Source organism: Silene latifolia, chromosome 9 (assembly GCF_048544455.1).
Source record: "Silene latifolia isolate original U9 population chromosome 9, ASM4854445v1, whole genome shotgun sequence".
Classification (NCBI taxonomy): domain Eukaryota; kingdom Viridiplantae; phylum Streptophyta; class Magnoliopsida; order Caryophyllales; family Caryophyllaceae; genus Silene; species Silene latifolia.
Genome location: NC_133534.1, coordinates 177,474,982 through 177,547,070, shown reverse-complemented (window position 1 = coordinate 177,547,070; position 72,089 = coordinate 177,474,982). Strand labels below are relative to the sequence as shown.

Genomic DNA, 72,089 nt, shown 5'->3' with positions numbered 1-72,089 from the left:
TTGACAAATTTCTTTACTAGATTGAAAGATTGGTAATTTGAATTATCGTTAGATTTGGAATTTCTCTTGAGCGAAAGCGTTGATAAATTCTAGGGAATTAATAGACCGTGAGGTTATTTGAGCTTTGATCGAAAGGCTAGCTTATTTTCCCTGAGACCGTAATATAAGACGCTACCATCGACTGATATTTGCCATGGTGAATCGAAGTTCCCGATCCCCTTTTTATCTTGTTGAGAATATTAATTTTAGCAATTAGCCAGTTAATCAACCAAATTCAAAACCCCCCCAATTAATTGTTACTTTTATAGACTGAAAAATAGCAAACAAAATCAACCTTGTCTCTCTGTGGTTCGACCCTTACTATCACTAGCTATAGTTTTAGTTTGGAATTATAATATTAATTTTGGTACTAAACGACGGTATCAAATTTTGGCGCCGTTGCCGGGGAGACGGTGTAATTTTGTTTGCCTTATTTTAGTTTATTTTTCTTGTCTCAAGGAACTTTGGTTCCTTGAGGCCGTTGCTTACCTTTGCTTCTAGTTTTGCTTTTGCACAGTTAGAAGACAGGTTTTTGAGAGGAAGACTTGAGTACTCTCACTTTGGAAATTATGGCTATAATATATGATAATTTTCAGCCAAAGGAGCACCACCTTCCAAAGGGGCGCCAGTTACCTACCCCTACTACCGGTAATTTCGAGTTTCGTTCCTCTTATATTGATTTAGTGGAGCGAAATCAGTTCGCGGGTCTGCCAGATGAAGACCCCTTGAAGCATATGGAAACTTTCACAGACTATTGTTGTTCCATACCTATACCGGCTGGGGTAACTCAAGATGAAGTAAAGGGGTTTATGTTCTTGTACTCCTTGAAGGATTCGGCGCGAGATTGGTACCGCTACCTCGATAGGGTAGCAGCTGGAGTCACGGATTGGACATCTTTAGCATTAGCCTTCTACAAGAAGTACTTCCCACTTTCAAAGACTGATGCCTTGAAGGGTAAAATCACGAGTTTTCAGCAAGGAGCCGACGAAGATTTTTGTGAAGCATGGGGACGTTTCAAAAGTTTGGTCTGAGCTGTCCCTCATCATGGTTTCCAGCAATGGTATCTTTGTAACCTATTTTACAATGCTTTATATGATGATTACAAGGTCATCCTGGATGCAGCTGCTAATGGTAGGTTCCAAAATAATACCGGTCAAAGTAAAGGTTGGAACACTATTGCGGAGATGGCAGTCCATAGAGCTGAGTTTGGAAGTTCGCGTGGGAAGTCACGAAAGCAAAGTGATGAAATGAGTGCCGTTGTGACACTTATTACTTCCATTTCTACCCGTCTCGAGAAGCTCGAGATTTCTGAAGCTTCCAAGGAGAAAGTCGAAATTCCTGTTCAAAACTCAGATGAGATCGAGAAGTTGAGAGAGATGGTCCAACTCCTTTTGGTTCAAGTGGCGAATATGGAAGCAGCCGGGATTGAGTCCTCAAGGAATTTTGTGAAACAATTGGAGAATATGGAGGCTAAGCAAGCTGCTAATTCTTCAAGCAAATGTGAAGGGCCGGTTGAGATGATCAATGCCATCAATCTCAGAAGTGGCCTTTTATATGAAAGTCCCGACAAGCCAAAGGAAGACTCGGGAAATGATGAAGAAACTCGTTTAAATTCTGCTGCAAAAACGAGCTTGAATGCCAGTACTTCTGGTCGATCGACCACCATTCTCAGTCGATCGACTGAAGCGTCAGATAAAATAGTTCCTGGTCAGAAACTATTCACACCCAGCACATCCAGTCGATCGACCAACATTCTCAGTCGATCGACTGAGACACCTGACGAAGTCAATTCTGGACAGGAACTGTTCACGCCCAGCTTACTTAGTCGATCGACCACTCATACCAGTCGATCGACTGGAACTCCAGAGCAGGATGCAAATCCGTCAACTAGTCCGCATGATTCTTCACTCATTGATGATTTGACGGGGGTTTTAAACCTACGGAAGCCAAAGGTTACTGATCCTACGGCCAGTGTTGCAGTCCCGTATCCGGAGCGTTTGAAGGCTACTAAGCTAGAGCGTAAGTTTGGTAAGTTTCTGGAGATGGTCCAGAATCTCGAGGTAACGGTTCCCTTCACTGATTTAATTACCCAGGTACCCTCTTACGCTAAATTTATGAAAGATATTTTGAATCGTAAGAGAAATTTTCGTGATGATGGTAATGTTGCTTTTGTGGAGGTATGTAATGCTCTTTCACAAGTTAATATGCCACCTAAATTAAAGGACCCGGGTAGTTTTTCAATTCCTTGCACTATAGGTAACCACGTAATTGGAAAGGCCCTTTGTGACTTAGGGGCCAGTGTTAGTGTCATGCCGTATTCTGTTTTCGAAAGGTTAAACATTGGTAGACTTAAGGTGACTGATATTACCGTTCAAATGGCAAATAGATCGACTCAGAGACCTATAGGAGTTCTAGAGGATGTACCCGTTCGAGTGGGTAAGTTTTTTATTCCTGTCGATTTCGTTGTTTTGGACATTGTAGAGGACAGTCAGATACCTATTATTTTAGGCAGACCGTTTTTACATACAGTGGGTGTAATAGATGTCAAACGCGGAACCATCACCTTAGAGGTAGGGGATGACACCATTGAGTTTGATCTTGCTCACAAGGCGATTGCGACGATGATACGTGTTATTCCATTGATATTGTTGACAGGGTTGTTACTTGTAATTGGAGGGAATCCTTAGCCAAGGATCCCTTAGCTGATCTAACCCGTTTAGATGAGTATGCAGGTAATACAATGGAGAATGCTGAGGAGCCAAATGCTTTGGTAGCCTCAATGGAGAGCTACGAGCTCAATGAGGAAGAAGATGAGAAGCTTTTAAGCCTGGCCAACGATAACTTGGTCAACACTTGTTACACCATTGAAGCTGATTCTGTCTATGCTGTAGAGGTAAAGGTACCGGAGCGTAAGCCACTTCCTCCTAATCTTAAGTATGTTTTTCTAGATGATACGGAGCATGCCGGCTATTGTTAGCTCTAACCTTAATGATGACCGGTATGTCTGCTTTGATGTGTGTGCTTAAGAAAAACAGGAAGGCTTTGGGTTACTCTTTGGATGACATTAAGGGCATCGGCCCGATGTTTGTATGCACAGGATAGAGTGGAAGAAGGCCACAAGCCTTACGAGACGTGGTCAACGCAAGTTGAACCCGAAGATGCGAAAGTTGTTATGGGTGAGGTGATGAAACTACTCGATGCAAGTATTATTTATACGATTGGCAACTCCAAGTGGGTTAGTTTGATTCAGGTAGTCCCGAAGAAATGAGGGACTACCGTGGTTAAAAATGATAAAAATGAATTAATACCAACTCGAGTAGTGACGGGGTGGCGGATGTGCATTGATTATAGACAGTTGAATGCCGCCACCAAGAAAGACCATTTCCCCCTCCCTTTTGTTGACCAAATGACTGAAATACTTGCTTCTAACAAATTTTTCTGTTTTCTAGACGGGTATTCAGGGTTCTTTCAGATCCCTATTCATCCCGGACGATCGAGTAAGACTACTTTTACTGTCCACAGGGTGTTTTTGCATATCGTAGAATGCCTTTCGGATTGTGTAACGCCCCCGCTACCTTTCAGAGGTGCATGATGGGGATTTTTCGATTATATAGAAAATATTATGGAAGTATTCATGGATGATTTCTCGGTTTATGGTAGTGACTTTGATCGTTGTTTAGCTAACCTTGATAAAGTCATGCAGCGTTGTATAGATGTTAATCTTGTTTTAAATGGGAAAAGTGTCGGTTTATGGTCAATGAGGGAGTTGTGTTAGGGCATCGATTTCGATAAAGGTATACATGTTGATAAGGCAAAGGTGCGGGTGATTGAGCAATTACCTCCTCCCGTGAATGTTAAAGGAGTGAGGAGTTTCCTTGGTCACGCTGGTTTCTATCGGCGTTTCATTAAGGATTTTTCAAAAATTGCTAAACCACTTACACAATTGCATTTTAAGGATCTTTGTCTTTGAATTTTTGATGAGTGCCATGTCGCTTTTAACGAGGTTAAAGGAGGCCCTAGTTTTGCGCCAATCATTCATTACCGATTGGGACCTCCCATTTGAGATCATGTGTGATGCCGGCGATTATGCGATCGGTGCGGTTCTAGGACAGCGAAAGAATAAAGCTTTGAATGCCATATACTATGCGAGCCGAACTCTGGATGAGGCTCAAGTCAATTATTTTACCACTGAGAAAGAGTTTCTAGCTGTTGTTTTTGCCTTAGACAAATTTCGGTCTTATTTGTTAGGTTCTAAGGTTATTGTTTACACTGACCATGCAGCGTTGAAGACTCTCTTTATTAAGAAAGATGCGGCCGAGCTTTTGAGGTGGATACTCCTTTTGCAGGAGTTTGATTTGGAGATCAAAGATAAGAAAGGAGCGGAGAATGTGGTAGCTGACCACTTATCTCGTCTACGGTGACGAGAAAGGGAGGATTCGTTGCCTATTAATGATTCTTTCCCCGATGAGAGTCGTTAGCTATTACTACTTCAGGGGTCTTATCCACCTCCGTGGTTTTGCGATTTTGCTAACTTTTCTTTGTGTGGGTAGGATACCACCCGAGCTTTCATGGCGCAGAAGAAGCGGTTTGCCTATAATGCTAGACAATATTTTGGGATGATCCTTATGTTTTCAAGGAATGCGCAGACGGTCTCATCCGGAGATGCGTACCTCAGTGGGAGGTGAAGGATATCCTAGAGGCTTGCCACTCTTCTGCTTATGGTGGTCATCACGGTCCGTCCAGACCGTAGCTAAGGTACTCAATCTGGTTTCTATTGGCCAACTTTGCATGCAGATTATCGCAATTTTGTTCTTTGAGTGCGATGCTTGTCAAAGATCGGGAATATTTCAAGAGACATGAGATGCCACGGGTAGGCATTCTTGAGGTTGAGATTTTCGATGTCTGGGGCATTGATTATCAAGGACCTTTTCCGAGCAATCAAGGTAATAAATATATCCTCGTAGTCAGTAGATTATGCATCCAAATGGGTGGAAGCTATTGCTACTCCCCATTGCGATGCAAAGGCCGTGATTAAACTGTTTAAAAAGATCATTTTCCCTCGTTTTGGTGTCCCTCGGGTTGTCATTAGCGATGGGGGAATGCATTTTAAAGAGAAACAACTTAGTGCTTTATTGACTAAATACGGTGTCCAACATCGTAGAGGTTTGAGGTATCATCCCCAAACTAGTGGTCAGGTTGAGGTTTCTAACAGAGAATTGAAAGAAGTCTTAGCTAAAGTTGTTTCTAAATCACGGAAAGATTGGAGTCTTAAGTTGGATGATGTCTTATGGGCTTATAGAACTGCGTTTAAAACGCCAATCGGGATGTCTCCATACCGATTGATTTATGGTAAGACGTGTCATTTACCTGTTGAGTTAGAGCATAAGTCTTGGTGGGATATTTGTGATTTGAATTTGGATCCTAACCTCTCTCGTGAGAAACGCATGACACAGCTGAATGAGCTAGAGGAATTTAGGCTGCTGGCCTATGACAATGCAAGGATCTACAAGGAGAAAGCAAAGCGCTGGCACGACAAGAGAATCATCAAGCGCGAATTCCATATTGGCGATAAGGTACTTCTTTTTAATGCTCGTATCCATCTATTTCCTGGTAAGCTGAAATCCAGGTGGACCGGCCCCTATACGGTCACAGCTGTCACAAAGTTCGGATCAGTTGAATTGGAGACCTCTGCTGGAGAAAGGTTCAAGGTTAATGGCCAATATGTGAAGCACTATCATGGATCAGATGCATATGTTGGGAAAGTCGAGGTTTTGTACTTCGACCCGCTATCAGATGATGAAAAGTGAGGTAAAAAGGTCGTGCGGGACCTCTTAAACCAGCGCTAACTGGGAGGCAACCCAGGATGTAATTTTTTGTAATTTAGGAATTCTTTTTTGTTATTTCATTCAACTTGCATTTTTGAGTTTTCTTTATGGTTTTATTTAATTTCTTTAAATTCGCAATTTCTTGGTTTGGAAAATTTTACGCCTTTGATAATTTTTGCAGTAATTTATTTTATGCAAAGTGCGTAAGTGGTTTACTGGATGTTGTGTGAGAAAGACAGGAAATTAAGTTGGCAAATGAATTTTTTGACGAATTAAAGTCTAAATGCCAGCGTTTGCAGTCGATCGACCAGGCCATTCAGTCGATCGACTGATGAGGAGAGTCCAGAAGCTACTGTGCAGGGATTTTTGGTCGTGCTGAGTTCACGTATTACGTTTTGACCCTTGAATTCTTTTTGTCTTTTGCTTTCGACTCGAAAGCTTTCGTGGCTGACAAGACCAAACCTTGCATTTCCTTTCGACTTTTTAATGTCAATTACGCTCTGACACTTGCTGATTTTGCGGGTTTTCTGGGTCTTTATTTCGAGGGCAGAACCTCAGACACCTCTGATACTCATCGGGTCATGTGGTCTTGTATCAGTGATTTTTACGGGTAAAAAAGGACCGGCACTTCCGTCCACTTGCCCCCTCTTCGTTATTTTCTACGGCTAATGGGTAATACCATTTTTGGCCGTAAAGAGTCGAACAATGTGAATAATATTGAGTTGTCAATCTTAGCGGGCTATCTGAACATTGACAGTCGGGTAGCCCGTATTAATAACTTCTCTTACTTGACTGCCGCTCACTTTCAGACTGTAAGTGAGTATACCTTGACCCCCATTGCCTGTGGCGGATTGGTGACACGTATCGCCAACCGCCTTGTTTTACTTTTCCCTCGACAGGAGGACCCCATCGACCCTGACCTGCGTTTCATGGACCTCCCTTACGCGAGGGGTGTCTATTGGGTCGATAGACAGATGCGGTGGAAGATTGATTCTTTCATCTGTGACCGCATCACTGTCACTGGCTACCCTCCTATCCTGCCCCTTACCACTGTTGAGGGGGCAGCTCGGCCGCCCTTGCCTAGTTACAGGCTTCCTCTGGTGGCGGCCACTCCTACTGCTAGCACTTCGAGGAGAGCTCGTGCCTCCTCTTCACAGGCACCCGCTACCTCCACTACCACCCCTACTGCTGGTACATCCACTTTTCGACCACCTACTCCTTTGGTTGTCCCTCCGGTCATGGACCAGAGGGCAATGTCACGTGTTTTGGGTGATTTGTGCAGGAGCTTCAACCAGCACAGGTTGGACACGGCCATAGCCCTGTACCCGGTCTACGAGGAGCTAGCTCGGGGGGGGGGGATGCTTCCACAGGGTGACTGGACTCACCCTTCTTACTTTGTTCCCCCTGCGGGCGGCTACCCTCAGCCTGCCAGAAGACCCCCTCCCACTACTACTGCTGGTGCTTCCACTTCCAGGTGCGCCACTGTCGCTGCTGTTGAGGCGGACGAGGGAAGCGACTCGGGGTCCGGAGAGGACAGCGACTCCGACTACGATGGTGGAGACTAGATGCTTGTGACCTCCCCGTTTTTGGCTGGTTTGGGGAGGTCGTATTTTGTGAGTTATTTTCCTTTCTCTTTTAGCTTCCTTTTATTTTATCATGCTTTTATTCTCCCATTTTTCTGCGGGTGATTTGCTGCTGAGCACAATGAGGGCATTGTGCGTTTTGGTTTGGCGAGGGTATTTGCATATGCCTTTTGTTTTGCATCTGCATTTGTTTCCTTTTATTGCATTTCAGTCACATGTTTAGTGCATTTCTGTTTGCATTTGTGTTTTTGTTTTCATTCATTCATTCAAAAAAAAAAAAATCAAAAACATCACGTTTACTTTTGCATATAGTTGAGTCGGATTGGAGTTATTAATGATGATTTTGCACTATTAGTCAAATATGCCATTCCTTGCCTTTTCACAACTGTTTAGCGAGAATTATAAGTGACTTCTCAAATTTTGTTATGGAATTATTTTCGGGTAATTAGACTTGACTCATCACTTTTGGCAAACTACTTACACTTTCTGAGATATAGAGCCTATAACTGGTGACATTTATGACCGGTTAATTTAGGATTGAGAGTAGTTACTCCCTTCATTTCATGTTTTGCACGTGTATGAGTTTTGATTGCTTATTGCCTATATGCATTGGTTTTTGGTCGGTATTGCATGTTTTGAGAACTATTGCATCCTCCCCCTTTCTCGTTTTACCCCATTAACTCCACTATAAGCCACAACTGCCAGTTGCCCTCAACTACATCCCATCTTAGCCTACCATTGTGCCAAGCTAGGAAGTAGTAGAGGAATTTGTCGATTTAAGTTGTTTTGGTTCGCTCTTGTAATGTTGGAGCGGGTATTTTTGGGAAGTGAAGGAATTATTTCAGCCTGAAAACAGGAAGAAAGAAAAATTCAGAAAATGAAAAAAAAGAGAGTTGATTTACCTGGGCAGAGTGCTCTGGTCGTAGCAGGGTGGTCGATCGACCACCAGTTCAGAAGTTGAAAAAAAAAAATTTGAAAATGAAAGAAAAGAAAAGGAAACAGAAAGAGGAAAAAGAAAAAAAAAAGAGTCTTGAAAATAATAAGGTCTTGGTTGAAATAAGAACACGCCTCGTGTGCTTACCTCATGAATTGGAGGCGTTCGTTTGGGTTTTTGTGTTGCCTAGTCACTAAAGGCATGGTTTATATTTTGAGTTGAAGGAACGGGATACGGTTTCTAATGGTTCGTTAGGTACTAGCTTGGCTCTTACCTTCACTTTTCCATACTTGTTTTGCCCCTTCTTTCCCGCTTAGCCTCACATATCCAAATCTTGCAATAGTTCGGCATGTGATAGTCCTTGACGGTGGTTGTGCGTATGAACGGTAGCTAGAATCATTATTCATGCTAGACAAGCATACATGTTTTGTTGGTCATGATCTAGGTGAGAGACTCGTACTTTTCTTCCTCTCTTTTACATATAATCTTACCATTTGCTTTCTTTGAGAGAAGAGTGATCGGGAGAGTCCGATTGTATGAGTCTTGCAAGGTCGAACGCCCGACTTAATTCTATGATATGCATAAATTTGTTCACTTGATTTAAGCTTTGCAGTAGTTGACTTTGTGCATTAAACGGTTTGGCATTTGCTTGTAGTTAGCTCTGAGATATACTCCTTTCCATTTAGTTTTTATACGGGTCATAGTGCTTGCTTGGGGACAAGCAAGGTTTGGTTTGGGGAGATTTGATACGTGCATATTCTATACACTTTATGTGCAGTTTTGGCACGTATTTCCATGCATAATTGTTAGCTTAAGGCTACTATTTCTCCCGAAACGGTTTACTTTGCATTTTCTATGATTTATTGTAGGAACGAGTGGAAGTAAGCTAAATCAAGCCTAAATCTTCCTCCGGAGGTAGTTTCGAGGAAGCTTGGAAGAAGGAGGTTCGTACTCACTCACCTCGGGATGCGTGCATTGGAGTGAGGAGCTGTTTTTTGAAGAAAAGAAGTGTTTCTGAACAGTACTACCAGTCGATCGACTATGCTGTTCAGTCGATCGACCACTGAAGCTCATCAGACGCTACTGTTCTGCATTTTCCAGTCGATCGACCACTCTGGCCGGTCGATCGACCAGTTTTCGAGCTGATACGTTTTTCTTCGTGTTAGACTTTTAAAAAGCCCAACTTGTAATTTATTTTGAGTAGCTTTTTATCAGGAGAACGCAGCAACTTTTAGGTTATGCTTTCATTATTGGAAAAACTCAGTTTTTTTTAGATCTAGCTTGGAGACGGAAACCTTCGATATCAATACTTTGTTCTTGAATTCAATTAGTAAGCTTTCTTATGCAATTCTTTCTCTCCTTAATTCCTTGTTATTTCGATTTTTGTTTTCTTCAATTTAATTTCAGCAATTGAGTCCTTCTCTTTTGTTTTAGTTCGATTCCATTATGTCAAATTTGTTCTTTATTATTAATTTCGAAGTTAGAATAGTTATAATTATGCGTAGGTAATTTCCTTGATTGGGAACGAGGTGAACCATGGTATTAGATTAGGATTGTTGTGTAGTATGAGTTCTTCCGTATTGGTCTTTCTATCTTTTGACAAATTTCTTTACTAGATTGAAAGATTGGTAATTTGAATTATCGTTAGATTTGGAATTTCTCTTGAGCGAAAGCGTTGATTAATTCTAGGGAATTAATAGAGCGTGAGGTTATTTGAGCTTTGATCGAAAGGCTAGCTTATTTTCCCTGAGACCGTATTATAAGACTTCTGCTACGTTACTGACCTGATATTTGCCATGGTGAACCGAAATTCCCGATCCCCTTTTTATCTTGTTGAGAATATTCATTTTAGCAATTAGCCAGTTAATCAACCAAATTCAAAACCCCCCCAATTAATTGTTACTTTTATAGACTGAAAAATAGCAAACAAAATCAACCTTGTCTCTCTGTGGTTCGACCCTTACTATCACTAGCTATAGTTTTAGTTTGGAATTATAAATTTAATTTTGGTACTAAACGACGGTATCAATAATCCTGCCAATTCCTACCTTTCATATACATATGATCCACCCACTTGATCCATAAATGATCACTTTTACAAGCTAGCCACCAGGTATATTTACCAATTAAAGCTTGATTCCATAATCTGCAATTCACTATACCAAGACCTCCAAATTTTTTCTCAGTACAAAGTGCATCCCATGCCACTAAAGGAGCTTTCCCATACTGATCACTACTACTCCATAGGTAATTCCTACAGATAGCAGTGACCCTGTCAAGAACTGTAACAGGGATCACAAAAATTCGAGCCCAATATACATGAAGTTGGGATAAAACAGCCTGAATCAGCACCAGTCTCCCAGAATAGCTGAGCTTCTTTGCCCCCCAGCCCCTGAGTTTACTAACCACTTTCTCAACAAGTCTAGTATAATCATCAATTGCCATACGTTTATAAGAAATAGGGATCCCTAGGTACCTAAAAGGGAAGCTCCCCTCCTTGAACCCAGAGATACTAAGTATATAATCAATCTCTCCTTGATGAATGCCATTGAAGTAAATTTCAGATTTGTCACAATTCATTTCAAGCCCAGAAACAGAGGAGAAGGTTACAAAGGCTCTCAATAACACTTTAATAGAGACCCTGTCTCCCCTACAGAATATAAGGAGGTCATCTGCAAAGCACAAATGACTAAGCTTCAAGGTTCTGCAGAGGGAATGATAATTGAATTCCAATTGCTCAGTAACCACCCTGAGGACCCTACTCAGATACTCCATACAAATGGTAAAACTCAAGGGTGACATTGGATCACCCTGTCTAATCCCACGTTTCCCTTGAAAATACCCAAAGGTAGACCCATTTAGTGAGAGAGTAAACCATGGGGAGGACACACACTTCATAATCCACTGTACCATCTTAGCAGGAAACTTTAGGGCCAAAAGCATCTGCTCAATGAACTGCCATTCTATGGAATCATACGCTTTTTTGAGGTCTATCTTCATAATACACCTAGGAGAGCAAGACTTCCTATTGTATAGCCGCACTAGATCTTGACAAATTAAGATATTATCAACTATCTCTCTACCTTTGATAAAAGCACTCTGATTGGCACTAATGATCTCAGGAAGGACATTAGCCATTCTATTACAAATAACTTTGGAAATGATCTTGTAGAGGACGTTACAACAGGCAATAGGCCTGAAGTCAGCCACACTCGGAGGTCTATCTTTTTTTGGGATCAAAGTCAAAGTGGTAGAATTCACTTGTTTCAGAAGCTCACCAATAATAAAGAACTCCTTGACAGCCTGAATGACATCTTTACCAACAATTGAATATGCATCTTTGTAAAACTTGGAAGTATATCCATCAGGGCCTGGGGATTTGTTGGGAGGGATTGAACGCAATGCTTCATAAATTTCAGCATCAGTCACATCCCTGATTAACTCAGCAGCCTGTGTATCATAAACAGTCACCCCATGTCTCACAGTTGGAACATGAACATTACCAACCCACTTACTGGTCCCTAAGAGGTTCTTGTAATAATCCTGAAAAGCTGCCTCAATACCAGCATTAGTATTTTGCAGCACACCATGTCTATCCAGAATACAGAAGACTCTATTCTGCAACCGCCTAGCTTTCAGAGTACTATGAAAATAGCTAGTATTCTCATCCCCCTCACTACACCATTGGGTCTTAGCTTTTTGGCTAAGGAAACTCACCCTAGCCTTGTCCAACTCTCGATAGGCTTCTGCAGCCACCTTCTCATTTTGTTGTTGTAAGACATCGGACGGATCCAATGAATCGAGACTCGAACATCATGTAGGTGGATCAGGGCCACATTGGCAGCAGTCTCAATATTTGCATAACTGGCAGTATTCAGAGCCTTGAGAGGCTGCTTTAACAACTTCATTTTTTTAACAACTTGAAACATAGTATGGCCTTCAATCTGATAATCCCATACCTGTTTAACCACATCTCCAAAAGTAGGCTCACTCCCCCACATATTGAAGTACTTAAAACTCCCTTTCTTCCTTATAACTTCAGGCCAAAGAGTGATAGTGCATGGGCAGTGGTCAAATAAGCCCTCAGGATGGAACATAGTATGAGTCTCTGGGAAATGACTGAGCCATTCATCATTAACCAGAACTCTGTCAATTCTGCTGTAGACCTTATCCCCAACCTCATGCTTATTATTCCAGGTGAAAAAAGCCCCATGGGCAGGAATATCCATCAAGCCACAGGCAGCAATACAATTCTGAAACCCCCTCAACTCAGCATTAGTGACCTCAGACCCAATTCTCTTATTCATAGCAAGAACATTGTTAAAATCCCCCATGACCACCCAGGGACCATCAACAATGCCAAGCATATTAGACAGAGACTCCCAAAGGGGAATCCTCTCAGCAATTCTGTTAAACCCATAGACCATTGAGAGCCACCAGTGCACCCCAGTAGGAAGGAAAGTCACTTTAGTATGAATAACTTGAGCTTCATTACTAATAACCTCAACCTTATAGTTCATAGCATCCCAAACAATCCAAATCCTACCACCTTCATGACTGCTAATATTAGTTACTAGAGACCAATTAGCACCCAGTCCATTATAGACCTTATTTATGGAGTTTATTCTTACCCTAGTTTCTAAGATACCAATTACGCCTACATTTTTTAGATGCAGAAACCTTCTAACATCAGTCTGCTTATTACTACTATTAAACCCTCTAACATTCCAAAACCCAATGCTACCCATTCTCTAACAAAGGTAAACCATCAACCACTTCACTTTCACATACCTCTCTAACATGAATAGAACGTTCTAAAACTTCCAGGAAAGTCCTCCTACCACTTTTCACACTTATCCCACCCTGCCGAGTCAATTGAGTAATGATTCTTGAAGGAGAGAAGGAGTGATGAAAGGAGAAAGGCATTGGAGTAACAAAGGCACCAACCCCTTCAGCAGAACCCTCCCTACTCCTAGTCATCTTCACTCTAGACTGTTCAGAAATAGCACCAGACCCTGCAGCAGCTGGCACTATTGTTTGCACAGCAGCAACTGGTTGTGGAATGGGAACAACAGTCTTCTTTGGTACCCAGGTCTTCCTACCACGCACAGGCCCCTTAGGCTGTTTGTCCTTTCTTCTACAATCACGAGAGAAATGACCCAAAGCTTTACACTCAGTGCAGATGGTAGGTTTCCATTCATAGTGGACAATCTGCCTATGCTTAACATCCAATTCATCCATAAATTCAATAACATCAGGCAAATCATCCCCCACTTTAACCTCAACCATGATACGAGCATAGCCAAGGAACGTCTTCAGCTGTGTGTTACTATCACACCTGATAGGGTTCCCAACCAGACTAGCAATTTTCTTAAGAGCATTTCCCCAGAATTTCAGAGGGAGCCCATAAAATCTAATCCAAAGTGGAACCATATCAACAGCCTCTCTTATAAATTTTGACTCCGACATCCATTCCTTGACAACAACAAGCTTATTATCAAAGAAAACCGGTCCAGCTTGCAATACTCTCAGTTTCATGGCTTCAGTTTTAAACCGCACCAGAAAGATACTATTAAAATGAAAAGCAATCTTCTCTATTTCAGTGTATCCCGAGATACGTTTAACAAAACCATCTAAGACCTTAAAAGGAGGATTCGCTCCAAGGACATAACAATATACAGCCGTTGACCAATAATCTAATTCATCTTTAACATCAGAGTCTGTTAGCTGAAGCCCACTTACCCTAGATGATGAAGGCGACTCCGAGATTTGCCCACTATTGCGTCCAGGAACCTCCACCCAATCCTCATCAGATTCTTCTTCTAGTATTGATTCCATCACCTCACTCAGATTGTAAGGATGAAGAACTGATACTGGCTCCTCAGTACCTGCATCCGAAACCCCCAAATCAGGAGGATTCAAAGGCAAAACACGAAATCGGGATCCAGAATTATGATTGTGATTACTATTCGATGAATTATTATTATTATTAAGTGAATTTTTTGTGTTTTTTGTATTATTTGATGTTATTATCCTATCTAATCTACTAGATTTACGGTAATTTTTCTTTTGTTTAGCCATTGCTAATCTCAGAAACTAACCTAAATCGCCTCTCTCTCTAGTCATTCTCTCTCTCTCACCAATTGGGTAAAGTTGGTTGCTTGGATATGTAAACTATTGATTTCCGTCTCAAGTATACATATGAATTTCCTTGTTAATTACATGTTCTTATTTAAATGCGATTTTAATGATAAGATAAGATTGATTTGGGGATAAAGATGTAGTTTGTATGTGTCGTGGGAAGCAGCCTATTACCGCAGGCTTCGGCCACTACCGCAGGCTACAGTTTCAGCCTGGCCAGTTTTCGTAAAATGGACATAACCCCTTCGTTACTTGTTTGTTTTTGGTCTTATTACCGACCGTTAGAACCGTTAGAGGATAATCTATCATCAACAATTGGTTTCACATTACTTTCATCTCTAGAACTTGAGTTATGATCGTTTGAAGTTGACCCTTGTTGTAATCGAGTTCTAAACTTGCTGTTTTGAATTGGGGTTTTGGGTTTTTGTTGGTTACACTTATTAGCCTTGGTTCTAATGGTTCTGTATGGTGTGTTGGCACTTGTTTATCATTGGATCACCTTGCCTATGTCTCATTCACATGTTAAATGTTGGTCTGGGTTTGTTTACGTTTTGCCTCATATTTCACATTACTTAACTCATTTGCTATCGTTTGTTTATACTATGCTTAAGTAAAATGTATATATGAAACATAATGTTTATTCATGCTATAAGAGAATTAAATGGTATTGTATACTTCACATTTGAGTTCTTACTTGTTCATTGTCTATTCTTTACCAAGTTAAAGTATGAAATGCTTATTTTACGCATTTGATTGTGTTGAGTCGTATTCCGGTGGACTTTGTGCATAGCATTTCACTACACTCCTCATTACCTTCTTAGAAACTTTAGTTACGGTATGTGTGCCATGTTTCCGATTTGGGAACCTTTCATGGACCTTTGGTTACGGTATGTTATGGACATGGGCCACGGGGGCGCTTGGGAACAAGCGTTTGCATTTGTGGAGTCGCCACCAATTTTATGGGAAATTGGAACCGTTCGAATACCCTGTGTCATATCAAGACACAAAGTAGTGACATGAACACTAAGAACTCGTTACCCTTAGCATTCTATGTCTAGAATGACTCTCGTGGATGCCAATGAACACGGATGTTCATAGAGATCTGGAGTAAGGGGTGATGGTACGTATTAGGAAGTCCTTTTACTGAACACCTAATCCCGCCCGCCTCGATAGTGGCCTCTACTAATGATTAGGGAAATCGTTCATAGTTGATATGTCGTCGATTATATGCATGCAATGCAACAAACAATAGATTAATCCTAGCATATGAGATTAACTATGTCGGTGAACATGTAATTTAGCACTCATTAATGTCGAATTAGGGTTTAGAATTAATTACATGTGAAAACAAGTAAATAAACATCCATAATAAATACATAAATAAATAAATAAATAAATAAATTGAGATAATTAAAATTACAATAAATTACAACGATTTAATGATTTACGTCAAAAATATACTTAAGACGGACAATTTGAGAAAATGAAAGGAAAATAAATAAAGGTTAGAAAATATGGACAGATTAGAGGTGATATTACAGCTAATGGTCGATTAATTACGTAATTAAGGGATTAGGTCAAAGCAATAGCGGAAGTTGAGGGACAGAAAACACCCAGGAATAGGCGCAGCATTGCTGCGTCCCTTGGAAGAGGCGCAGTGGTCACTGCGTCTGTTCCTGAGGTGAGTTCTGGCTGTGAAGTCAGAACCGCGGTTTGTTAATGTTCGTTGGCAATTTTAATGATTGATTATTGATATTTGACTCGCATGAAAGTGATTTAGCATATTATTAATATGTGAAACCGTCATAAAAGCGATCAAACGAATTTAAACGGGTTAAAACGAATTAAAAACGAATTAAAACGAATTACATCAAACTAGGTTAACTTTATGAAGATGGAAACGGGTTGAAAGGCGTGACATACTGGAAATAAACGGTAAAAATATGTACAAAGGCGAACCTCAGAAACTTGATATGAACGAATCGAGTCTCTAAAAAATCCGAATTTGATTTGATGGCAAAAACCTGCAAATCCGGGCACGCAAATTAAGGGGAGGATTATTTTATTGTAAAGTATTGTGTTGGTGTAAGTAATTGGAGAGAGGGAAAGTATTATTGTGGGGTAGATGATTAAAATAAGTATTGTTGTGGGGTAAGGTGATTAAAATAAGATAAAGTATGAGTATTGTGGGGTATTGTTGTGTGGTAAGGTGATTAAAATAAATATAAAACTTTTCTAAATAAGGAAAGGGGAGAGTTATATGAATAGATGAAAAAGGAAAGGAGGAGAGTTAAAATGAATAGGAGAGTGTATAAAGGATTTAAACCGTAAATAAAACGCAATAATTATTAAGCATGTGTACTAAAAGATTATTATGCATGAAGAAAAGAAAGAAAATAAGAAATAAGAACAAAAGGAACGAAATCATCAGAGAACCGAGGAAGAAGAAGAAAGGCAGGAACTGCGGCAGCCTCTGGAAGAGGCGCAGCAGTTGCTGCATTTCTTCCCAACGTCTGGTTACTGCTGATCCGTAAAAGCAGTTTGATAATAAGGTTTTATAAGTCGATTTTAAACATACTTTTGACGTAAATTTTACATTACTTGATACAATAATAAATAAAATACAATAATAAAGATGGGATTTACACCCTCAGACTTACATGTTGGACGAAACGAGATTAACTAAGTTAACGTTTTAGTGATTGCTCGACTCGAATGTATGTAGAAAGTGCCCTTGTAAGAGGATTTAGATTAAGTTGATTGATGTGTAGTGGTCAAATTGGTCGGTCATGCAACGTGATTGGTACTCAGAAAGATCTGAGCTTACGTGGTCGATTGATCAAGCACGTAGACATCAAAAGCTTAGAGCACGGTCTTAGAATGCAAAGGGAGAAGAGAAGGGCGGACACTCGCGTGAAAAATATGTGGAACAAAGGTCCCTATTTATACTAAAAAATATGGAGAGTTATGGAATGACCCTTACTTTGAAAACAAATCACGGAAAAATCTGAAAACACACGAAAAAGAGCTGGGGAAGAGGCGCAGAAGGTGCTGCGTCCTTTCCCCAGATGTTTCCTCCTGCAGAAGAAAGAATTCCGCGTTTCTTTTATTTAATTGCGGTGGATCTCTACTTCCTTATTCTTTAAAATAAGATTTTCGGGATATATTTTGCCAAAAGATATAAAATTAATTTATGGAATAAAAATATCCGGAATATTCTAGGACATTCCGACTCGGCATTTTAAACGGTTTATTAGAAAATGAAGCGGTTTTTGATCCGGACTCCAAATGAACTCTAATTACTGTTAAAACGACCGTATCGGCGCGTAAATGATAACGAAGGGGTAGACACAAGTATTTGAGCAATCACTTGACGATAAACTTACGAACTGTCATAAATCGTTCTGTATACCAAACATGCGGCCCAATTATCACCGGGTGGTTGGTGAAGAAATGAGGTATCTACAGAGCCCCCACTCTGACTGAGGCTTGGACAAGGCGAAAGTCAAAGTATAGCCATCAGGTCAATCAAGATTACAACCTGAGGACTATGGTGAGGCGAGGCGGATCAAGGGGTCTGAGCCAAGGACCTGTCGTCGGGAACATTTTAGAGTCTGTCGACTTCCGGGGACGGTCGTTTAAAGTCCATTAGACTACGTAAGGAGGCTCGCCAGCCATAAGAAGAAATCATACCTGAGACTTCTTTCTCGAAACGAATAATATTGAGGACAGCAGCGCGTCGGTCGGAACTGCTGGGGGGAATCTGCTTGCGTCGGTCTCAAGCGAACTCTCGTCGGGGAATATGTTGATGATTCCGTCTGGATTGAATCATTTCCGGGAATCTGCTTCCCAACAAACTCCATCTCTCGAGAAGTGCAATCGGTTGTCGTGAACTCTCGATGGATAAAAGGTATAGATAAAGGCGAAATCCGCTCGTTGCTGCAAGCGAAGTCCTTGCTGCAAGCGAAGTCCTTGATGGGAGATAAATTAAAATACTGCGACGGTTCGCAGTCTTCTTGAAGATAAAATACTACGACGGTTCGCAGTCTGCTTGACAAAATACGGGTCCGGACAAAAATAAGTGTCCAATAGACCGAATATATGATATAAGGTGTTGGAGAAGAGGCGCATAAAAATGGGCCTTGTCAATAGTATCCTCTTGATTATTTTTGATCAATAGACAATTGCAAAATTTGATACCGTCGTAAAGTATCAAGATTTAAATTTATAAATTCGAAACTACTACTGTAGACAGCGGTAGCACGAGTCGAACCACAGGGAGGAAGGGAATTTCAGTTGTTCTAGATTTCAGTCTAAAAGTAACAAATAAGGGGTGTGTTTTGGGTTTATCTAGAGCTAATATGCAATATAATTAAACTAAAGCAAATAAATAAGCAATTAAAGAAAATGGATAAAATCAAATATTAAAAGGGATGCTAAGATGGTCGGTTCACTATAGCTATGACGGCGCATGTTTTGGGTGAGTCTGAAATAAAGTCGTGTAGATGGGTAAATAACAAGTCCTCTCGGTCCAAGTTAACCAGTAGCTCCTTTCGGCCTATGCTACTAGCCCCTAAGTCTCACTAATGCTAGCTCTCGCCCTGAAAAGTGATTCTTAAAGCCTAAATTATCTATCTTTCGATCTTAGCAATTTAGTCGTTCTAATTCATTAATTATTTCCCTCCCCTATCTCTCGATCTTAATGGGTTGGTCAATACTAAGCATCTAACAAGTCTCCTCTCGGTCTTGTTGTCAAATATTGCAATTAATAAATTAAAAACGGTGCTAATCATACACGCGTCAGTCGATCGACCACTATAGGCAGTCGGTCGACCAACTGGCACAGTCGATCGACCAGAGAAGCCAGTCGATCGACCAATGCCCTAATTCAGGTCGCCTAATTCTACGCCATCTACGCCATAGATCCCCTACATCTTAGCAAAGGGTACTTAGCTACTCATACTGAAATTAATAACGAAAATATAATTTTAGTTGCGAATAACATAATTCATAATTAAATTAAATAGACAGTAAAATCGCGTAAAGAGAAATTAGGGCTTCGGGATTCTAACTAGCAATTCTAACTACGGAAAAATAAAAGCAATGAACTTGAACAAAGAAACAGAAGGCTATCGTAGAGAGGAATTGCAGAGAAAGGATCAAACCCTAATGCAAAAGTAAATTCTTATTGACGAAAATTAAATTAAACTAATGAATACTCGATTGTATAATAGGAACTGAATTAAACTAAGCTAATGAATGCCTCCTAATGAATAGGAAGAGGTTATGTTATATAGGAATGTCACGTAAATCCCTTATTCCTAAACCTAATTACAATGGGCTTCCTCGTCTTTTAATTTGTGCATCAGCTCATGGGATGGTCGATCGACCACTGAGGCCAGTCGATCGACTGACTCTCGCTGAACAGTAGCTTCTGTTAGTCGTGCTCTGTTCGATCGACCATGTAGGTCAGTCGATCGACCAAGGGTGCTGTACAGTAATGCATTCTGACGAATTCTGCAGCGCGCAACGAACTTAAAAGAGCTGCTATTTCTTCGTTACTTGGTCAAATCAGGCGTTCTACGCGGTGTTGGAAAGCTAAGAGGATAAGCTTTCATATTCAATTGGAGTCACTCGATTATCGGATCTAGAACTCGAGATATAGCCATCTGAATAAGGCTGCAATGTCGAGAAGCATTCTGACAGTCTATAGACCATGTAGGTCAGTCTATAGACTACTGTAGCTGGAAATCCACTTTTAAAACTCTCGTAAATACATCTTTCAGGCCTTGAAATGCGCACCAAGCTCACTTCCCGAGTCTTTAATCCATGTCAAATGCAATGCTAAGTACTTAGGGATGGATTCGGCTCGATTTCCGCTGGATTCTTCACATTTCTGCAATATTATACAAAAACACGAAAGTAGACGGAAATAGGGAAAATAGTTGCATAAACTACATAATTGAGCTCTGAAATGCGTGTGAAATAGGGTGTAAAACATTATATTTAGGACACACATCAAAATTGCCCAAACCAAACCCTTGCTTGTCCCCAAGCAAGAACTAGACTCGATCTTAAAACCTAATTGGAACGATTTCATCCTCAGAGCGAAATGCAAACTGTAAAGCTTAAACCAGTTTAATGCAACAACTAACAATCAATTAGCAATATGAATCATGCAAACGAGTTATGTAGTCGTTAAAAATTGCTGAACCGTCGACCTTGCAAGACCTTCAAAATTGGACTCTCACGGGTCGCTCATATCACTCAATGAATACGGGTGAGCATATATATGTAAGAGAGGACGAGAAATAGCCGCTCACCTAGACTACGACCCACATAATCATGCATGCAACTAATATGATAGACAATTCTACTACCGTACATACATTCCAACCGAACAAGGTCCTGTCACAGCCGAGGGCTTACAAAAATATGGTAAAGTGAGGCAATGGGTAAGAAAAGGCAAAACATTTATGGGAATGTGGAGGTATAGGTGATCAAGCTAGTACCTAAACAAAACCGTATGACAGCATCCATTTCCAACTCAACCATAGAATTAAGCACAATGCCCTTCATTTGGCACAAAACTCACCAAACCGGACCGAAAATACTCCTCAATAAATGTAAATAAAGCATAGGAGCGAAATCGTCTCAAACATTTTTCCATTTTTTCTTTCTTTCTTTTCTTTCTTTTTTCGGTTTCTTTTTTTCTTTTCATTCACGTTTTTTTTCTTTTTTTTTTCTTTTTCATTTTTCAATTCTTTTCTCATCCTCCTTTTCTTCATTAAATACCAACTCCAAATCACTGGATACAAGCCAAACTTGGCACAATAAATTATATACCACAAAACAATCTACACTAGCTTGACAAGGCAGGCTAAATTTGGATGTAGCTAAGGGTCAACAGGCAAATTTGGCTAATGTGGAGTTCAATGGGTAAAATGAAATAAAGGGGAAATTGTAAGCACCTCCCTGCATGTGACACCAACCACTAACCCGAATGTATGTAGGCAAAAGCAATTGAATTTCATAAATGTGCAAATTAATATTACATGATATGCAAAGAGTAACTACTCACAATCCTATATGAAACCGGTCACAAATGACACCAGTTATATGAGCTCTAATCCTTAGAAATTATAAGTAGGTTGCCAAAATTCAGGTCAAGTCTATAATCCAGCAAATATTTTAACAAAAACTCGTAGGTATGCATATGTGATTCTACTAATAACATGTCAATTAAGCAAGGCTTAAGCGTAAACAGCTGAAAATGCAATGTCATCATTGAAATATATACTACCATTCCGACTGAACCTATATACTAAAATAAACGTGATATTTTTTGAATTTTTTTGAAATTTTTGAATTTTTTTTTTTTTTAGAATTTTTCTTAGGAAATGAAATAAACAATGCAAACTGAAATGCAATAAACGTGAAACGAAAATGCAATAAAACATGTGAATGCAATGCAAAACCCTTCCCCAAACCAAATCACACAATGTCCCCATTGTGCAAAATCATGCAATGAAAATAGCAAAGGGAATGGGATTTTGCGAGAAAATTAACTAAATAAGACATGAAAAGGACTCGGAAACTCACAAGACTTTAAGCGCAGCAAAAAGGAAACCTCCCCAAAGCAGCGTGAGCTAGGAGGTTTCAGTAGCCAGCAGTGCTACCATAAGGTACCTGAAAAGACAAACAATACCGTGCGTAAAACGAGAAAACAAAATTTGAGCGGAATTTACGTGCAAAAGAATTAAAATTGAAAATAGAAGAAAGAAGAAAGCAGCGGGACCGGGTCGATCGACCACTCCCACCAGTCGATCGACCAGGCTAATTGAAACAGTAGCCTCATAGCTGCGTGGGACGGTCGATCGACCACTATGGCCAGTCGATCGACTGCCCACCTGACGTGAACAGTTCCTGATCTTCTAATTAACTCAATAAATTGAGTTAACTTGGTCTTCTTACCTACAATTCACATAAATATGCGCCCGAAAATTGCGCAAACCTAAAAACACAGTCTATAGTCTATAAAAAGCCTAAGCAAATGAGTATAAATCGCAAAGTCTCGCGCAAACCAAAAACAGTAAATAGTCTAAAACAGAAATAAAATGGTCCAAAAGTTCAATAACTATCAAATCCGTCAATCCGTGCCGCCATATAGCCCAGAGCACGGCTTTTGGCTATAAGAAACTCCTTCAGCAATACTAATCTCGGTAGCTGGACTCCACCCATCTCCATCATCTAGGCAACTCAATGGATCATCAGCAGCTCTTGCCTCCCATGCTCTAGTATCGTCCGGCTCATCGAACTCCAGATCATACTCCATGCCTCGCTCTGACTTCTTCAAAGCTGGAAAATCAGGTGGCTCTTTCTCCGGCTCCTCATCTGGCTCCTCGTCAGTGCCATTGCTAAGACATCCTAGACCGCCTCTCTGAACAATTGGTTCCTTCACAGCTGGAGCAATATGCGGTAGTTCCTTCCCCAAACCAGACCCTACAACAAGTAAAACACGAGATTTTTCCTCCAATTCGCTCCCAATCTGGGGCGGAGGTGTTAAACCAGGAATAGGGGTAGGAATAAAAGGCGAGACATCATCAATAATCATATAAGTATTAGCTGTTTTAGCATTGCACTGAACCATAGGATCCCTACGAATGGGAGACTGAGCAAATGAAATTCTTTCCTTCCCCACCTTAAAAGTCAATGTCCTAAGGCCAACATCAATCACTGCACCAGCAGTGTGCAGAAATGGTCTACCCAAAATAATCGGGGTGTGACGATCCTCGGGTATATCTAGGACAACAAAATCTAAAGGAAAGAAGAATTTCTCGATTTCTACAGGAATATCCTCTAACACTCCTATGGCCTGGACCGCAGAACGGTCGGCCATCTGAACTGTCATACTCATGCAAGCAAACTCAGTTAAACCAAGTCGTTTAGCTAGACTTAATGGAATAACACTCACGATAGCGCCTAAATCACATAAAGCTTTATCGAGACTAAAGGTGCCTATTTGACAAGGGATAGAAAAACTACCCGGGTCAGCTAATTTCTGTGGAGCAGTATGAATTAAGTAAGAACTAGACTCAGCAATTAATGCAACAGACTCGACTCTATCAAGTTTGCGCTTTTTAGTCAAAATTTGCTTCATAAATTTCATATAAGCAGGAACTTGATTTACCAACTCAAGAAAAGGTATTTGAACATTTAAACTATGAATAACAGATTTAAATTTTTCGAAACATACCTCATCCTTCTTCGGCACCAGTCTTTTTGGATAAGGGGTAGTGAGAAGTAATTTAGTACGCTCCTGTAAATCCCTCATACCAGCATCTGAAAACTTGGGCTGAAAATCGACCATCTTCTCTTTGTTGTAGCTAGAACCCTCTTCAGTCCGTCGAAGGAACGACCCATTGACAGTAGTGGGGTCATAATTGGGCACTGGAATTGACCCATCAGCATTCGGGTCTTGCCTCAATATTTTTGGAGTTGTCGAACCCCGAAACAAATGGTCTCTCAAGTCATCAGGCATTGGAGGACGGAACTGTGCACTTTCAGCAGCTTCCTCGGTCGATCGACTAGGTTGATCAGTCGATCGACTGAGGTCTTCAGGTACAGTAGCACTGGAAGGTCGGGGACTGGTCGATCGACCATGATGGACAGTCGATCGACTGGTCCTGCTACTGTTTACAGACACCCTTTCTTTCTTCTTTTCAGACCCATCTTTCGCCATAGTGGGCCCAGCAATAGTATACCCGCTCCTCAATGTTATGGCGTTCAAAGTCGCTTTTCGCTCAGTCTCGTCTTTCGATTTCTGGAGCCGCTCAGGAAATGAAAGCTTTATCGACAACTTGGCTTGCTCTTCTACTTCCTTCTTTGAAACATCCTTTGAAGTAAGGTCCTTGTCCTTATCAACACCTCGAAATAACTTCATGGCTCTTGAAATGAACAACCCGTCAAGAATTCGGGTCGAATTATCAACAATATCAGCAGTAGGCGAGGTCGATCGACCAGAGTGGTTGGTCGATCGACTTTCAAATGCTGCAATTCTACTCCTAACGCTATTCTTCTGTTCTGACAGTTCAGCCTCTTCTCTTCCCGATTCATCTTTATTAATTTCCGGGCTTACCCTTTTCATAGCAGGCCCTTCAGGGGTTGATCCACTACGTACGCGCATAGCATGCACGGTCTCCACGTGTTGAGGAGGAGTAAGGTCGGCCATTCGGGATTGAAAAGATTTAAACCATGCTGCATGTTTTTCACGATGTTTGGCAGTTTTGGTCGCAAGCTCTTGTATCATAGCTTTGAGATCCACCATCTCGTTAGAGGGAAGAGGGATTTGCGGAGGTGGTGCAAAAGAATATGAAGACTCTTGGAAGCCTTGTTGATAGTACGGATGTGGCGGCGTATAATGACCTTGTTTATATTGCCAGTAAGCATAGACTTGGTCCATATCTGCTCGGCAAATAGCAGAATCATGCCCCTCAGAACCACATCTTCCACAGAATTCCACCTGCTGCTCCCAAGAACGGAACATGGTGAATCCTCCAAAAGTACTGCTAATAGGACCTATAGGACCTATCGAAACAACACTAAAGAAGAAGATAAGAACTGCCTCAAGGTACTCAGTCTTCCCTTGAGGCTAAAGACAGACCAAAATTAAAACAACTAAAACTAGCTCTACCTCCCCGGCAACGGCGCCAAAATTTGATACCGTCGTTTAGTATCAAAGTTAAATTTATAAATTCGAAACTACTACGGTTGACAGCGGTAGCACGAGTCGAACCACAGGGAGGAAGGGAATTTGAGTTGTTCTAGATTTCAGTCTAAAAGTAACAAATAAGGGGGGTGTTTTGGGTTTATCTACAATAGTATCTATAAATAACGAATAAGTGTCCAATAGACGAATAAGGTGTAAACCAAATAAGAGTCTATTGATCCAAAATACTCAAGAGGGGGGGGGGGTGAATTGAGGATTTAAAACTTTTTAAAGCTTTTTCGATTATGTGTATGTAATTGATTATTTAAAGTTTATTGATTAAACTTCAACTAATCAACTAATGAAAGTAAACGAAGCAAGCGAAAGAACGATGACACACACGGTTTTTGAAGTGGTTCAGTTTTACAAGTCGAAACGTACGTCCACTATTCTCGATTAATAAATTTAGTACCTTTCTACGGATTACAAATTTACTAGCCCAACTCGTACAACTAACTCTAGCTGTAACTCAATGAGTATCGTTAAATACTCGAGTGACTAACTTACGCTAATAAGAAAGCACTAATGATTCTAACAAAGATTCACGTTAATGAACAAGTTAAGAAATCAACTAAGCACTATTATCTTATAACGATAAATAAAGAACAAGTATGCGAGTTTTGAAACACACGACCTTTCAAAATAACAAAACGGTTTTTCTTTGAAAACACACGGTTTGTTTTGTAAAGTTTAAATCGATTTTTTATGCTTAAGGTCTCTGTTTTAGATGTCGTAAATAACAAAGTATTTATAGGGAAGGAAAGAGTAGGCTACACGGTTTTACACAAACCCTAATAGCCGAAATAATAAGATATAGAAACAAATCATATCTTCTTATTATCTCTTTCCTAAAAGCCTTAAAAGATAATAAAGAATATTCCAAAAGATAGAATATAATCTATTCAAATATTATCTTTACTATAAATTCTAAGATTATGATAAGATTTCCTAAAACAAGAATATCTTTTATCATAAACAAATATATTAAGTAAGATATATAAGATATGTAAGGATATTATTATAGAATAAAATCTTTACCTAATATACCCTAGGTAACACGAGATGTCACGGCTCATATGCCACGTGACTCGTGCAAACCCTAGCCTTAACATATGATTTAGAATTTAGGTTTTAAGAGAGGCTATATTGAAACCCTAATTAGTAGCAAAGTCCAACTCATAAGTTGATCCATCATGAGTACTAATCAACGTCCAATACAAAGCCGGACTCCTCACTAAACCGGGCTTTATTATATAAATACTTTCACTAAAACAATTAAAATAAACTTTAAACAATTATAAAACAATTTTCGAAACAATTATAAGTTGTGTATAAAAACTCAGCATCTCAATGTTATAGTAGGAGAGTTATAACATTGAGCTCTTTTACTAGTAATGTTATAGCTGCAAAGCTATAACTTTACTAATTCAAGAAACTCATTCTTGATTACCATTACGAGATAATCACCTATACTATTCTAATCTTCAAGGAGATCTTCGAGTATAGTCTACGTCATCATCCAAGCTTGATTAATCTTTAGACGAACTCCATCTTCACATACTTCTTGAATGAATCTTGAACCGTTTGATCTTTGAATGAAGGCTTGAACTTTACATGCAATCGTCAACTCTTCTTTGTTGCTCATAATAGGTTACTTCTAAAACACTTGACAAACGATTACACGCAACAAGTATATAAAATGTAAAACACCTTGACATCATCAAAACATAAACATATAAGCTATATGATCCAACAAATTCCCCCTTTTTGATGATGGCAAGTCTCCTAAAATAGTGACTAAGTATGTAGTAGTTCCCCCTCAATATAATACCGTCATCTTAATAATAAAGAGCAACGCAAGATCAAAATGATTTATCAAAAACCGAAACTTTAAGGACTTTAAGAGACAATTGGTCTTGACAAGGAGCAAGCTTAGGTAGATGCTTACTATAGACGTTCTTTCCCCCTCTTGACATCATCGAAAAGCTAAGAACAAATAAAAAATGACTAGAATAATATAAGACGAGACAAGAGATAAAACGTCAAAAGAAATAAAAATAACACGCAAAACGATAAGCATCCAAAAGATAAGTACCATAAAAACTTAGGAATTAAACATGTTTAAGCCAAAATGGGCCGAATGAAGACATGTCTAATGAAACACTTGGGCCATAACCACAAGTGTATTGCCAATATGGGCCGAATGATAATGTTTAAACTCACCAAGAGAAAATAAAAGAAAAGCTAAATAAGGTAAGGGCTAGATATGGTAAGACGAGAGGAAATCAAATGTTACGGGTCTTATACGGGTTCACGTAGTCGGGCCTAGTACGATGCTCTAAGGCATCAAGACGGTCAAACGAGCTCCGAACCAGCTAAGAAAGAGTACCAACGCTCCTTTCAAAGTTAAGCACTTTCAAGGAAAGAGCTTTTGTGGCCTCCAACGTGAGAGCTTGATCACCCGCTATGGCTTTCCCGTGCATAACCAACGCTCCACCTTGACTGGTAAGGAAAGTGAGACGATCACCGTGTGGGAACACTTCCCCACGAATTGCCTTCAACTCCCTCTCAAAACCCGCTAACCTTTTGTCCACTTCCTCCATCCAAGAGTACACCCGAGTAGCATCCAAGCCCGAGTCTAAAGACTGAGATGGTCCAACCCGTGACAACACCGTAGCCAAATTAGTCGAATGCTCCTCAAATTTCTCCATTAAACCACTCATAAACCCTTCCAATTTCGACTCCATATCTCCCAAACCCGAATCTACCATGGTTTTCTAAACATCTTTAACAAGAAGCAACTCGGGTCCATCAACAACAAGACCCATTAGCTTGATCAACTTGTCACACATACAATCCCGAGCACTAACACCGTAACTATCTTGTCCCACCACTCGCTTAATCTCCAACAACCGAGACACCCACATCCCATATGGTAAGTCGATTGTGGTGCTCAACTTTTCTTTTGTTACTGTGAGACTAGTTTGAAGTATACGGTGCAACACGACACTACCCAAATTCACTTTCTGACCCTCCAACCAAGAATAGATCATTATAGCTTCATAACTGGACACCTTATCACGGCCTCCTCTCCTCGGCACCACTGTGTTCCACAAAAAGTTCAAGTGGAACTTGATTTTTGCCGAGAGAGGACGAACCACGATATTACCTCCTTCCGTCATCTCCTCAAAATATTTTTTCACTAACAACTCATTTTCACTCACCACATTAGACCATTCAAGACTCGGATTTAGTTCAATTCCGTCATCGGGAACCAAAAAAGCAGAGCAAAAATCCAAAACAGAGACTGTCACATCAACACCATTAACAACCGTATGCAAGACTCCTTTCTTAATTGAGACACTAGCAAAGAATTGAACGACCTCCACCGGATAGATAGGACCCGAAAAATGACTAATGTGACTCCACCCTTGAAAATCAAGAAAATTAACAAAGAAAGCAAGAGCGGGAACATTAACCAACCAAGATTTCGGATAATACCTCCCACCATGAATGGAATACCTCAAAACTCGATTAACAAGGATGCTTTCGTCATGAGTAAGCCTAACACGATTTAACCCTTCCTTGGTCGCGGCTTTCGAAACATCCCTAATCAAGTTACGAGCAACACCATTCCGAACTATGACCTCGGGTTCCTCCATAGTTTCACTGTCATCGACAACTACCTTATTTTTTCCTTTGAAAAGACGTCGTCTTTTGCCATCGGACATCGACTCGTCCCGACCACGAAACAGGGGCGAAGCTTGGTTTGTTTGTGGTGAAGGAAAGTTAGGGGAACTAGGATCATGTGGTGGTAGTGGTGATGTTTGGTTGTGAAGGTGGAGGTTTTGGTGGTGACGGGTTGAAGATCGGGTATTCTTTGCATGGGTTGGATTCATGATGATGATGATAGTTTGAAAAAGGAGGTGATGGTGATGGTTTGTGTAAAGAAGATGAGTTGTGATGATGGTAAAATTTTTTAGAAGAAGAAAATTATGCAAGTGAGGCTGGTTGGACGGGTAACACCCAAGGGGGTAGAAATAGGTGTAGGCTAGGTATAGGGTTAACAAGTGGAGATGAATTATGGTAAGTGTTTAATTAGGAATAGGAATTTTGGTAGGTATAGGAATTTAAGAGATAGATTTATTATGGTAAAAGATAAGAATAAGGAAATTGAGTTTGCATAGGAAGTGTGAGCCGTGAACCAAGAGAGCAATTTGGAAAGATTTTTGTGAATTGGAAAGGTAAAAGATTTGGTGTGTTTGTTTATTGTGATAAGGAATAAGTTTGTATAATAATTAAATTCTAAATTACAAATAGAATTTTATGATAAAAATATTTCTATAAACGAAATTATTCATGCAACGCAATATACGGACATAGTCATACAATCTCAACTTAACTAGTCAGTCATAAAGAAATTGAACATAAATAGAAACTTAGGTACCACCGATTAAACCAATTTCCAACCGTAAAGTCTCAAAACGTTCTCTAGCTAATGATTTTGTTAAAATGTCTTCCCATTGTTTTTCAGTACTACAAAATTCAAGTTTTATATTCCCCTTCTCAACATGATCTCGTATAAAATGGTGTCTTATTTCAATATGTTTGGTACGTGAATGTTGTGCGGGATTTTTAGAAATTATTATCGCACTAGTATTATCACATAGAATAGGAATACATCCTACGTCAACACCATAATCACGTAATTGTTGCTTAAGCCATAAAAGTTGAGTACATACCAGTCCTGCAGCAATATATTTGCCTTCAGCAGTTGAGAGAGCAACCGGATTTTGTTTCTTCGAACCCCACGTAATAATACACGGTCCGACAAATCAGGCGACACCCGACGTACTTTTTCTGTCTAGAGAACATCCTGCGTAGTCGGCATCAGAATAACCGACTAGATCAAAATTGCACTCCATTGGATACCATAGGTATAAGTTGGCCATTCCAATCAAGTAACGTAAAATTCATTTTAGGGCCGTCATATGCGATTCTTTGGAAGATGATTGATATCTCACACAAACGCATACGCTAAACATAATATCGGGTCTACTTGCGGTCAAATATAACAATGACCCAATCATCTCACGGTAAGTAGTTTCATCAACTGATTTACCGTTTTCATCCAATGTCAATTTCTTGTTCTCGACCATTGGAGTAGGCATAGCATGTGAATTTTCCATTCCGAATTTCCGAATCAACTCTTTGATATATTTCTGTTGATGGATTTTAATGCCTTCATCAGTTTGTTATATTTGCAGACCTAGGAAGAATTTCAATTCTCCCATCATACTCATTTCGAACTCGGAGGTCATCATCTCAGAAAAATATTTGCATAGGCTTCGGTTGGTCGATCCAAAGATAATATTATCAACGTATATTTGAACAACCAAAAGGTCAGAACCCTCAGTTTTTAGAAATAGGGTTTTGTCGACGGATCCTCTACTGAATCCACTATCAAGTAGAAACTTAGATAATCGATCATACCATGCCCTAGGTGCTTGCTTTAATCCATATAAAGCTTTATCCAATTTGAACACATGATCCTCAAATTTGATATTCTTAAAACCAAGGGGCTGTTCAACAAAGACTTCCCCTTGTAAATAACCGTTCAACAATGTCGTCTTGACATCCATCTGGAAGAGCTTCATTCCCTTGTGTGCGGCGAATGCTATCAGAAGTCTAATAGCTTCAAGGCGAGCAACAGGTGCGAACGTCTCATCATAATCTATTCCTTCTTGTTGATTATACCCTTGGACCACCAATCTTGCTTTGTTTCTGACAATGACTCCGACATCATCTAATTTGTTTCTGAAGACCCACCTAGTTCCAATGTCTGAACGATCTTTTGGTCTAGGAACTAAATGCCAAACCTTGTTTCTTTCAAACTGTTGTAGCTCTTGTTGCATAGCCACAATCCAATCTAATTCAGCCAGAGCTTTATTGATGTTCTTTAGTTCGATCATGGATAGGAAAGAGTAGAAAGAGCAGAAGTTATTTAAGGAACGTCTTGTTTGAACACCCTTCTTAATATTCCCAAGAATATTGTCCATGGGGTGTGAGTTCTTGTATTTCCACTTTGTTGAAGTGCTTGGTTCTTCATCGTTATTTGAGCTTGACCCGACTTCATTTGGTTCAGAATTAGAGGAAGTTCCCCCTGAGTCCAATCCGGGTGTTGTATTTGAGCCGATAATAACCTCGGACTCTACAACTTGATTTCAATTCGATGTTATAGTAACATCATCTATAACATTGGTTTGGGAGTTCTTGTCTTGAGTCAATGTTATAGTATCATCAACTATAACTTTGCCTTTCTCCTTATTATCTTTTGAGGAACGAGTAAGTTCATCACTTATTCCCTCAATTTCATTATCCTCCAATTCCAATTCCGGGGGATCGTCTCTTGAAAGACGAAAGTCGGGTTCATCCAAGTCTTCTTCCTAATCCTGTAAAGGCTTATCGAACACATTATCTTCATAAAAAATAACGTGGACACTTTCTTCAATACAAAGAGTTCTTTTATTGAAGACTTTGTAAGCCGTGCTATGATCTGAGTATCCTATGAAAATCGCCTCATCACTTCTAGGGTCGAATTTGCTTAAACGGTTTTTACCGTTATTATGCACAAAGCACTTGCTCCCAAAACAATGAAGATGGGAGATATTAGGTTTTCAACCTCTAAGGAGTTCGTAGGGGGTTTTCTTAAGAATAGGTCGGATCATAGCACGATTATGGATGTAGCAAGAAGTACTAATGGCTTCAGCCCAAAAATTATGAGGTAAACCACTACACAAGAGCATTGTACGTGCCATATCTTCTAACGTTCTATTCATACGTTCAACGACACCGTTTTGTTGAGGAGTTCTTGGTGCAGAAAAATTATGCCCTACACCATTAACTCTACAATATTCTATAAAGGTTTGATTATCAAACTCGGTACCATGATCCGTACGAATAGATACAAGATTAGTCTTATATTTATTTTTGAACACGTTTCATAAGACAATCGAATTCATCAAAAGTTTTGTCTTTTGATTGAAGAAAGATAGGCCATACATACCTTGAGTAATCGTCTACAAGAACAAAGACGTACCTGGATCCTTTTCCACTCCTTACCTTCATTGGTCCACATAAATCCATGTGTACTAATTCCAAGGCTTGATTTGTGCTTACTACTCTTTTCGGTTTGAACGATGATCTTACTTGTTTGCACCTTGCACACATGTCACACATCTTTTCTTGGTCGAACTTGATCTTGGGTAACCCTTCCACCAAGTCCCACTTCTTGAGCTTGTTCAAGGTTAGTGAGCTAATGTGACCAAACCGTTTATGCCATAAACAAGGATTATCAAGAGTAACTAACATGCATGAGAAAGAGTTAGTAGGCACATCATTTAAATCTACCATATAAACATTCCTTTTTCTGTGGCCTTCAAGAATAACATTGTTAGTTCCTTCAATAATAATGCGACAACTATCAGTATGAAAAACTACTTTGTTACCTTTGTCGCATAGTTGAGATATGCTTAGCAAGTTATGTTTTAGACCATCCACGAGATAAACGTCACTGATCGCGTGAGACTTAGAGATTCCGATTTTGCCAACGCTGATTACTTTTCCCTTTTTGTTGTCCCCGAACGTCACTTTTCCTCCGTTGAAGGGCTTGAGTCAAAGAAATAGATTCTTATCTCCGGTCATGTGTCTTGAACATCCACTGTCAGAATACCATTGATTGTTTTCTTTCACTTCTTCCTGCAGAAAGGATTAGATACAGTTTTTAGGTACCCAAGCTAAGTTGGGTCCTTTATGATTAGTTACTCTATAAACTAAGTCCTTTCGTATCCAAACTTGTCTAATAACCATTTTTCTAATCCTTGGTTTATTTGGCTTAGGAGGAGTTCTAGGGTTAGGGTTTTCTCTAGGTCTAGGAATTTCTCTAGGTCTTTCACGACTATTTCCCTTGTAAGTAGGTTTACTAGGTTGAGATCGACAAGGGTTTTGTGAGGTGCTAGGTTTCTTAGCGTAGTCAAAGGCCATGTCATAGAACCAACGAAATTTATTGTTTCTTTCTTCGTTAGGTTCGTTAGTGGGGGTCTCCTTATCCTCGACAACATGGTCAACAGTTTTAGCATGTTCGACATTTTTTCGTATATCATGAGCCTTTTTGACACAATTGATTTGGATGTGACCGGTATGACCACAGTAATTGCAAATCAAGTATTCAAGAAGATCAGCATACTTCCTTTTTCTGAAATCAAAATCCAAAGGTGTTGATTTGCATTTAGAGTGATCTCTACGGCTGTAGCACTCATGTCCTAACCCCATCTTCATATTATTGTCTGATTGTTCGGTTAGGAAGTTTAGGACTTTTGTGCTACCTTCCCACTTATCATGGACCTTTCTAGCGTGTAGAAGTAGGTCTTTTAGGGTTTTAAATTCCTCTTGACATTTCGTGTGATCTATATCATTGTCCTTTTTAAAGTTATCACGAAAGTCTTGGAATCGTTTGTTAAGAATGAACACAACATCGGTGTGTTGTTTCTTAACATTGATCATATCAGACTTAGATTCCATTAATTGCTTTAGAAGAGAATCTATCTCTTTCTTTTGGTCTAAGATCACTGCTTCATCAGATGTGACCTTAGTTTCCAAAAGTTCTCTGGCTTTTCTTAGTTCTAAAGTTATAGCTTCATTAGCTATAACTTTGGCTTGAAGGTGCTTGATGTTAAGCTTTAGGTCGGAAGTTATAGCTTCATTAGCTATAACTTTAGACCCTAATTCCTTCTTTTCAGCCATAGTAGAATCTAGTGTTGTAGCTTTCTCAGCTATAACTTTAGATTTCAACTTCTTAGCTTTAGCCTTGAGAGTATGATTTTCTTCCGCGATTTCGAGAATCTGTTCCTTTAGATCTTTCAATTCCAAATCCTGTTCGTGACACTTATCAAGAGATTCTTTAAAGAATTTAACTAAAGCACTTTTAGACAATTTCTTAACGCGTTTTTTAAGCTCAAGATAACTTACCTCTTCATCGTCATCTTCGTCTAATTCTCCGAGAAAGCAATAGTTTATGTGAGAATTTGTGCTTTCATCGTCACTGTCGGAGATTAGGTCAAGACTAACACTGCTGAGACAAAGGTTGGCCACTTCGTCATCTTTAGATTTCTCGTCATTTTCTGAGTCAAGGTCTCCCCAACACGAAGCCATCATAACTTGCTTGAATTATCTCTTTGTCTTCTCACGCTTTGTCTTGTCCTTTTTCTTCTCCCATGTTGGACAATCCTTGATCATATGACCAGATTCTCCACACTTGAAGCAACCTCTATTTGCAAAAGACGACTTTGTGTCATTAACCTTTTTTGTTGAACGACTTGTTGTTATTGTTGTTTTAGGATGATTTTGTTTGTTTATTTCGAAATATCTTATTTTTAAAACGGCGTGCAAATAAAACAGTTTCATCCTCTAGTTCAGAGTCAACTTCTTCGCTCTTTAAGGCCATACTCTTATTACGACTTGGTTCAGCGTCATCTTTATTAAGAGTAATTTCATGGGCCATAAGAGCACCAATGAGTTCTTGATAGGACAGGGTTTCAAGATCTCGTGATTCCTCCATTGCAGTGACCTTAGCACGCCACCTCTTAGTCAGGCTTCTAAGAACCTTTCTAGCAATGTCCTCAATACAGAATTTCCTACCTAGGTTTTTTAGTTCATTTATGATGCTTGAAAACCTTCCGGACATACTATCTAGAGACTCATTAGGCTCCATAATGAATAGCTCATATTTTTGCATAAGCAAATCTATTCGGTGCTTCCTAACAATAGAAGTACCCTCACAAGCTAATTCAAGCCCATCCCATATCTCCTTGGCCATGGAGCATGAAGAGAACCGATCAAACTCGGTAGAAGTCATTCCGTTTTGCAGGAGACTTATTGCTTTGGAGTTCTTTTCGGCCTTCTTGTAGTCGGCCTCGACATAGTCCTTTTCTTTCTTTTCATATGTAGTGCCTTCCTCGGATGCCACAAGAATTTTGTGCGGTCCGTTTTGAATAATCCTCCAGCACTCCCAATCGTGTCCTTTCACATAGTGACTCATCATGTTTTTCCACAATCCGTAATTCTTCCCATCAAAGACGAGACACTTGAGCTATTTGGAATCCATTTATCACGTGATAGGCAGCGGAATATAAAACGATAAGATAAATGAAAAACAAGATAGGTCAGCCTCTTTGCGGTTAGGCAATCAAGAGTACGAGGCGCTGATACCAATTGAAGAGTCTATTGATCCAAAATACTCAGGGGAGGGGGGTGAATTGAGGATTTAAAACTTTTTAAAGCTTTTTCGATTATGTGTATGTAATTGATTATTTAAAGTTTATTAATTAAACTTCAACTAATCAACTAATGAAAGTAAACGAAGCAAGCGAAAGAACGATGACACACACGGTTTTTGAAGTGGTTCAGTTTCACAAGTCGAAACCTACGTCCACTATTCTCAATTAATAAATTTAGTACCTTTCTAGGGATTACAAATTTACTAACCCAACCCGTACAACTAACTCTAGCTGTAACTCAATGAGTACCGTTAAATACTCGAGTGACTAACTTACGCTAATAAGAAAGCACTAATGATTCTAACAAAGGTTCACGTTAAGGAACAAGTTAAGAAATAAACTAAGCACTATTATCTTATAACGATAAATAAAGAACAAGTATGCAAGTTTTGAAACACACGACCTTTCAAAATAACAAAACGGTTTTTCTTTGAAAACACACGGTTTGTTTTATAAAGTTTAAATCGATTTTTTATGCTTAAGGTCTCTGTTTTAGATGTCGTAAATAACAAAGTATTTATAGGGAAGGAAGGAGTAGGCTACACGGTTTTACACAAACCCTAATAGCCGAAATAATAAGATATAGAAACAAATCATATCTTCTTATTATCTCTTTCCTAAAAGCCTTAAAGGATAGTAAAAAATATTCCAAAAGATAGAATATAATCTATTCAAATATTATCTTTACTATAAATTCTAAGATTATGATAAGATTTCCTAAAACAAGAATATCTTTTATCATAAACAAATATATTAAGTAAGATATATAAGATATGTAAAGATATTATAATAGAATAAAATCTTTACCTAATATACCCTAGGTAACACGAGATATCACGGCTCATATGCCACGTGACTCGTGCAAACCCTAGCCATAACATATGATTTAGAATTTAGGTTTTAAGAGAGGCTATATTGAAACCCTAATTAGTAGCAAAGTCCAACTCATAAGTTGATCCATCATGACTACTAATCAACGTCCAATACAAAGCCGGACTCCTCACTAAACCGGACTTTATTATATAAATACTTTCATTAAAACAATTAAAATAAACTTTAAACAATTATAAAACAATTTTCGAGACAATTATAAGTCGTGTATAAAAACTCAGCATCTCAATGTTATAGTAGGAGAGCTATAACATTGAGCTCTTTTACTAGTAATGTTATAGCTGCAAAGCTATAACTTTACTAATTCAAGAAACTCATTCTTGATTAACATTACGAGATAATCACCTATACTATTCTAATCTTCAAGGAGATCTTCGAGTATAGGCTACGTCATCATCCAAGCTTGATTAATCTTTAGACGAACTCCGTCTTTACATACTTCTTGAATGAATCTTGAACCGTTTGATCTTTGAATGAAGGCTTGAACTTTACATGCAATCGTCACAATCTTCTTTGTTGCTCATAATAGGTTAATTCTAAAACACTTGACAAACGATTACACGCAACAAGTATATAAAATGTAAAACACCTTGACATCATCAAAAAATAAACATATAAGCTGTATGATCCAACAGAACTTATAACGAACTTTTGAAAATTGAGCTGGAGGGGAGTTGGGAAAGAGGCGCAACAAGAGCTGTGGCTCTTGGAAGAGGCGCAGCAGGTGCCGCGTCCTTTCCCGGGCTTGTCCCTGTCTGAGTAAAAACTCGCAAAACCCCGTGTTTCATTTCATAATAACAAAACACAAATTCTATTAAAACTCTCTCAAATTCCAACCAAAATCCGTCAAAACTTGATCAAAACGCGCCATTAATCATGACTAATCGAGGTATGTGTCACATTATAGCTTTTAATTCTTTTATTTGCTTAATTTTGATCGAAAAAATTAGGGTTTTTCAACCCAATATGTCGAAAATTTGGGGCTTTTCCCCCAAATGGATTTGTCTTGTAAAATTGACATTAGAAATGGATAATTGGCAATGTTAGGAAAGTAACCATGTATTCTTTTGGAATTTTCGTCAAGTATTGAGCATTTGAGCGAAATTGAGACGGTTTCTCAGCTGTTTCGAAAATTGCATCGAAAATGGCCTTAGCAATGTCCATTTTTTGATGAAATTTGGTTTTTTTGGAACCCTTGTGTAATGGGTAAACTTCCTACCATGTCGGATTTTCAATTTGTGACGACTTTTTCAAGACACTTTTTTAGGGCATGATCGCTATTATAGCGAAATGCTGCCGAAATTTTGACTCAAGCCCGTGACTAGGCTTGGACTTAGACTTGACTCGACCCAAATTATCATATGAGTGGTCGGGTTTCGAGAGAAATGGCCCAAGATGGCAGGAAAGGCCGTTTTTTAGGGCTTGAAACAACCCTCATCGAGGCTTGTCGTCATTTGACCCGGCCTAATTTACTTTAACTTTGCAGGTGACATTCCTTCAACGTCAGGGAGGGCTCCCATGAATGTGGACATCGACTTCGACTCTTCTCTCACTCTTGAGGAGGTGGTCAAGGAGGTAGTTGACGAGGTTGTTGATGAGGAGGTCGAGGAGGTCCCGAGGCGGGCAAATATAGGACGTGGTGGTCGCCAGCTAGCGGGGGCACCTGAGTGGGCTGAGAAATGGGATGGGAGACATCTCATTTGGGCAAGAGAGAGCCACCTGTCTTACAGGACGGCGAGGAGTTTGGTATGTCTTAAACTTGTCATTTCCTTATTACCTTTCCTTATTCACTTGCCGTTTCATTTCGCGTTAGCCTTGTGCTAAAGATAGCATTTGACCTGGACCGATACAGGATGCCTGGAACTTGAGGTCCTTTTTCGGCTACATGACGATGATGGAGGCCTACGAGAGACTGACGGAGGAGGAGAAGGCCACCATCGAGCTAGGACCCTTCATAGCTTTGGTGGGAGCGTGGAGGGCGATCAAGAAGAGGACGATTCGAGCTAACCTTTGCCTGATTCGAGCCTTCCTTGATCGGTAGTGGGACACGACCTAGAACTTTCACATGCCTTTTGGAGAGGTCGGGTTCACTCTGGAAGACTACGGTATGATCTCTGGTCAACCGTGTGGAGAGGAGGCGTTGGTGTGGCCGTTGACGGCCATGAGAGTAGACTCGACAAAGGCGAGGAGGCTGATCAGTTGGAACCTAACAGCGGGTGCTGCCACCGTTCCCAGGTTAGTGTCGAGTACATACGTCAGGGACTACATTGCGGGTAGGACCCCGACAACGGGGATGATGGATGGGAAGAAGGTGGCTCCTCCTGCGTCCACTGCTGAGCAGAGGGCTCGTCTGTGGTTGTGGTTGTTCTTGTCTTCGATTTACCTCGGAGACAATGGGGAGAGGCTGCCGATGAAGCTTCTTCCGTTCCTTTCTAACTTGAGTGACCTAGGTCGTTGCGACTGGGTTGCTCCTGGCTTTGCGGTCCTCACTCGCTACATGAGGGCCATGGTTCGTCCTGAGCTGATGGAGAAGGGGACTTCTCCTGCTACAGTTGGTCCTCGACTGTTGTTGGAGGTATGAACCTTTATTACGTAACATGAAAGATCGTTATTTCTTCCATTTCTATCGAATTGTGAAAGATCATTATCGAATATCTTGTTTCGCAGGCGTGGGTGTACTCCTACTTTCCGGGCTTCGTGCCAAAGAGGACGGAGCCTGAGCTAAGAGCGTACCCGGTCTTGAGGGACTGGGTGGTGTGCCGTAGGAAGTGCCAGTGCTCTTCTTACGACGTTTGTCGACGGGGCGTGAATGCCCTGAAGTTGAGCGTCGTAAGTACCTTCAATTACTTTCCTTCATTGTTATTTTTATTTAGGAGCAATCATAGAAATGACCCCCTTTCCCGTTTAGAGCCGATCATAGGAATGACCCTTTGTTTATTTGTTTTAGTGGGTGCCCAGACCTTGGGTGCACTACCCTGACGCTCCGGCCTTTGTGGCTGAGGTCCTTCGACCCAGGAGCTCGAGTAGGTTGCTGCTAAGGACGTCCATGGGACTAGTGCGGTACCTGGGCGAGCGTTTGACTCGGCACTGCTATCGTGAGATTTTCGTGGTTCCCATCGATCCTCCAGGGACGATGTTTAGGGAGACTTCTGATGCCGAGAGAGAAGCTGACTTGGCAGACGTTAGCGGGATGCCCTTCTTCTTCCTGGTGAGGAGTACTCTCTCTTTGTTCGCTAGAGGCTGCCGTACTGGCCAGCCGTGGTAAGTATCTTACTTTTTCTTTTTGAATTGTTTTGACAAACTTACGAATGATCGTCGAATAAAGAATTCATTTGAACTTCACAGGAGATCGAGGTGGCAGGCGTCGAGCCCCCGGCGTACCCAGAGACACTTGAGTACACCGATGCGGCGGGGATGACGACGATCTCAGAGATCCGCGACTTTGGCGAGGAGGTGACGGACGCTGGCCTGGAGGAGTGGCAACACTTAGTGAGGAGGGTAAGCCCCCAGCTTCGGTTGTCTTTGGCAGTCTTTATTGCATAAGAATACATTTGTTTATTGCATAAGAATGCATTCGTTCATTTTGAAAACCTTTTGCTTATTGAAATGCAGATGGCGCCATCTCAACACGTGGCGTTGTGGAGGATGGAAATCCGGCTGCGGGTCACGGCCATCGAGGCACTTGCTGGCGGCCGAGGACGACACGTATGAACCTCTCATTCTCTTTACTTTGAATTTTGTTGAAATTTCTTGCGTTTTGTTTTCAAATTGTTGAATGAAATGTGTAGATACCCAGTATCTCCACCTTCCAAAAACCACCCGATGATGATCGGACTATAACGTTTTTTTGATATGCGTGCGTGGATTGGATATACATGAGACAGTTTAATGCACTACTCGGATATGAAAAATGATTTCAAAAGTTTTCTAACTTCATTTGCATTAAAATAACACTATTTAGAGTTAAAACCGTTTTCGGACCCAAAACCGACTCAGAAACCCGCAACTCGAGTCAACCTGAGTCAAACTGAGTTAAACCAAATCTAGAATGTCTAAAATAATGCCATGAATGTCTTTATCAAGTAATATAAAGACATGATGAGAGGTGCATTAAAATGAAGAGTTGCTTGTTAAAAAAAAACATGATGAGAGAGAAACTAGAGAGAGCGAAAGCTCTGAAAAAAAAGAAGATCTGCTAGGTTTTTGTGCGCCATTTTTTCTGCAATAATGGTGCGAGTTACTGCATCCACCTCAAATTCTGCAAATAAATCTACACAAAATCCCAAAAACATGTCTAAATCTTCATCTCTTGTTATAAATAATCAAAAGAAAACTGGTCCTTCTGAATCTATTGTTACTAAAACGAAGAATGTTAACGAAATTACTGGTCTGGCTCCTTTTGACCTTGAATCTGTTGAAATTAATGAGAGTGGTGAAGAATGGTTGGTTCAGGGTAAGAGAAAGAAAGCAACTTTAGCGACTATAGAGGAGGATCCTAAGGATTTGATGCAAGTTACCAGGGAGGACATTCAGGAAGAGCTTAATTTCTGGAAGCCCTCTGTTTACTGTTTCATCCTAGGTGCGAATCCCCCTTTGGATGTTGTTGAAGGGTTTATCGGGCGTATACGGGACGAACTATCCAATTGATAAGGTATCCTTCCTACCCAGTGGTATTTTCCTGGTTCGTTTTCAGTCTGTACAGAGTAAGGATGCTGTTCTCAGGCAAGGTCATTTTTTGTTTGATAATAAGCCCCTTATTGTGAGAAATTGGACTGAGAATGTTGAATTAACAAAGGATGATGTTAAAGCAGTCCCTGTTTGGTTCAAATTGATGAACTTACCTTTAAAATTCTGGGGTAAGTGTCTCCCAAAAATTGCAGGACTTCTGGGTAAGTACATACGCAGTGATGTCTCTACTATGGAAAAAACTCGACTTGGCTTTGCCCGTGTGTTACTTGAAGTCCCCTTTGGTCAAAATTTACCTACTTTTGTTAAATTTCTTGATGAAGATGGTAACATTGTTAAGATTGTGGTTGAGTGTGAATGGCAACCAATTTCATGCTCTGTGTGTGGGGGTATAGGTCATGAAAGTGAGAAATGCAGGAAACCTAAACCAAAAGCAACTGAGAAACCTGTTCAACAACAGTGGATCCCAAAAAAGACCACTGCTCCTTTTGTGACTGTTAACCCATCTACTATCATTGTGCCCACTCCACAACCAGCTAAGCCTGTATCTCCTGTGGTCACTGTGCCTGTGACCCCTGCTGGGACTAGGACCCCTGAGGAAGTCCAGCATAGGTTGCAGGTTACTTGGTCCAAGGGTGGTACTTACAGTCAGGTCCAAACTCCTGCAAAACCACCTATCACTATGAGCAGGCAGGAAATTATTAGAGCAGGGAAAACCAATACCCACCTCAGTCAGTATACTTTCCAGGATGCCTTGAATAATGCAACTCCAAAACCTGGGATTGGCACTGCTTTGACTGGAAATACTAATAGGGTGGGGATTGGTACAATTGGTAGTGTGTTACTCCCTCCTGGGAGTAATGCATAATCTTGGCTTCTGGAACATTAGGGGCCCTGAATAACCCATCTAAACAAAAACAAGTTAAATGGTTCCTACATTCTCATCAGGTAGGTTTATTTGGGCTCCTTGAGACAAAGGTAAAACCTTTGTCTCTAAATGCAGTTAAAACTAATGTGTGTGATGGTTGGTCTGTTTCTATTAACACTTCTTGTCACATTGGAGGAAGAGTCTGGGTGCTCTGGAATCCTAGCATTTTTCATGTTCATTTTGTCCATTATAGTGCTCAGCTCAATCATATGGAGGTTACTGATATTAGTACAAAATTCCATTTCTACTGCTCCATGATATATGCCTTTAATGACACTGCTGGAAGAAAGTCTCTTTGGCATGATTTGAATTTGCTCTCAAGTGGAATTCATATTCCTTGGATCCTTTGTGGGGATTTCAATTGTGTCTTAAGCCCTTCTGAAAGATTGGGGGGTCAAACATCTGAGGAGGAAATGGAGGATTTCCAGGCCTGTATTGATCATTGTCACTTAGTGGATAGTCCTGCTGTTGGTTCCTTCTACACCTGGAATAACAAACAGGACCCACAGACTAGAGTGTATTCAAGGCTTGATAGAGTTCTTGTTAATAGTGAATGGCTTCAGTGGAGACCTCATTCTCATGCTCATTTCTTCAATGAAGGTCTCTTTGATCATACTCCCTGCATTATTCAGGATGCTACCAATCAGATAACAGGGAGGAAAAGCTTTAAATACTACAACATGTGGAGTCAGGTCCCAAAATTTCATACTTGTGTTGCTCTTTACTGGACTAAAGTCTGGCAGGGGACTAGAATGTTTCAAGTTGTCATGAAATTGAAGAGTTTGAAATACCCTTTGAAAGCTCTTAATAAGCATCTCTTTGGTGATATTGAGAATAGCACTGTACATGCCTGGAAAGTTTTGTCTAAAATTCAAGATCAGTTAAAGATTTGCCCTGTTAATCCTGATCTCATTGCTCAAGAAAAAGAAGCTGCTAACATATACAGAAATCTGCAACTTGCTTGTGACAATTTCCTTTTGCAGAAAACCAAAGCTACTTGGGTTAATCAAGGTGACAATAACACCAAGTATTTCCATAGTCTTTTGAAAAGTAAGAGTGCAAGGAATAAGATATTCCTTATTGAAGATATTAATGGTGTTGCACATACTAATGGGAGTGATATTCAAACTGCTTTCTTGCAATACTATGAGGAGCTTCTTGGTAAAACTGGGACTATCACTAATGTCAGTTCTAGTGTTGTTCAGTTGGGACCTGTTTGCTCTCAAGAGCATATTGCTATCCTCTTGTCACCTGTTACTAAAAAAGAAATCAAGGAGGCCATTTTTTCCATTCCTACTCATAAGGCCCCTGGGCCTGATGGTTTTTCTAGTGCATTCTTTAAAGATGCATGGCATATCCTTGGAGAGGAGGTATGTGATGCTATACTTGATTTTTTTCACTCTGGCAAACTCTTGCAGCAAGTGAACCATACCTTCATCACTTTGATACCTAAAATTGATATTCCCCAAAATGTCACTCAATTTAGACCCATCTCCTGCTGCAATGTTCTTTATAAAGCTATTTCTAAGATTCTTTGTACTAGATTAGTTGCTGTTTTGCCTGACATTATTGATAAGAGTCCGGGAGGTTTTGTCAAAGGCATGAGCATAGTTGAGAATATCCTAATTTGTCAGGACCTTGTGAGACTTTACAATAGAAAATCTATTTCTCCCAGATGTTTGATGAAAATTGATTTAAAGAAAGCCTATGATTCCGTGCATTGGGATTTTGTGGAGCAAATGCTCATAGCTTTGCAGTTTCCTGACAAGTTCATTAAGCTGGTTATGGTTTGTATTAGATCTGCTTCCTACTCTCTGGTTCTCAATGGAGAAAATTTTGGTTATTTTAAAGGAGCAAAAGGACTAAGGCAGGGTGATCCTATCTCCCCCTTGCTGTTTACTATCACAATGGAATATTTGAGTAGGATTCTTAAACATGTGACCACTACTATGCCTTTCAAGTATCACCCTCTTTGCAGTCACCTCAAAATTTCACACCTGATGTTTGCTGAGGACCTCTTGTTGTTTTCCAAAGGTGATATAACCTCTATTATGATTCTCTTGAGGGCTTTTGCTACCTTTTCTGTGGCCATTGGTCTACAGATGAACACCATGAAGTCAAATATTTATTTTAATGGTGTTTCTTCTAGTATCAAAGCTGATATTATGCAAGTTTCTGGTTTCAGTGAAGGGTCTCTGCCATTTAAGTATTTAGGAGTCCCTATTTCTGCTGGTAGAGTCCCTGTCAAAGATTATGCCTGCCTCATTGAAAAAGTCACTGATAGAATTCGAGGGTATGCTGCTAAAAAGCTCTCTTATTCACGCAGGTTAACCCTTGTGAATGCTGTCCTCACTACTCTTTATACTTATTGGGCAACAATCTTTATTATTCCCAAGGGGGTCTTGAGGAAAATTGATGCCCTATGTAGGAACTATCTATGGGATGGTTCTACTGAATATATGAGAGTCCCCTTGGTTGGATGGGAGAAAATTTGTGTCCCTAAATGTGAAGGTGGATTAGGGATTAGGAATAGTTATGCATGGAACCTTGCTGCTATTTGCAAGTTATCTTGGTGGATCTATACAAAGCCAGATAGCTTGTGGGTTCAGTGGGTTCACCATGTATATATGAAAGGAGTTCACTGGCATGTTTACACTCCAAAAACTGATACCCCTTGGAGCTGGAAAACCATTTATAGAGTTAGGCAGAAGTTTGAACTGGCCTTCTCCCCCTCTGGTCAATGGTTGCCTGGTTCTCATGACTATACACCTGCTAGTGGATGCAATTGGATCAGGAAGAAGCAGCATGTGGTCACTTGGGAACATACTGTATGGAATTCCTGGTCAGTTCCCAAGCACATGTTTATTAATTGGTTGATAACTCGTGAAGCCTTGCTGCTCAAGGATAGGCTCTTCCAAATTGGAGTCTCTCCTAATGCAGACTGTTGTCTATGTGATGCTGCTACTGAGACTCATATACATTTGTTCAGTCAATGTGTGTATACACGAACATTGCTGCAATTACTGAGCAGCAAATTGAAAATCTCACTGCCTGCTGTTAACTTACTTGGATGGATCTCCTCCAAACCTTGGGCTAAGGTGAAGAAATGGGTTACTATAGCTTGGATCCAGGCTGTCTACTACACTATATGGAATCAGCGGAATTGTGCAAGGCTTAATGGTTGTATTGTGCATCCTGATGCAGCCATTAAGCATGTTAGTAGCATACTGAAATTACGTAATATGTATTGGCTCAAATGTATTAAAAGAATTAGTGATGAAACTTGGGTAAAATCAATTAAATATGATTGATTTATCCTTGCTTTATGAATTGTAGTGTTTGTAATAGTTTGTTATGAGCTTAATGAGAATTTCTGACCTTTCACCAAAAAAAAAAAAATTCCATTAAAATGACCCTAATTAGAGTCTAAACCGACACCGGGCAAAAACCGACTCGAAATTCAAATCCCGACTAACACGGGTCAAACCCGAGTCAAAGACACAAAATACCTACCCCAAATATCACCCAAGAGGAATTTTACACGGCTAAGCAACCATCAAAGACCATAAATCACAACCAACAAAACATTGGTTAGAACAAATGGAAAATCCAAATTTGCGAAAAGGACAATACACCCATTTGTATCACAAGGTAGCTCGTGCCTAAAGCAGGTGTCTGCTTAGCCTCTACGCAAACTCAACCGACCTAACTACCCACATTTATCTATAAATACCAACCTTAACACAACAAAAAACTCACGCGAGCGTCCGCCCCCTCCTTCTCCCTTAAACTTCTAGACCCGACTTCCTAAGTCACAAAATCGACACGTGTTTACGACCTACCAATCGTAAACACAAGCCTTACACATTTTCTTTGGTACCGTCGCCGTGCATTCGACCGACCCATTTGACCAACTCAATTCATCAATCAACATGTTTTAATTAACATATTTTCAACATATTTTCAAAACAAAATCCTTTTGTAAGGCACTCTTTTAAACTTCTTTGATCGTGAGTAGTTGTTACGAGAAAACCGTCTCTAAAGTCGTCTACGTCGCAAACATCAATACACGTAAGTTTGAGGGTGTAAATATCTCACTTATTTCTTGCCTCTAGTTTTTTTACGAGTTTACGAGCATGAACAATGCATAACACGATTCAAATATAGGTTAGACGAGCCGAAACCGAGTTTTGGCCCGAGACAGAAGCCTTTTGCTATGCAAAGAGGCTCGCGCCTCTTGTGGGTTCTCGGGTCAGACTCAAACGTGTGTGTTCTCATCTTTCCTCTTTATTTCATTTCTTATTTGCAATCGGTTCTTACCATTTCAAATGTTTCAAATCATTTTTATGACAAACTTTTTAGCCATAAATTATAATCATCCTTGGTTCTTTATACCATGACGGTTTATTCCGTGACTCGATGATATTATTGGTTAATTACATTTTCATGGGTATTTTAACACCCTTTTCTTTTATTTACCATTTTTTTTCTCATTTGTTTACATTTGTAAGTATATTAGTTATAATTCATAATCATCCTTGGTTATTTATACCATGTCGGTTTAATCCGAGTAAGATGACAAACTTGACTAATTACAAAGAAATGAACTTAACATATTTTGTTCAAATCAAACATTTTACATTTTTATTTGTAAACTATGCTTTTCAAACTTGCAAATCCGACAAAGAATATTACTAACATAATAGTAATTATTCTGAGTCATGCAAATCATTAATCATAGAAAACGGTTTTAAACAACCTTTTTAACAACCAGGAGACGCCCCTTGGGTCGGCTCATGGCTCGCGCCCAAAGACAGCTCCTGTTTTCTACATTTCAAAACATGGGCAGACCCCTTTCCCACACCAATAGGCTCGCGCCCCAATAGGGCTGCCTGGCACTGTTCTGTCCCGTTTTTAGCACTTGTCTAGGACGGTCCCGACTACGGTTAACCCGTAAACATGACGGATCAGATTGACAAGTTTACATATATTTACACTTTGTCATTCGGCACCCTTTTTCAAATAAATGGATCATGTTAAGCATCATGAACCGAATTTGGTAAATGGATGTTTAATTTCCGTTTTCAAATGCAAATCAATCTAAATCCAACTTTGGCATCAATTTCATGCTATGTGGATAAACAAACCGACTTAGCAAATCATCACATGTTAGGTTAAGACTTTTGGATGCTTATTCATACATTTAAACCGTTTTATCAACTCTTGCACTTAAACAACCACGATCGATCAGTAGAGGCCGCTAACGCGGGCGGGATAGGGTGTCCGATTAAATGGCTTCCCAATACGTACCCTCACACCTTACTCAGAACCTTTGCATAGTCGATGGCCTTATCCAGGGCGTACGAGAGTCATTCTAACGATAGGATGCTAAAGGGGGACGATTCCTTATCTTTAGTACCTATGGCAAGCACCGCTTTTCGCCTTGATTGACTTAGGCATAAAGTGGATTTGAACGGGTGCCGGGCATCCCACAAATGCTTGGTGGCGACTCTGAACATCTCAAACAAAATTTCGAGACCTTTGCCAAGACGAAACGGACCGATCTAAAGCAATCCGGCCGAACACATTTTTACGTCACCGAGCGTGGCTTTCAGACCGCTGCATGTCCATAAATTGGCTTAGCGTGCAGGTGGCCCATGAATGTGGAGCGGCAGGTGGCATCACGCCCGCAGACTGGCCTGTGGCCCATGTCCACAGATTGGCGACTCCGCTGGGGAAACTAGGACACTTGTGTCTTTGTGATCCTTAGAGGTGAAACTCGAACGAGGTCGTGGTTAAAGTGCATAAATTGATATTACGGTCATAAGCCTAGTTCCTTATCTGGGCCTACAACCTAACCCTTTTCGACCAATTGGCTCGTCTCGTCGGCGTGAGTTTTCTCATCCCCGCGTTTCGAATCCCGATTGAGTCAAGCATACCGTTGACGTTACACAATTCTGTTTCGTCAAAGAGCTTTCATCACCTTCGAGCACGAGGCTAGGGCACCCTTCTTACACATTTTGTTTGGATTGGTATCCCTCTCGAAAATCGGAGTTTGATTGCTTGGTACGTAACCCACCCTTTTAAGCCAAAACCCGTGTCAGCATTATGCATATTATAATGAAACTGCGAGTGCTTATGTGTTATGTGATCATAAGTCCTTCCGTGTCATTTCAAAAACACCCTTTTGCGCCGTTATAATGGCCGTTTCAAACCACGGTCTTTCGCCGACCGTTGCAAACCCTTTTTATGCCGTCGTAATGACGACTTTTAAAACCGGTTTTCTACAACCGTTTTAAAAAACACATTTCGTGCCGTTATAATGGCCGTTTCAAACATCGGTGTTTCACCGACCATTGCAAACCTTTTTAGGCCGTCGTAATGACGATTTCAAACCCGGTTTTCACAACCGTTTCAAACCTCGGTCTTTTGCCGACCGTTGCACAACTTTTTATGCCGTTATAATGGCCATTTCAAAACCCGGTTTTTATAACCAATTTCAAATGCACCTTTTCATACCGTTGTAATGACGATTTCAAACCTTCGTTTCCACAAACCATTTCAAAATACCCTTGTACGTCGTTATAATGGCCATTTCCAACCACGTCTCTCGCCAATCGTTGCATTTCTCAAAGCGCCCTTTTACGCCGTAGTAATGACGAATTCTGCCCTCCAACTTTCAAAATTCGAAATCAATTTTCAAACAAAACCGTTTTTCAAACCGTCGTAATGACGATTTCAACCCGTGCAACTTTCCAAATTTCAAATCCCGTTTTCGAAATCAAATTTGGCTTTTCTAAGCCGTCGTAATGACGATTTCAATTCTCACACTTTTCGATTTGCTTACCGTCTTTCAAAGGTTAAAACGGTTTTCTAACCCGTCGTAATGACGAATTCAATCCTCACAATTTCCAATTTCAAATCATTTGAAAACAAATTTAACCGTTTTCAAATCCCCCAATTTCAAAATCAAATCATTTGAAAACAAATTTAATCGTTTTCAAATTTCAAATTCAAAATCAACCATTTGAAAACAACTTCAACCGTTTTCAAATTTCAAATTCAAAATCAAATCTTTGAAAACAAATTTAACCGTTTTCAAATTTCAATTCGAAATCAAATCTTTGAAAACAAATTTAACCGTTTTCAGATTTCAAATCCAATTTCAAACCATTTGAAAATAAATTTAACCGTTTTCAAATTTTCAATTCAATTTCAAATCCTTTGAAAACAAATTTAACCGTTTTCATGGCCATTGTGATGACGATTCCAAATTCTTAAATTGTCAATTTTCCAATCCGTGATTCGGAATTGCAAAAACCGTCTTCTGAAACAACACATTGTTTTCAAAGCCGCCACAATCTCAATTTAAACCGTCTTTTGAAAAAAAACCTAAGACAAACCCTTTCAATTAGCCGACCTTTTGAAGATCCCTACTCTTCGGAAGTCGTTCACAAAACGACAAATGAATCTTTTGAAAATTTCTATTTTCGAAAATTTCAGTCCACCATTCGGATTCAGCCTCGAGTCGATTAGAGTCCAGTCAATTTCAAGTCGAGTCGTCGAGATAACGTTGAATCTCCGCCGAAGTTAGTACCTACCTTCTGGCCTAGGTCGTGTCGCCTAATTGTCGAGACATCTTCAATGGCGTTAGCAGAGTCAAAACCTGTCGGGTTTTAAACCCGCATTTCCCCTACATTACGGGTCAAAGGTCAAGTTTGTGTACATGTCTCGTCCAACGGCATCAAGCCATCAACACACATCCAAACTAAGTCAGAAGTCGTCTGTCTAGGCAGCACTATGCCAAAGTTGACACTGTCTAGGCATCACTATGCCAAAGTTGACACTCGAGCCTAAGTTCAAAGTCGTGCACCAAGAGATCAAACACAAGAGTTCGTTCACGATCTTTAATGATCTCATAACCTAGTCACACCGTCGCGTCTTCACGACATAACCGTGTTTTATACATATGTGTCGTACCTGCCTTTGTTTGTCCAATCCTTTCCCAAGACAAGTTATAACGCCTATCGTTATGTCAAATAGGAATCCCTTGGATGCCATCGATCGCCAACCAGAAACTCAAGAAGCTGATCAACCTTCATCCGCCATGACTTCTGCTGAAACCAACAATATGGTCCTTCGACTCCTGGCTACTGTGGAAAACTTGAGCACTCGTCTCTCCCAAGTTGAGGACAAAATGATAACCGAGAATTTTCCCTCTTCTGATATTGAGCAAAGGGTTAAGCTCCTTGAAAGCCGGCTACTTGCCACCGACAAAACCAACCCTAGTTGGAAGGCTACCAAAACCACTGAAGCAAATCCCCTGGGAACTCCACCAAACAAAACCAGACGACTTCAAAGGTCCTTCCCTGACTTGGGTATGCCTTATGCCATAGCCTTGGAAAGGCTAATCACCAAAGGAAAACTCCAACCGATTGGTCCAACTCCGGGCCCTCTACCAAACAAGCGAGGTCGAAGATGGAATGACACTGAAATGTGCCTCCCCCTAAAAGGAGTCATCCTTGATATGATTGACAAGGGCGAATTACCATTACCTCCCTCAGCAAACTACACGAACAACCCTCCAGAAAACCCTATTGGACACAGTCATGAATCTTCTCTAGACTGCTCTCATCTTATCTCTCTTGATGATGAGAAAATTCATGCAATTGACGAAGATGGCCTGCAAAGCGCTATAATGATGCTCTCCGTCTCCATCAACAACCACTAGTAGAAAAAACCCCTATTGCGTCGGTCAATTTGCGTCGGTTCTACTAAACACGACGTAAAAAGTACTTATTTTAGGCGGGAATCCATTTCCGCCCTATTTTCAAGCTAAATGCGTCGGTTCTTCGAATAAACTGACGTATATAATGCGTCAGTTCTCAGCAAAACCGATGTATTTGATAAAATACATCAGTTATGTTACTAAACCAACTTATTTGGTATTATATTTTTGCATCAATTGTAGGTGAAACCGATGCATTTGATGTTTAATTAAAAAAAAAAAAAAACAATTAAACACTCATGTTTATCGTTTCATCACCAAACCCTGCTCACAACTCTCTAACAAAACCCCACCTCAATAGGAAAGCTCTCTAGAAACCAAATCCCCCCAAAAAAACCCACCGCCTTACCACCACATCGTCCTTACCTTTCTCGTCGGCGGCCTCTCAGCTCTCCTAGGTCGCCTGTGAGAACTTCCTTCTCCCATCCTCTTCGATTGGAGTCCTCTTTTAACTCCTGTCGAATTTTTGCTCTTTTTAGGAGGCCATCTCGTTTCTTTAGATGTGGTTTGGTGGATGCGATGGGCTGTTCTTCGTTTCTGAAATCAATTGTTCGCTCCTAAACTGGCAACCTTCCTCTTTCCCAGTAAGGTCAAGTTCTTCATTTCAGTCTTTTTTTCGTTCGAGGTTTATTAGATTGATTTTTTTTTTTTTTTACTTTGTTTGCTTCTTCCTGATCTATTATCTCTGTTATTTGGCTTGTTGTCTGCCGAGTCTACTCTTATTGTCAATGTTTGGGGAAAAGAAAACCCTAACTTTTGGTATTTTCTTTTTCTTTTCACACCCCTTATTTCAGCCTACTGAATGTATAATAGCGCTTCGATTCAAGTTTTCGATATTTTTGGGTTAATTGAGTGTTTGGACAATTGTTATGTGAAATAAATTTGGTAGATTAAATCGATTGATTGTCCTCGTCCGTCTTACTTTTAAGCTGCTTACTTAACACTTTATCATCTTGAGTTGTGATTGGGCCACTTATGCGTTTCCTAATGACGATTACGAGGACCTGGCTGTGTTGTTTGTGATGAGTTTTTGACCCAATTTGATGATTAGGGTTGATGAGTTAAGTTTCAGAGAAACTCAATCTGTAGCCAGAAATTTAGTGAGTTGATTTTGACCCACGACTGTAAAATAACAAGGATAATGTCATCTGAAGAAGATGCCCTTATCCCAAAACGTGCGGTTCAAGAAGACGTGCCTGTTGTTGAACAAACTGAGACTGAGTTATGGTTCAAGTTCACTTCTCATCTTTCACAAACCCTAAATCATGAATTCCTCAATTTAACATTCACATTTGTTATTTTAATCTTCATAAATTACCTTGGTTTGTTATATTTTTCATTTCTGTAATGCAATCTAATGGTTTGTACTTGTCGCCCCTAATTTCCATTTTGTGACTAAACTGCGTTTACTGAAAACTTGTCAAGAATTTGCAGGTACCAATTTATTAATGTGTTATTTATCTTATGATTCTTTCATGTGTGTTATTTTTAGCTTCATAAAGTATCTCCATTTGTTAATTTTTGGTTCATGAATATGCAGGTACCACTAGTGGAAGGAAGCAGTTAAACCCGAAACTGGAAGGAAGCAGTTGAATCCATCTTTTGTTCGGTATACTTGCAACACTCTCAGAGATAATTAGGTTATTTTTATTGAACTTGTTGCAGAAATCCATTTCACAGAGTGTTGATATTTAGACACAATCCATTTGGTCATATAATTTCATTTGAGCTGTAGCTCAAAGTGTAGTAACTGTGTCATTTTACAATTGTGGGTTCGAACAATCACTGATGGAAGTGAGAAACAATAGAGTTTTTAAGCTATCTTTCTTTCATTATATGTTGTCTTTCCTGTTCACATTTTTTTTGTTTGATTCAGGTCTGCTCGGTCTCCACTGAAGCTGGTTACAAGATTCCCCAACCATTCTCAATTTGGGACACTGCATGATAACTTTGTGTAAGATTCTGTCTAGTATTTATTTGTTGGATGTGGTATATCTATTTCAGTAGACATGTCAAAATCTTTTAAGTTGTGAAACATTATTTACGCAGAAAATGGAGGAGTACTTTGCTAATCCATCCATATGTTTATTCCCATCTACCTTTTAGTTATGAAGGAGTACTTTGCTTTTTATCGTGTTTATTCTAATGGTTTATGCTCTATACAAATTTGCTATCCTTAGGGCTCGGTGTTAGAGTTTTTCCGTGCTCAAAATCTCTGAATTCCCCTAAGAGTTTTGCAGCTTATTGCATACTCTACTGTTATATAGTTGTACTTTTGCACCTTCTTTTACGTCCTACATTCACCACCTCCTATGCTTATCATAAATGATATTAGATGGGAATAAAATGAATTGGCTCATATGAATCTCACAACCATAGCTTTAACTTCCTTTCATTCATTTGCAGTACAACTTCCTTTCAATTCTCAAAGTCTTTCGTTTGCTACTTAAATCAGTCTCCATATTTTAAGGCGAACACGAAGATGAAAGATTGGATTGGTCGGTTATCGAAGATGGGAGCTTCCGATGAATTGGCTGAGCAGTAAGCTTTGCAGTACATTTGTTTTTTTTTTAATAATTGTGTACCTTGGTAATCTTGCTATTTCATATATTTTGGCTCACATGTGTCTCACAATCATAGTTTTTTTTTGTGTTGCTGCTTGTCTTGAAAAAAATAATTAGTTTTTTTTAGTTTCATTGATACCTTATTTTAAGAATGTTAAGGCCTGATAAATTAATAGCCAATAGGCTTTTTCGGGGAGATTAGAGACAACGATGAGCTATTTGAGTGTTGTTTTGTTTGCCACTCCGTTATTTTTATGTTAAATTTTAGATTCTGAATATAGGTATGTCAATGGCTACTCATCCCACTTGATTTTTAATTAGTGACGATAGATATTATTCCTAGCATTTTGTCGTGGGTAATTTATTTATTTTCTGGCAGTCCCTTCGCTTCAGCGAGGATACATATTGTTCCTAGCATATTCTCGGAGCTTATTTATTTATGTCTGGCAATTCCTCGATTTCTTTTTCAAGTTTTTCTTAGATTGATGTTGAGGGGAAAAAATGTGGCTATATTGAATCCAATTCAACTAGCACAAGTGTGGTGCAGTACCTATTTGTATTCGCTCCACTGTTCTCTCTAATGTTAAAACGTTTTAAGTTTATCAATTAAACCAAAAACTGTCAGCTATGCAAAACATTTTATGCAGGTCTGTTGTCTGTTGCTTATGGTTAAGCTTAATCTAACCTTTGCACTTATTACACATTTACACCTTTGATCCGATTTGAGAATATGAAACCCTGGTGGTGTTTGCTAAGCTTCCCTCCTGTTCACTGATCAGTTTTACGATTAATTCTTAGCATATCTTTTAGCTACTTATCTACTTTTGTTGAATGGTGAGTGATTGTGTATGTCAAGTTCTTATCTTTTATGGGTATTAACTTGAGGCATTCTTTATCATTCTAATTGCAGACAATTTTCTAGGGTATGCGAAGTATGGAGTATTCACTTGCAGGTATGAACTACTCGTGAATTATATTCAGTATTGAGAGTATGTTTTTCTTTTGATAATTTAGTACATATGATTATTACATGGATTACATTAGCAACACCATCCATAGTAGGTTCACTAAATAATTTAAGGACATCACGTACACTGAACAGAAGACAAATCTAGCACCATAGACAAATAAACCAACCTAATTATGGGATTAACAATACAGATTCTCTGATGTTGGTCTTGGAATGGCCATGTTTAGTATTGTTGATTAATTGCGTTTTTGTTTACTTAAATATGATTTTGGATCATTTTCAGGTTGCCCTCCTCCAAGGAATTGTACCATTCATCTTCGCCAAGGAGTGTACAATGTTCATCCGATATTCTCAGCACAGCGTACCAGTTTTATTCTTTCATACTCTTTAATCTGAAATTTTGGCTAGAGAAGTTTGGGCTACTAGATTTTTAGAGAACATAGTATAGATTAGCTTAGTAACTAGGAGGTTTGCGGGATTATTTATACATTGGATTGTATTTGTAAGTTGTTTGGTTGAATGAGATATAATGTTGTTTTACCTCTGGTGCATTAGTGGGTGGTTGCATCCTTGTTGGCGGTTATTAAGTTTTGGTCTTCGGATTGTCAGTTTTAGCCGAAATTTCGGTAGCAAATTTTTATATATAAAAAAAGCATTATTAAATTGCATCGGTTCTTGAGTGAAATGACGCAAATGAGGGAAATGAATTGGCGCAAAAAGGAAATGTCAATTGCATCAATTCTAATAAAGGAAATGTCAATTGCATCAGTTCTAATAACAAATGACGCGAAAAGGTAAAGAAATTGCATCGGTTATGGAAAGAAATGATGCAAATAGTTAAATTAAAAGCGCTAAATCAAAATGTCAAATACATCAGTTCTGATAACAAATGATGCAAATTAATAAGGAAAATGCATCAGTTCCATAAAAAACTGACGCAAATAATCACTATTTGCGTCAGTTGTACTACTTTATTGCGTCCATTCTTTGGTTAGAACTGACGCAAATGGTGCTTTTTTGCGTCGGTTTTTAAAACACAACTGACGCAAATGATGAACTTTTTGCGTCGGTTTCGCAACTGACGCATAGCAAATACGACCCCTCGATATACGTCAGTCCAAAACCGACGCAAAAGGCCCTTTACAACTGACGCAATAGGGGTTTTTTCCATTAGTGAACATTTTCTCAAAGCTTCAAGTTGCTATCGATGACTTTAACACCCGGGTAGCTAATTTGGAGAAGAGGTTTGGTAATACCGAAAAAGAACCTGGCCACCAAGGAGAAAACCAACCCTCCGTTCACCAACCAACAGTTGTTGAAAATAAGGAGTCATCTGATGGTTCCGACATCCATGAACCTACCAACAAATAAATCAGCTCACTAAAATCCCTTCAAAACATCCCAAAATCTGTCCATCGATAACGACCAAATCCTGCTTTCGCCCAGAATTGACAAAAAAAAAACAAAAACAAAACTCACAAAAACATCCCAAAAAACACCAATGTTGGAACCTTGGGAAAACATCACAGGGTTTTCACAGATCTGGGAATAACATATGGCACCGCTCTAGGGATACTTGCTTCAGAAGGAATGTTGCAACTCATTGGTCCGACTTCGGACAAACCTGAACACAAAAGAGCCCGATTCTAGGATGGTAATTCCTATGGCCAATACCATCAAGGCAAGGGCCATGACACCGAAACCTGTTTCAAACTCAAGCATGCCATTCAAGATATGATTGAAGCTGGCAAAATCATAATTGCACCTCTCAGTCAAGACAATCCTCCTGGATGTCTCAAGTCAAACAGCAAGATTGAACGTTCTTAAAGGACATTTACCAACCTCAACATAACCTATGCTGCACCTATTCAAATGCTCATGTTTGAAGGGAAACAACAACCAATCGGGCCCACTCCAGACCCGCCTGAATGCAGGAAAACCCGTTTCTGGGACAGCAGTCCCTATTGCCAATATCACAAGGAAAACGTCATGACACTGAAACATACTTCAAATTGAAACATGTTATTCAAAATATGATCGACAACCATGAACTGGTAGCTTCATCCCTAGGCCAACCAATTGATGAAAACAACCCTCATGAACATCTCTTTCTGCAAGGAGATGAGAGCCTCATTGACTTTTGTCCTCGTATCATTCCCAACAACGAGAGTGGAGTGCTCAAGTGGGTCAATGCTCAAGACCAGACATTCGAGCCGCTGGATGCTGCAAAGGAGACCTTCGAGGAGGAAAATGATGATTAGGAGTCCATATCTATGATTGAGTTCGAGTCTGAGTTTGAGTCTTAGACTTTCTCATATCTATCCTAGTGTCTGTCCTTTTTTATTCCTAAGTGACAAACTGGAGGATGTCCGCATGAGTCACACGTATTCATCGAGTCTGTGCTAACATCTTATTTATCTAAATAAAGGCACAATTTTCAACTATCATATATTCTCCCCTTTACCATTTCCCGTTGACAAACGAGAATTGATTTGAGAATTGATTTAAAACAAACAATATGTTCCAATTCAATGTGAGTACACTCGAGTGACGTTCCGTACCGAGTAAGCAGAGGACTCAAAACTCCGTGTCCATTCGCTTTACCTATTCCATGTCTGGCAATAGAAACCTTTCAATAGCACCAAATATAGAACGAGCTTCTATCAAAAGGGTTTCTACGATGAAACCAGATAACAAACCAGAACATCTCCTTGTTCGTGATCAATGACGGAAGACAAGCCTATTCCCCACAAAAACATACCATCACCAAGTATCAACCTCTCACCAACGGGCACATCCCCGTCTGCACCTTTACCTTCCTCGAACGAAGGACGACAAAGAACCAATAGATCCAAGCCAAAACAAAAGCCTAAGCCAGAGCCAAAGCGAAAACCAAGGCCCAAGCCAAAATCAAAACAAAACCAGATTGAAACCCTTCTCGAAAGGCCGATATCCCCAAAAGCACGAACAAACGTCTAACAAAATGTTGAGCTAAAGCCAAAACAAAAAATTGAAATAGGGAAATTCGCTATTTCCACAAATTCCAAACGACGAAATGCAAAACCATCACGTTTCAAAAATGAAATAACGGAATTCACAATTCGTTATTTTCCCACAATTTCATACGACGAGATTCAAAACCATCACTTTTCAAAAAATGAAATAACGGAATTCAAAATTCGTTATTTTCCCACAATTTCACATAACGGAATTAAACCGTCACTTTTCAAACTTCGGACCAACAAGTTCAACACCAAAATACAAAATCCAGGGCCAACAAGTCCAAAGCCCAGGACCCATGAATCCAAAACACCAAGTCCAGGACCAACAAGTCCAAAGCCCAGGACACATGAGTCCAAAACATTAAGTCCAGGACCAACAAGTCCAAAGCCCAGGACCCACGAGTCCAAAACACCACGTCCAAGTCCAAAGTACAAAGTCCAAAGCCTAGGACCAACGAGTCCGACACACCAAATCTCGGACCGACAAGTCCAAAACACCAAACACCAAAACATCAACCAACACTGCTTCACCCCGAAGTCCTTCTAGAGACTGCTACAGGGAGACCTATCTAGGCTTCTGAGGATTCCCCTCAAGCTCGTAATATTACACCTTAACCTTTAAGGTCTAGACATGGGAATCTTTTCCCACATTATTTACCAACCATTTCGTGCTCAGGCCACATCAAGCTTAAGACCCCATTCCGCACCACATTACAAGCCGTAACCCATCGGCCTAAACACCATAACAAAAACTCCAGATTTTTATCTGTCAAACAAACCTATTATTATCAGGCTTAACATTCCATAATGTCGAAGCCATTTTCACCCTGACCCAGATACGGAGTCTTCAAAAAAACATTGTTCCCCGGAACGGGACATGCCCATTTCATTCTTAGAGTCCACTTTTTAGTGTGCTCACATAACAAGAAATATTTTTCAAACTATGCCTCTTCAATTGATGATCAAGAGGGATTTCTCTCCAATCAACCTTCGAGTCGCCAAACGGAATTTACTGTCGTGACCCTCAGCTCCAGATTTTTATCTGTCAAACAAACCTATTATTAGCAAGCTCCACATTCCATAATGTTGAAGCCATTTTCACCCTGACTCACATACGGAGTCCTCGAATGATTTGCTATCGAGAACGGGACACACCCAATCTACCCTTAGGGTCCACTTTTTAGTGTGCTTACATGATAAGGAACATTTTCACAAATTATACCTCTTCGATTCATGATCAAGGAGGAATTATCTCAAATCAATTTCTCGAGTCACCAAACGGAGTTTACCGTCGTGACCCTCACACTTTAAGGTCCTAACAACTCGCTTAGGGACACATTCAGACGAGTCACCAAACGAAATTTACCGTCGTGACCCTCACACTTTAAGGTCCTAACAACTCGCTTAGGCAAACACATTCAGAACTACGATCTGGTTTGATTTCACATCACGTGAATACGTAGGCAGTCCTCCAAGGACACAACCATACACCTCAAAATCAATTATCAACACACAGCTCAGAACTACGATCTGGTTTGATTTCGCAAACACGCGAATACGTAGGCAGTCCTATTACGTGGACACAACCACACCCCCACACACATTCAATTTTCACAACTTCAATTTGCAGTCCATTGCACACTCACGCAGAACTATGATCTGGTTTGATTTCGCTAACACGCGAATACGTAGGCAGTCCCCCGATAAGGACATAACCGCACACCCATTTCAATCTCAACCATCAACTTCAATCCTCAAAAGCAGCCAACCCAGCTGCAAAATTAATCTTATACCTCTATACTGGGGGCTTCTTCCTTCAGACGTCGCCCATTCCCTGTTTTGTCAAATTCCCACCTTTTCACTCCGGGGGCTTCTCTTTCAAGATGCCACCCATCCTTTATCCACAAACATCTTTTGAGTCTCAATTACAGTCCAAAATAAAACCGCCCATAGCCTAGTGCTTGGTTCAGACGATGGCAAGATCTTGGTTCCGCTCTCCGAAACATCATGCCTCTGGGAGGGATCTCAAACAGGCAAGCGAAGGCAATTGTGTCTGGAAAAGATAAACAATTCGTGTTCCCCAGCCAAGCGGACCTTCTACCTCAGGGATTTGATACGCGTTGTCACCCTTTCTTGGCTAAGGGGTTGCACTTATATGTGCAAAGTCTGTCAGAGTCACCCCCGTGTCGTGTCGATACCAAGTTTGTATCACGTTAACGATCGTCTGTTTGTCAGTCTGTCAGTGTGCGTCCGTATGGGTCAATGTCAAAACAGTCACGTGTCTCCAATTTATCAAATCACAGATCTACGAGTAACACGACTCGCCTTTAAGCTTCACAACATTCAAAAATTCTATCTCCCTTCGTGTGAGACATTACATGCTAGTTGCTTATATGCTAACTGCTCACATGCTTATGTGCTTACGTGCTTATATGCTTACATGCTAGTTGCTTTTATGCTAATTGCTCACATGCATATTTGCGTACGTGCTTATATGCTTGCATTCAATGTGTTTGTCTATGCGACTGCGGATTTGTGTGGTCACTAACCATGCAGGTAATCTTAAGAAGACAAACACACTCCAGCTAAGTATTGGGTTTTCCCAACAAACGCCGACCCATTAAGTCCAAGGGCTTTAACCCTGTCGATTACATGGCCTACGCTACCTCCCAACGAGCAGCAACTCATATCCCCGGCGAGTCCTGAGAAGTTTCTAACTCCCCAGCGAGTACCGATTTTCAAATGGAAGTCACACAGGCTATTTCCCAGAGTTGATCATTAGACCATCGATGGCTGGCGAGCCTCAAAACGTATCACCTTCAACATGGCTGGCGAGCCTCAGAATGCACCTTCATTATGGCTGGCGAGCCTCGAAACACACCTTCAACATAGCTCGCGAGCCTTTGCACGCACATAAGAATAAATTCAAGGACATATCCCGAAGATGCCTCAGGTATGACTCCATCCTATGGCTGGCGAGCCTCAAAACGCACCACCTTCAACACCGGCTGGCGAGCCTTTGCGCTTAAACGATTCAAGGACGTATCCCGAAGATGCCTCAGGTATGACTCTTTCTTATGGTTGGCGAGCCTTTATACGTAGTCTAATGGACTTTAAATGACCCGAATAGAAAGTCGAAAGCCTCTAAAATGTTCCAGACGGCAGGCCCTTGACTCGAATCCCCGAGTCACCTCGACGTCGCCCTCCCCGACGGCAGGTCCTTGGCTCAAACCCTTTTGAGTCATCTCGACGTCGCAATGGTCTTTAGGTTGTAATCTTCGATTGACCTGGAGGCCGTACTTTGACTTTCGCCCTGTCCAAGCCTCAGTCAAAGTGGGGGCTCTGTAGATACCCAGTATCTGCACCTTCCAAAAACTACCCGATGATGATCGGACTATAACATGTTTTTTATATGCGTGTGTGGATTTGCTATACATGAGACCGTCAAAGTGGGGGCTCTAACTTCATTTGCATTAAAATAACACTATTTAGAGTTAAAACCGTCTTCGGACCCAAAACCGACTCAGAAACCCGCAACTCGAGTCAACCTGAGTCAAACCGAGTCAAACCAAATCTCGAATGTCGAAAATAATGTCATGAATGTCTTTATCATGTCATTTCCAGTAAAATAACCCTAATTAGAGTCTAAACCGACACCGGACCAAAAACCGACTCGAAATTCCAATCCCGACTCACACGGGTCAAACCCGAGTCAAAGACACAAAATACCTACCCCAAATATCACCCAAGAGGAAGCTTACACGGCTAAACAACCATCAAATACCACAAATCACAACCAACAAAACATTGGTTAGAACAAATAGAAAATCCAAATTTGTGAAATGGACAATACACCCATTTGTATCATAAGGTAGCTCGCGCCTAAAGCAGGTGTCTGCTTAGCCTCTACGCAAACTCAACTGACCTACCTCCCCACATTTCTCTATAAATACCACCCTTCACACTCCAAAAAACTCACGCGAGCGTCCTCCCCTTCCTTCTCCCTTAAACTTCTAGACCCGATTTCCTAAGTTACAAAATCGACACGTGTTTACAACCTACTGATCGTAAACACAAGCCTTACACATTTTGTTTGGTACCGTCGCCGTGCATTCGACCGACCCATTTGACCAACTCAATTCATCAATCAACATGTTTTAATTAACATATTTTCAACATATTTTAAAAACAAAATCCTTTTTAAGGCACTCTTTTAAACTTCTTTGATCGTGAGTAGTCGCTACGAGAAAACCGTCTCTAATGTCGTCTACGTCGCAAACATCAATACACGTAAGTATGAGGGTGTAAATATCTCACTTATTTCTTGTCTCTACTGTTTTTATGAGTTTTCGAGCATGAACAATGCATAATTATAGGTTAGACGAGCCAAAACCGAGTTTTGGCCTAAGACAGAAGCCCTTTGCTACGCAAAGAGGATTGCGCCTCTTGTGGTTTCTCGGGTCAGACTCAAACGTGTTTGTTCTCGTCTTTCCTCTTTATTTCATTTCTTATTTGCAATCGGTTCTTACCATTTCAAATGTTTTAAATAATTTTTATGACAAACTTTTTAGCCATAAATTATAATCATCCTTCGTTCTTTATACCATGACGGTTTATTCCGTGACTCGATGATATTATTGGTTAATTACATTTTCATGGGTATTTTAACACTCTTTTCTTCTATTTACCATTTTTTCTCATTTGTTTACATTTGTAAATATATTAGTTATAATTCATAATCATCCTTGGTTCTTTATACCATGTCGGTTTAATTCGAATACGATGACAAACATGACTAATTACAAAGAAATGAACTTAACATATTTAGTTCAAATCAAACATTTTACATTTTTATTTGTAAACTATGTTTTTCAAACTTGCAAATCTGACAACGAATATTACTAATGTAATAGTAATTATTCCGAGTCATGCAAATCATACTTGCAAATCATTAATCATAAAAAACGGTTTTAAACAACCTTTTTAACAACCAGGAGACGCCCCTTGGGTCGGCTCATGGCTTGCGCCCAAAGGCAGCTGGCCAATAGACTCGCGCCCCAATAGGGCTGCCTGGCAGTGTTTTGTCCCGTTTTTAGCACTTGTCTAGGACGGTCCCGACTACGGTTAACCCATATACATGACGGATCAGATTGACAAGTTTAAGTGTTTTTACACTTTGTCATTCGGCACCCTTTTTCAAATAAATGGATCATGTTAAGCATCATGACCCGAATTTGGTAAATGGATGTTTAATTTCCGTTTTCGCATGCAAATCAATCTAAATCCAACTTTGGCATCAATTTTATGCTATGTGGATAAACAAACCGACTTAGCAAATCTTCACATGTTAGGTTAAGACTTTTGGATGCGCATTCATGCATTTAATCCGTTTTATCAACTCTTGCACTTAAACCATCACGATCGATCAGTAGAGGCCGCTAACGCGGGCGGGATTGGGTGTCCGATTAAAGGGCTTCCCAATACGTACGCTCACCCCTTACTCAGAACCTTTGGATAGTGGATGGCCTTATCCAGGGCGTACGAGAGTCATTCTTGTGATAGGATGTTAAAGGGGGACGATTACTTATCTTTAGTACCTATGGCAAAAACCGCTTTTTGCCTTGATTGACTTAGGTATAAAGTGGTTTCGAACGGGTTCCGGGTATCCCACAAATGCTTGGTGGCGACTCCGAACATCTCAAACATCGTTTCGAGACCTTTGCCGAGACGAAACCGACCGATCTAAAGCGATCCGGTCGAAAGCATTTTTACGTCACCGAGCATGACTTTCAGACCGCTGCATGTCCACAGATTGGCTTGGCGTGCAGGTGGCCCGTGACTATGGACCGGCAGGCGGCATCGCGCCCACAGGCTGGCTTGTTGCCCATGTCCACAAAATGATTGAAATGAGACATTTCTTTATCACTTGTAGAGAGAGCGTGACCTGGAGCGTAAGTTGGCGCAGTCCCAGAAGGAGACAGCTCGCCTGTTGAGGGAGTTGGAGCTGAGATCGCTGTCCTTAAGGCGACCGTAGCCGAGCTGAGCGGCGAGTAGCTGTTTTCTTCTTTTTGTTGTTGTCTTGTGTATACTTGTACATTTCACTTTGGATTTTTTCGGACCTGTTTTGGGCGATAGCCCTCAGTTTGATGTACATATTACGTTTTGGTTGTATATATGATGGCCAGAGTGCCTTTGCTGCTGGTTGTTTATTGTTCCTGCAGGTTAGCTTAAAAAACAGGTTTGGAAGATGACGGTTTATGTCGTCATGCTACCGAAATTTACACAGAATTTACACACAGAACACATAATATATATGACTTAAATTAACGCAAAATGAGAAAAAGTGAAAAAGTGCCCGTAAATGAGCAAAAAAAGTGCAAAAAACGCCAGAAACGAGAGAAAAAATGTCTGAAATGACCGGACGGTAGGGAGGGCTACCCCCTAAAAAAAACATTAAAAGAAATGTATAAGTGTGAAACATAGTGAAAATGAGGAGTGAAATGATTCCCCCTAAAAAATAATAAAAAGAAATGAATAAGTGTGCTCGACTGGTGAAAATGTCGAGTTCGTGTCGAAAAGGGTGCCAGGAAAATTAGGAAACATAAATATGGTAATTTGTCGGAATTACCAAAATAATAACCTATAGGAATAGGAAATTATAGCCAAAAACAAATAAGGAAAGACCCAAATCTGAATTTCCAGAAATCAGCCTGGGGAAGAGGCGCAGTAAGAGCTGCGACTCTTCGAAGAGGCGCAGCAGATACTGCGCGATTTCCCCAGCTGGTCAGACCTCAGCTGAAATTAGGAATTTGCGTTTAGTATAAATAGAGACTTCGGGGAAGCTTTAATTCACACAATTCCTTCATCTTTATTCCGTCTATCTCATAAAAGCTCTCATGTCTAAAAAAATTTCAAAATCATGGTTGCTTTCGAAAACCGTCTCAAGGAATGGACGAACGAGTTCACAAATGTTGAAAAGCATGACATGGGTGCATTTAATTTAGGACCAATCTTGAGTCTTAAGTTAATGAAGATCGTGAAACCTTTCTTGGATGCCTGACTCGATTATTGGGACCCTAATTTTCATGTATTCGCCTTTCCTCGAGGCGATATTTGTCCTTTCCCTGAATAAATAGCAGCTATTGGAGGATGGGACCCAAAAAATGCACCCGCTATACCTTTTAGCTCTCAAGGATATAAAAGTAAATTCAGAGACTTGCTTGGACTGACCAAGGCTGAGGTTGACCGTCTTGTAACCTCAAAAGGAGTCCGTAGGTTTGATTTTATTGACCGATTTATAAATAGGGAGGACCCTTCTATTTCTTATGTTGCGAGACGCAAGGCGTTCGGGTTTTGTCTTTTGCATTGTTATGTCCTTCAAGGGCATATTGACAAGGAGATGAGAGGGAATCCTCATTTCTTGAGGTTAGTGGAATAAATGGAGCTGCGCAAGAGCCCAACATGCCTTTGTTTAGGAGAGATCATTCTGGGGTTAGACAGCAGAAAAGTTAACCGCGAGGTAAGAACCCGCTTCCCTTTTTTATACACGTGCCAACCATTTTTTTTTTCGGTTGTCCATGTGAGATTAATTCCCGTCTTCTTTGCAGGTTTGGCTTATGGAGCATCTGCGGTTGATCGAGCCCCCAGTTAATGTGCCAGGACACCATGCTCAATCAATTGTAATGAGAACAAGGCTCTACATGGTGGACTTCACTCGGGTTTGCAACTATTGGGGAAACAAGCTGAAGGATGAAGGAGGTCCCTTGATCCGGTGGATTGTGCCATGGTGGCATCTCAGGTCAGTCACTGAAGTTTCATCTTTAGACCGGACTCAGTCAGTTCGCATTCCTGTCTTGGAATTCATGATTTGCATCTTTCCGGAGAGATTGTTGAGGCAAGTGGGCCTTAAGCAGAAGATTCCGAAGCTTAACACCGTTCCTCAGACTGCATGGGCACACACTACAGAGATTCGGCGAGAGTGGGCCCTCAAGTGGGCACAGAAGAACATGTGGTTCATACCCTCTCCTATTGGCTCCTTATGGGTATCTGATTCATACTTGTAATGGATCAGAATGGTAAGGTTAGACCGCGAGAGAGACCTTTGGTTATTAGGTCAGAGATAGCACAAGAGCGCCCGGCTCGTGGTCGAGACAAGAAATGTGACAAGGGTGACAAAGGTAAAGGGAAAATGGAAGAATAGCCTTAGTCATCTATTAGTTTTATTATTATTATTATTTGTAGTAAATGGCGGGGTTTTTAGAATCCTAGCCTAGCATTTATTTCGGCATTTATATTATTATTTGGCACACTAGTATTATTTATGGAACAAATTAATAAAAGATTAGTTAGTTAAGAAACTATTGTGACGTTCTTTTATTATTCTTGTCGATTTTCAAATGCAAATGCAAATGTCCTTCTATTTACATTTTAAAATAATAGGTTGTATCATGTGAAGGATTGCCTACGTATTCATTAAAAAAATGAAATCAAACCCTTGCGCGTAATTCGAATAAATGTAAAAGAATAATTGTTCGAAGCAAGAGCTTGTAATGAACTTTAGAAAATAAGCATGAGCTTTACTTACTCCTAAAATAGAATTTATTTGATGATGTTAGGATGTCGAAATGTCAAAATGCAAGAGCGACGTGACATAAGCTTTATTTCAGCGGGCCAAGGGCCATTTTTATTTCGTCTCGCAAGAGCGGCACGTAGGTGTTACACGAGGCGCGTTTCTTGTCTTACACTAGGAATAATATCGTTTCAGTTGGTCGAGGTTTCAAGGTTAGTTGGGTTAGCAAATTCACTCCCATCTAGGTCTGTAATCCTAACCGCACCCCCCAAGAGTTTGGACTTGACTAAGAAAGGTCCGGCCCAGTTGGGTTTAAACTTTCCACGTGGATCAACAAGTAGTAGAGCCCTGACTGATTTGATCACCAAATCTCTGTCTTTGATGTTCCTCGGTTAACCCGTTTATTGAAGGCTCGTTTGATACGTGCTTGATATGTTTGCACATTATGCAATGCGCGCAACCTTCGTTCATCAAAGAGGATGAGTTCTTCATATCTATCTCTCTTCCAATCAGCTTCTGGAATTTGACTTTCAAGCAGAATGCGTAAAGACGAGTCTTCTAGTTCAACTGGTTGTACAGCTCGGCCAATCGCGATAATTGTCTATCATTTTCTTGAATATAGTGACGACATTCTTGTTAGCCGCCTCTATCGCGCCATTAGTTTGAGGTCTCTAAGGCGAGGAATGGTGGTGCTTGATTTTCTATTTGGCTAGCAATTGCTCAGTCTCAGCCTGGAACTTTGATCCATTGTCACTGATGATCTCATGCGGGCAACCATATCGATAGATGATATTGGTTCGTATGAACTTTGCCACGTTCTTGGCGGTGAGACTAGTGTAAGATGCTGCTTCGACCCATTTGGTAAAATACTCGATAGCTACCAAAATGAAACAATGACCTCCTGTTCCGGCTGGAGTGATTTTCTCGATGATGTCTATTCCCCAAGCAGAAAACAGCCAAGGAGATGTCATGGTGTAAAGCAGTGAAGGAGGGACTTATTGCACATTCCCGAAGATTTGGCAGTTATGGTAATGTCTGACGTATTTGATACAATCTGACTTCATCGTGGTCCAGTAATATCCCAGACGCGTTATTTTCTTTGCCATCATGGGTCCACTCTTGTGAGGACCACATTCTCCGTCGTGAACTTCTTCCATTACTTTTTGTGCCCATGAATGATCAAGGCAACACAGGACTACACCAAGAGGTGTTCTTTTGTACAATTCTCCCTGCATGAGGAGGTATTTAGAGGATAGTAGGTGTATAGCACGCTGTCCCCTCTTATCCATATCTGGCGGATATGCACCATGGAGCTTGAAGTTTAGGATGGCTTGAAACCAAGGTTACCCTGGATTTTCTTCCTCATTTGTAATTTGGTGTACATAGGCTGGTTCTGACCGTCGTTCGATGCATAAAGGCATTTCTACCATGTTATCTAGCATATTAATCAAAGATGCAAGTTTTGCAAGAGTGTCTGCAAATTGATTCTATTCGCGAGGTAGGTGTAGATAAGTGACCTGATCGAAGAATTGGGCAACCTGATCTATCCTAGCCTGATAAGGTGCTAGACTTTCACTTCGAATTTTCCAAGATCCAGTAATTTGGTTGATGAACAAGAATGAGTCTCCGTGAACTCGAAGATTCTTGATGCCTAAACTTACTGCTGCTTGTAGCCCAATGAGACAAGCTTCATATTCTGCTGCGTTATTTGTCACCTTGAAGAGTCTTTTGATCCAAAACACTCAAGAGGGGAGGGGGGGGGTGAATTAAGGATTTAAAACTTTTTTGAAGCTTTTTCGATAATGTATATGTAATTGATTATTTAAAGTTTATTGATTAAACTTTAACTAATCAACTAAAGAAAGTAAATGAAATAAACGAAGCAAGCAAAAGAACGAAGGGACACACGGTTTTTGAAGTGGTTCGGTTTCACAAGTCGAAACCTACGTCCACTATTCTCGATTAATAAATTTAGTACCTTTCTACGGATTACAAATTTACTAACCCAACTCGTACAACTAACTCTAGCTGTAACTCAATGAGTACCGTTAAATACTCGAGTAACTAACTTACGCTAATAAGAAAGCACTAATGATTCTAACAAAGGTTCACGTTAATGAACAAGTTAAGAAATCAACTAAGCACTATTATCTTATAACGATAAATGAATAACAAGTATGCGAGTTTTTAAAACACACGACCTTTCAAAATAACAAAACGGTTTTTCTTTGAAAACACACGATTTGCTCTATCAAGATGAAATTAATATTTATGCTTAAGGTCTCTCTTTTAAATGTTGTAAATAGCAAAGTATTTATAGGAAAAGAAACAGTAAGCTACACGGTTTTAACACAAACCCTAATAGCCGAAAACAATAAGATATAATTGCAAATTATATCTTCTTATTATCTCTTTCCTAAAAACCCTTAAAAGATAATAAAGAATATCCTAAGAGATAGAATATAATCTTTCCAAATATTATCTTTACTATAAATTCTAAGATTATGATAAGATTTCCTAAAACAAGAATATCTTTTACCATAAACAGATAATATGTAAAGATATTATTATAGAATAAAATCTTTACCTAATATACCCTAGGTAACACGAGATGTCACGGCTCATGTGCCCCGTGACTCGTGCAAACCCTAGTCTTAACATATGATTAGAATTTAGGTTTTAAGAGAGGCTATGTTGAAACCCTAATTAGTAGCAAGGTCCAACTCATAAGTTGATCCATTACAACTACTAATTAACGGTTAATACAAAGCCGGACTCCTCACTAAACCGGGTTTTTATATAAATACTTTCATTAAAACATTTAAAATAAACTTTAAACAATTTTCGAAACAATTATAAGTCGTGTATAAAAACTCAACATCTTAATGTTATAGTAGAAGAGCTATAACATTGAGCTCTTTTACTAGTAATGTTATAGCTGCAAAGCTATAACTTTACCAATTCAAGAAACTCATTCTTGATTACCACTACGAGATAATCACCTATACTATTCTAATCTTCAAGGAGATCTTCGAGTATAGGCTACGTCATCATCCAAGCTTGATTAATCTTTAGACGAACTTCGTCTTCACATAATTTTTGAATGAATCTTGAACCGTTTGTTCTTGAACGAAGGCTTGAACTTCTCATGCAATTGTCACAATCTTCTATGTTGCTTGTAATAGGTTAATTCTAAAGCACTTAACAAACGATTACAGGCAACAAGTATATAGAGTGTAAAGCACCTTGACATCATTAAAACATAAACATATAAGCTATATGATTCAACAAATTCCCCCTTTTTTGATGATGGCAAGTATCCTAAAACATGTGACTAATTGTGTAGTTCTCCCTCAATATAATATTGTTATCTTGATAATAAAGATTAACGCAAGATTCAAACTATTTTTCAAAAACCGAAACTTTAAGGACTTTAAGAGACAATTGGTCTTGACAAGGAGCAAGCTTAGGTAGATGTTTACTATAAACGTTCTTTCCCCCTCTTGACATCATCGAAAAGCGAAGAACAAATCAATAATGACTGGAATAATATAAGACGAGACAAGAGATAAAACGTCATAGGAAATAATAATAACACGCAAGATTATAAGCATCCAAAAGATAATGATCATACAAACTAAGAATTAAACATGTTTAAGCCAAAGTGGGCCGAATTAACACATGTCTAATGAAACACTTGGACCATAACCTCAAGTGCAATGCCAAAATGGGCCGAATGAGAATTGTTGAAACACACCAACAAAAAAGAAAAAGAAAGCTAAATAAGGTAAGGGCTAGATGTGGTAGGACGTGAGGAAATCAAATGTTACAGGTCTTATACGGGTTTACGTAGTCGGGCCTATTACGATGCTCTAAGGCATCAAGACGGTCAAACGAGCTCCGAACCAACTGAGAAAGAGTACCAATGCTCCTTTCAAAGTTAAGCACTTTCAAGGAAAGAGCTTTTGTGGCCTCCAACGTGAGTGCTTGATCTCCCGCCATTGCTTTCCCGTGCATAACCAAAGCTCCACCCTGACTCGTAAGGAAAGTGAGACGATCACCGTGTGGGAACACTTCCCCACGTATTGCCTTCAACTCCCTCTGAAAACCCGCTAACCTCTTGTCCACTCCCTCCACCCAAGAGTACACCCGAGTAGCATCCAAGCCCGAGTCTAAAGATCGAGATGGTCCAACCCATGACAACACCGTAGCCAAATTAGTCGAATGCTCCTCAAATTTCTCCATTAAACCAATCATAAACCCCTCCAATTTTGACTCCATAGCTCCCAAACCCGAATCTCCCGGGGTTTTCTCAACATCTTTAGCAAGAAGAAACTCGGGTCCATCAACAACAAGACCCATTAGCTTGATCAACTTGTCACACATACAGTCTCGCAGACTAACACCGTAACTATCTTGTCCCACCACACGCTTAATCTCCAACAACCGAGACACCCACATCCCATAAGGTAAATCGATTGTGGTGCTCAACTTCTCTTTTGTCACCGTGAGACTTGTTTGAAGTATACGGTGCAACACGACACTACCCAAATTCACTTTCTGACCTTCCAACCAAGAATAGACCATTATAGCTTCATAGCTCGACATCTTATCACGGCCTCCTCTCCTCGGCACCACTGTGTTCCATAAAAAGTTCAAGAGGAACTTGATTTTTGCTATGAGAGGACGAACCACGATATTACCTCCCTCCGTCATCTCCTCAAAATACTTCTTCACTAACAACTCCTTTTCCCTTACAACATTAGACCACTCAAGACTCGGATTTAATTCAATTCCTTCATCGGGAACCGAAAAAGCAGAGCAAAAATCCGAAACAGAGATTGTTACATCAACTCCATTAACAATCGCATGCAATACTCCTTTCTTAATTGAAACACTAGCAAAGAATTGAACCACCTCAACTGGGTAAATAGGACCCGAAAACTGACTAATGTGACTCTACCCTTGAAAATCAAGAAAATTAACCAAGAAAGCAAGAGCGGGAACATTAACCAACCAAGATTTCGGATAATACCTACCACCATGAATGGAATACCGCAAAACTCGATTGACTAGGATGCTTTCATCATGAGTAAGCCGAACACGATTTAACCCTTCCTTGGTCGCGGCTTTCGAGACATCCCTAAGTAAGGTACGAGCAACACCATTCCGAACTATTACCTCGGGTTCCTCCACAACTTCACTATTATCGACAACCACCTTATTTTTTCCTTTGAAAAGACGGCGTCTTTTGCCTTCGGACACCGACTCGTCCCGACTACGAAACAGGGGCGAATTTTGGTTTGGTTGTGGTGAAGGACAATTAGTGGAATGAGGATCATGTGGTGGTAGAGGTGATGTCTGGTTATAAAAGGGGCGGTTTTGGTGGTGACGGGTTGAAGATCGGGTATTTTTTGCATGAGTTGGATTCATGATGATGCTGATTGTTGAAAAAGGAGGTGATGGTGATGGTTTGTGTAAAGAAGATGAGTTGTGATGATGGTAAAAATTTGAGAGAAAGAAAAGTATGCAAGTGGGGTTGGGTGGACGGGTAACACGCAAGGAGGGTAGCAGATATAGGTGTAGACTAGGGTTAACAAGTGGAGAGTAAATATGGTAAGTGTATAATTAGGAGTATGAATTATGGTAGGTGTAGGAATTTAAGAGATAGATTAATTTGGCAAAGGATAAGAATAAGGAAATTGAGTTTGTATAGGAAGTTTATGATTGAGCCGTGTATAAGAATTAGCAATATAGGAAAGATTCTTTGTGATTTGGAAAGATAAAAATTTTGGTGTGTTTTATTTATTGTGATAAGGAATTAGTTTGTTTAACAATTTAAATTCTAAATTACCAATAGAATTTTATGATAAAAATATTCCTACAAACGAAATTATTCATGCAACGCAATATACGGACACAGTCATACAATCTTAACTTAACTAGTCAGTCATAAAAAGATTGAACATATATAGAAGCTTAGGTACCACTTATTAAACCAATTTCCAACCGTAAAGTCTCAAATCGTTCTCTAGCTAATGATTTTGTCAAAATGTCTGCCCATTGT

General features: G+C 40.0%; 1 protein-coding gene, 1 long non-coding RNA gene and 1 other non-coding gene across 6 annotated transcripts in view; 1 reads left to right on the top strand and 2 right to left on the bottom strand.

The window, feature by feature from the left end:
* Positions 1 to 10,179, bottom strand: part of LOC141601931 (uncharacterized) — an 11,666-nt gene extending 1,487 nt beyond the window's left edge. Inside the window, exon 1 of the mRNA XM_074422236.1 lies at positions 10,166 to 10,179. Coding sequence (XP_074278337.1) covers positions 10,166 to 10,179 — 14 coding nt within the window. The remainder of the gene's footprint in view (positions 1 to 10,165) is intronic.
* On the bottom strand, positions 982 to 1,090 carry LOC141603792 (small nucleolar RNA R71). The gene has a single exon (XR_012525642.1). It is a non-coding gene; the product is annotated as a small nucleolar RNA R71 (small nucleolar RNA).
* A 40,977-nt stretch (positions 10,180 to 51,156) lies between the features above and the next one.
* Positions 51,157 to 54,991, top strand: LOC141600241 (uncharacterized). Of its 4 annotated transcripts, none has more exons than XR_012524265.1 (6): positions 51,157 to 51,506; positions 52,458 to 52,526; positions 52,794 to 52,871; positions 53,324 to 53,458; positions 54,392 to 54,434; positions 54,735 to 54,991. It is a non-coding gene; the product is annotated as an uncharacterized LOC141600241 (long non-coding RNA). The 4 variants fall into 4 exon arrangements; XR_012524266.1 differs by having other exon boundaries at positions 51,177 to 51,506; positions 52,458 to 52,557; XR_012524267.1 differs by having other exon boundaries at positions 51,396 to 51,501.
* Positions 54,992 to 72,089: the final 17,098 nt, after the last annotated feature.